Here is a 72089-nt window from a genome sequence, read left to right on the forward strand (position 1 = left end):
CCGGGGACACCATGCGTAAGGCTGGTGCCATGTAAGCCGGCCCGAGGAGACGCACTGGTGACCGGATGCGTGGGGCCGGCCTCATGACATCTGGCTCAATGCTCAGTCTAGCCCGGCCGATACGTGGAGCCGGAATGTACCGAACCGGGCTATGCCTGCGTACAGGAGACACCATGCGCTCTACTGCGTAACACGGTGTCTGCCCGTACTCTCGCTCTCCACGGTCAGTCCAGGGAGTAGGCGCAGGTCTCCTACCTGACTTCGCCACACTCCCTTCTAGCCCCCCCCCAAGAAATTTTTGGGTAGTACTCTCGGGCTTCCAGCCTTGCCTCCGTGCTGCCTCCTCATATCGCCGCCTCTCGGCTTTAGCTGCCTCCCGCTCTTCACGAGGACGGCGATATTCTCCCGGTTGATCCCAAGGCCCCTCACCATCCAGAATCTCCTCCCATGTCCATGAATCCTTTATGGGAGTCCATAAATCCTGTGTAGGTAGGTCCTGTTGCCGCTTGACACGCTGCTTGGTCTCTTTGTGGTGGGTTTTTCTGTCACGATCGTCTGAGGAAGCGGACCAATACGCAGCGTTGCGAGTGAACATGATGACTTTAATTTGAAAGCACGTCAATACAAAAACAAAAGACGAAAGTGAAGTCCAACAGAAACAATGCCTGAACTTGGAACAAAAACCCACAACCCACATGAGAACACAGACAGAATAAATATGGCTCCCAATCAGAGATAACGAGCCGACAGCTGACACTCGTTACCTCCGATTGGGAGTCACACACTACAACAATCAACAACCTAGAAATAGACACACAGAACTCCCAACCTAGAAATAAACGTGACAGACATGCAAACATAAAAAATCACCCAAAACCCAACAAAACAACATACACCCTGGCTCAAATACACAAGTCCTGGAGCCAGAGTGTGACACTGGCCAAGATAAATCAAAGCAGTGCGATAAAAACAACAACACAGAGTTACATATAGGGTAAAACAAAACATAAAGTCAAAAATACAACAGAAAATATATATACAGTGTGTGCAAATGTAGCAAGTTATGGAGGTAAGGCAATAAATAGGCTATAGTGCAAAATAATTACAATTAGTATTAACACTGGAATGATAGATGTGCAAGAGATGATGTGCAAATAGAGATACTGGGGTGCAAATGAGCAAAACAAATAACAATATGGGGATGAGGTAGTTGGGTGGGCTAATTTCAGATGGGCTGTGTACAGGTGCAGTGATCGGTAAGGTGCTCTGAAAACTGATGCTTAAAGTTAGTGAGGGAGATAGCTTCAGAGATTTTTGCAATTTGTTCCAGTCATTGGCAGCAGAGAACTGGAAGGAATGGCGGCCAAAGGAGGTGTTGGCTTTGGGGATGACCAGTGAGATATACCTGCTGGAGCGCAGACTACGGGTGGGTGTTGCTAAGGTGACCAATGCGCTAAGATAAGGCGGGGATTTGCCTAGCAGTGATTTATAGATGGCCTGGAGCCAGTGGGTTTGGCGACGAATATGTAGTGAGGACCAGCCAACAAGAGCGTACAGGTCACAGTGGTGGGTAGTATATGGGGCTTTGGTGACAAAACGGATGGCACTGTGATAGACTACATCCAATTTGCTGAGTAGAGTGTTGGAGGCTATTTTGTAAATGACATCGCCGAAGTCAAGGATCGGTAGGATAGTCCGTTTTACGAGGGCATGTTTGGCAGCATGAGTGAAGGAGGCTTTGTTGCGAAATAGGAAGCCGATTCTAGATTTAACTTTGGATTGAAGAATCTTAATGTGAGTCTGGAAGGAGAGTTTACAGTCTAACCAGACACCTAGGTATTTGTAGTTGTCCACATACTCTAGGTCAGACCCGTCGAGAGTAGTGATTCTAGTCGGGTGGGCGGGTGCCAGCAGCGTTCGATTGAAGAGCATGCATTTAGTTTACTAGTGTTTAAGAGCAGTCGGAGGCTACTGAAGGAGTGTTGTATGGCATTGAAGCTTGTTTGGAGGTTTGTTAACACAGTGTCCAATGAAGGGTCAGATGTATACAAAATGGTGTCGTCTGCGTAGAGGTGGATCTGAGAGTCACCAGCAGCAAGAGCGACATCATTGATATACACAGAGAAAAGAGTCGGCCCAAGAATTTAAACCTGTGGCACCCCCATAGAGACTGCCATAGGTCCAGACAACAGGCCCTCCGATTTGACACAATGAACTATATCTGAGAAGTAGTTGGTGAACCAGGCGAGGCAGTCATTTCAGAAACCAAGGCTATTTAGTCTGCCAATAAGAATGCGGTGGTTGACAGAGTCTAAAGCCTTGGCCAGGTCGATGAAGACGGCTGCACAGTACTGTCTATTATCAATCGCGGTTATAATATCGTTTAGGACCTTGAGCGTGGCTGAAGTGCACCCATGACCAGCTCGGAAACCGGATTGCATAGCGAAGAAGGTATGGTGGGATTCGAAATGGTCGGTGATCTGTTTGTTAACTTTGCTTTCAAAAACTTTTGAAAGGCAGGGCAGGATGGATATAGGTCTGTAACGGTTTGGATCTAGAGTGTCACCCCGTTTGAAGAGGGGGAAGACCGCGGCAGCTTTCCAATCTCTGGGGATCTCAGACGTTACGAAAGAGAGGTTGAACAGGCTAGTAATAGGGGTTGCGACAATTTCGATGGCAAGTTTTAGAAAGAAAGGGTCCAGATTGTCTAGCCCAGCTGATTTGTAGGGGTCCAGATTTTGCAGCTCTTTCAGAACATCAGCTGTCTGAATTTGTGTGAAGGAGAAGCGGGGGGTGGGGGGGGGTATGGGCAAGTTGCAGCGGAGGGTGCAGAGCTGGTGTTTGCTAATCCAAGTTTATCATTTTAAAAGGCTGATTGATCATTAGAAAACCCTTTTGCAATTATGTTAGCACAGCTGAAAACTGTGGTGCTGATTAAAGAAGCAATTAAACTGGCCTTCTTGAGACTAGTTGAGTATCTGGAGCATCAGCATGTCACGTCTCCTCCCGTTGCTCCCCTCCGGCGCTCTGATTCGCCGGTCTACTGAGCCACCGGTCTGAGCGCACCACCTCGGCAACACCGGAATGGAAACCCAACGCACCCTAATCACCTCCAGCGCACCTGCACCTCATCATCTCATCACCAGCCCTATTTAGCCCTGGACTGTTCTGGATGATGTTGTGTGGGATTGTTTAGCTTCGTGTCGTTTACTCTCTCTTTGTTATTTCTCTTTGTCATTGTTTAGTAAACCTTGACCTTGTTAATTCCTGCGTCTGCGTCCTGCCTCTTCGTATACTCAGTACTCATCACACAGCAATTGTGGGTTCGATTACAGGCTCTAAATGGCCAGAAACAAATAACTTTCTTCTGAAACTCATCAGTCTATTCTTGTTCTAAGAAATGAAGGCTATTCCATGCGAGAAATTACCAAGAAACTGAAGATCTCGTACAACGCTGTGTATTACTCCCTTCACAGAACAGCGCAAACTGGCTCTAACCAGAATAGAAAGAGGAGTGGGAGGCCCCGGTGCACAACTGAGCAAGAGCACAAATACATTAGTGTCTAGTTTGAAAAACAGACGCCTCACAGGTCCTCAACTGGCAGCTTCATTAAATAGTACCCGCAAAACACCAGTCTCAACGTCAACAGTGAAGAGGCCACTCCAGGATGCTGACCTTCTAGGCAGAGTAGCAAAGAGAAAGCCATATCTCAGACTGCACATCTTAATCTTTTCTTTTCATGGGCCAGTCTGAGATATTCTTTAGATGTTTGGGGCTGCTGAGCTATTATGTGCATAATCAAAGGGACACTAGACTAGAGCACTTGCCAGAGTCTTTAAGGTGCCTATAGCTAGGTTTTCCATCTAATTGGCGACAGACTGGTGAAAGCCCTCAATGGTGCTGCCCATGCTAAAACAGGCTTTGGGCAAAGAGGGCCCTCTATCCACTCGATGATCAGCTCAGACAGCTGAGTTCCAGAAAACAGACAGGGCAGCTATTCTGAAGTTGCCCATACCTGTATTCCAGCTGTCTCTTCAGATGTAGAAGACATACAGCAGTATGTGATCAGCTGAAGTGTGTATATGCACACTAAAACCAAATGGTTCTACATGGTGCCAGATAAGGGTTCTTTGTCTTGTAACCATAGCGGATACCTTTTTGGTGCTATATGGAACCATTTCTACCCTTTAATGAACCCTGTTCTCAACCAGCTGGTAGGGCATGTTTTGACAATAGATTTAGAAGTGGATGTGAAAAAAAACATCACTTGAACCTGATTGGTCAACTCCCCCAGCCCTCCTGCATCAATTAACATAATATGTATGATTTTGGGTTGCTGCAGTTCAGTGTTGTGGCACTCTAACTTTGCCCATTCAGAGGGCTGTAAGAAAACTCAAAATCAGTCACCAAAGTTGTTGTACAAAAGTCAGGAATTCAATTAGTGAGGGATTAATATAGCACCATTCCTGTCAGTAGAGACCTTGAATAGTAGGAATATGTAAATACAAAAGTTTCAATGTAAAAAGGTTCAAAAGCAAGAATTTGAATATGAATTTGGAGGACAGAAATTATTAAATATTAAAGTATTAGACCTATCACTAAAAGCTTCAGTCATACAAAAGTTATACCTAAATCTGAACTAGTTTTCAAGCAAATTAGTAAGATTGTCTCACCCAATGTTCAAGAATGGCCTTTTTCCCTTTATTCAGATTACAATCACTCATTTTCAGTTATTTGAAAAGGAAATCATCTCCCAAATATCACTATTTCTAAAACAAGCCATAGAAAGTTGGTTGCAATTTCAATTTAATCCTCCAGAAACGACAGAACAAATAATTCAACAAATATTGTGGTTAAATTCAAATATACTAATTTACAAAAAACATTTATTTTTTTACAAAATGTTTAAAAAAGGTATAATCTTCGTAAATGATATCATCGGTAGGACTGGTGGAGTTATGTCGCACATGCAGCTAACAAAAACATATGGAAATGTCTGCTCTACCCAAAATTACAACCAAATAATTGCAGCCTTTCCGCAAAAATGGAAGAGGAAAGTGGAACTTGTCTGTCGGCCTTGCATTAAAGAACATAATTTGTTAAGGAAAACTGTGATAAATAAAAAAGTATATCAGTTTCATTTAAGGACCAAAGGATTGACAGCCGTCCCATATAGATTGTAAAATAGTTGGGAAGAGATTTCTGACGTACCGATCCCATGGCATAGTGTTTATGAACTGACACGCAAAACGACACCGGATTCAAAAATTAGAATCTTTCAATTTAAATTATCATATAAAATTATTGCTACCAATAGAATGTTATTTATATGGGGGATACAATCTTCCCAGTTCTGCAGAGTTTGCTGTGAAGACACAGAATCATTAGATCATTTGTTTTGGTTCTGTCCATTTGTAGCTTGTTTTTGGACACAGGTCCAGGAATGGCCAAAGGATTGCAATATTTACCTGGAGCTAACCTTGCAGATAGCATTACTGGGTGATCTGAAAAGTCATAGTCAATCGATCAATAATATAATAATACTTTTAGCAAAATTTTTTATTTTTAATTCACAATCTGTAGAAGCAATGAGAATAGAAAGGTTCAGAACTTTTGTAAAACATCACAGTACAGTTGATATAATCAAATATATATGGCAAATAGAAATCCTATATGTATGGTGTTAAGAGATAGATGGGAGGTGTTGAATGGAGTTGAAGGATGGGACTAAAAACAACTAACAACAAATAACAACAAGATAACTAATAATGTAAGCATACTGTGTCCATAATAAGTATATAGGTTGTATGTTGGGAGCTTTTGGGAAAGAGCACAGTTAGAAAGATATGGCATATAGAAGCAAACCGGATGGACATCATGAAAATGATCGGAGAGGTTGAGAGTAGAAGAAGTTCAGGAGCAAAAACAAATAAAATAGAAATATTGTAAAATTGACTGTGTCCATAAAATGTAGATAGTAAGTATAAGCTGGAAGTAGAGGCCTAAGCATTGTTGTTCACTAGTTTACCCCAAGTAGGGAAAGGATGGCGGGGTTGAAAAGTAATAAAGGGGAGTATATATATAAAAAACATGGGGGGGATTGGAAGTGATGCAGACAATTACATTGATGGAAGTTACAATCTTTCTGCAATATTAAGCTGATCTACCCCCCCCAAAAAAATAATAATATTGGAAACAAAAAATAAAAAGACATAAAATATAAGAAAAATATATTTTTTAAAAAGATTTTCGTAAAAATGTGCTTAACCTAACCTATCTTAATGATTAGTAAATTGTGAGCAAACTGTAAATGCCTTACAAATGGTTTATTACTGAACATTATTATTAAGTTTTACACATAATTGCATATTCTAACATTTTACCATCAACTATTAAAATACACCATTGAGTGAGACTTGGACGTTATCCGTTATCTTGCAGTATTTCAACTTCACCACAAAGGCGTTGTGTCCCAATTGAGCCACTAGAGGGAGATGTTAAACAACATACAGAATGATCCATGACGTCCTCAAAATGTACTTTTAGAATAATTACATACTATTTATAATTACATTTCATAGAATAACCACAGACTTTGGTATTTGGAATATACAACTCTAATTGACTACAATGTATTTTATAAAACTAGCTTATGCTTATGCGTCGGGAGCAGTGGTCGGGAGAGGTTGTGTTTTCTCTAGCAGGAGGTAAGCTTGGCTTCTTATATGGTGTTGAGTAAAGCTTAAACCATGTATTTAGATTGTAGGTAGGTAGTTGTAGTTAGGTATTGTAGGTAGTTTATTTAGGTAGTTATTTAGGTAGTTATTGTAGGTTTCTGTAGGTAATTATTGTAGGTAAGTATTGTTTACGGCGGAGCCCGGCGAAGCACGAGGCTAGCTAGCTAGCGGGTAGCTACTGGTAACGTTTAGCAACGGTGGATAGTTGTCTCCAATGTTATTTCACGCTTAAGAGTACCTGTAATTAAGCCAGCTAGCTACCTACCATTCAGCCGTTTTTCTAACCTCATTATCTGAGGCATCAACGTTAGGTAGTTAGTAGCTACTGTACTTAATTACACCTACTGATTGCAGAAGACAAATGTCAGCTGGCGTCGGGTAAGTTTGGCTTTATACATAGCTTGGGCTTCGTCGAGTAAGGCTTAATTATGTATTTAGATTGTAGTTAGGTATTGTAGGTAGGCCCGCAGCACGAAGCTAGCTAGCTAGCCGTCTTTCAAACAAAGTCAACACAGTAGCCATTGCTAGTTAGCCAACACGACCAGCTAACTGTACTGTAGCAGCTAAATACAATATATTTGTGCTAGCTAGCCAACGTTTAATTATTGCTGCGTTATGAAAGGAACTAGACACGGACACTAATTATCTGTTTAGTGTGTTAACACACTATTGGTAGTTTGTTGTAACCAAGTATTGGTGCTAAACTGTGTGTTATTGGATGCTAGCATGCTAGTTTATGGTGTCATAGTTAGATAGCTGAATAAAGTAAGTTGAGTCTATTCCTTGAAACATTGAACCGTTGTAGTTCACAACAATTCTAATTTCTAAAGTGGAAGTTGGGAGAGTTTTTGTTCGGGTGGTTCAGTGAAACAATTATAGTTTCTGAGGTGGAAGTTTTGGTGAGTGAGGCCCTACTCTCTCCTCTCCCAGATGTTTAGTTCATTTCATTCCGATCTCCTCTGCATTATTGTAGCCATTTGCTACAGCCTGTCAACTATGCCTCTGCCTATCCCTGTTCTCTCCTCTCCGCATAGGCTACACAAACGCCTCACACCGCGTGGCTGCTGCCTCTCTAACCTGGTGGTCCCTGCACGCACCCCACACCTGGAGTTCCAGGTCTCAGGCAGCCTCTGGAACTGCCGTTCTGCTGCCAACAAAGCTGACTTCATCCCAGCCTATGCTAACCTCCAGTCCCTCGACTTCCTGGCGCTGACGGAAACATGGATTACCACTGAAAACACTCCTACTGCTCTCTCCTCGTCTGACCATGTGTTCTCGCATACCCCGAGAGCATCTGGTCAGAGGGGTGGTGGCACAGGAATCCTCATCTCTCCCAAGTGGACATTCTAAATTTTTCCCCTAACCCATCTGTCTATCTCCTCATTTGAATTCCATGCTGTCACAGTCACTAGCCCATTTAAGCTTAATATCCTTGTCATCTATCGCCCTCCAGGTTCCCTTGGAGAGTTCATCAATGAGCTTGACGCCTTGATAAGTTCCTTTCCTGAGGATGGCTCACCCCTCACAGTTTTGGGGGATTTCAACCTCCCTACGTCTACATTTGACTCATTTCTCTCTGCCTCCTTCTTTCCACTCCTCTCCTCTTTTGACCTCATCCTCTCACCGTCCCCCCCTACTCACAAGGCAGGCAATACGCTTGACCTCATCTTTACTAGATGCTGCTCTTCTACTAATCTCACTGCAACTCCCCTCCATGTCTCCGACCACTACTTTGTTTCCTTTTCTCTCTCGCTCTCCTCCAACACTACTCACTCTGCCCCTACACAGATGGTAATGCGCCGCCGCAACCTTCGCTCTCTCTCTCCCACTACTCTCTCCTCTTCCATCCTATCATCTCTTCCCTCTGCTCAATCCTTCTCCCTCCAATCTCCTGATTCTGCCTCCTCAACCCTCCTCTCCTCCCTTTCTGCATCCTTTGACTCTCTGTGTCCCCTATCCTCCCGGCCGGCTCGGTCCTCCCCTCCAGCTCCGTGGCTGGATGACTCATTGCGAGCTCACAGAACAGAGCTCCGGGCAGCGGAGCGGAAATGGAAGAAAACTAAACTCCCTGCCGACCTGGCATCTTTTCACTCCCTCCTCTCTACATTTTCTTCATCTGTTTCTGCTGCTAAGGCCACTTTCTACCACTCTAAATTCCAAGCATCTGCCTCTAACCCTAGGAAGCTCTTTGCCACATTCTCCTCCCTGCTGAATCCCCCCCCCCCCCCCCCCCCCCCTCCTCTCTCTCTGTGGATGACTTCGTCAACCACTTTGAAAAGAAGGTTGACGACATCCGATCCTCGTTTGTTAAGTCTAATGACACTGCTGGTCCTACTCACACTGCCCTACCCTATGCTTTGACTTCTTTCTCCCCTCTCTCTCCAGATAAAATCCTGCGACTTGTGACTGCAGGCCGCCCAACAACCTGCCCGCTTGACCCCATCCCCTCCTCTCTTCTCCAGACCATCTCCGGTGACCTTCTCCCCTACCTCACCTCGCTGATCAACTCATCCTTGACCGCTGGCTATGTCCCTTCCGTCTTCAAGAGAGCGAGAGTTGCACCCCTTCTCAAAAAACCAAATCTCGATCCCACTGATGTCAACAACTACAGACCAGTATCCCTTCTTTCTTTTCTTTCCAAAACTATTGAGCGTGCCGTCTTTAGCCAACTCTCTTGCTATCTCTCTCAGAATGACCTTCTTGATCCAAACCAGTCAGGTTTCAGGACTGGTCATTCAACTGAGACTGCTCTTCTCTGTGTCACGGAGGCTCTCCGCACTGCTAAAGCTAACTCTCTCTCCTCTGCTCTTGTCCTTATAGACCTGTCTGCTGCCTTTGATACTGTGAACCATCAGATCCTCCTCTCCACCCTCTCCGAGCTGGGCATCTCCGGCGCGGCTCACTCCTGGATTGCGTCCTACCTGACCGGTCGCTCCTACCAAGTGGCGTGGCGAGAAGCTGTCTCCGCACCACGTGCTCTCACCACTGGTGTCCCCCAGGGCTCAGTTCTAGGCCCTCTCCTATTCTCCCTATACACCAAGTCACTTGGCTCTGTCATATCCTCACATGGCCTCTCCTATCATTGCTACGCTGACGATACACAACTAATCTTCTCCTTTCCCCCTTCTGATAACCAGGTGGCGAATCGCATCTCTGCATGTCTGGCAGACATATCAGTATGGATGACGGATCACCACCTCAAGCTGAACCCTGGCAAGACGGAGCTGCTCTTCCTCCCGGGGAAGGACTGCCCGTTCCATGATCTCGCCATCACGGTTGACAACTCCGTTGTTTCCTCCTCCCAGAGTGCGAAGAGCCTTGGCGTGACCCTGGACAACACCCTGTCGTTCTCCGCTAACATCAAGGCGGTGACCCGATCCTGCAGGTTCATGCTCTACAACATTCGGAGAGTACGACCCTGCCTTACACAGGAAGCGGCACAGGTCCTAATCCAGGCACTTGTCATCTCCCGTCTGGATTACTGCAACTCGCTGTTGGCTGGCCTCCCTGCCTGTGCCATCAAACCCCTACAACTCATCCAGAATGCCGCAGCCCGTCTGGTGTTCAACCTTCCCAAGTTCTCTCACGTCACCCCCCTCCTCCGCACACTCCACTGGCTTCCAGTTGAAGCTCGCATCCGTTACAAGACCATGGTGCTTGCCTATGGAGCAGTGAGGGGAACGGCACCTCCGTACCTTCAGGCTCTGATCAGTCCCTACACCCAAACGAGGGCATTGCGTTCACCACCTCTGGCCTGCTGGCTCCCCTTCCTCTGCGGAAGCATAGTTCCCGCTCAGCCCAGTCAAAACTGTTCGCTGCTCTGGCACCCCAATGGTGGAACAAGCTCCCTCACGACGCCAGGACAGCGGAGTCACTCACCACCTTCCAGAGACATTTGAAACCCCACCTCTTTAAGGAATACCTGGGATAGGATAATCATCACACTAGGGGATCAGGGATGTAGAGCATTGCGTTTGCAACGCTAGGGTTGTGGGTTCGATTCCCACGGGGGGTCAGTATGAAAAAAAAATATATATATATATAATAATAATCATGTTATATATAATAATATAATATATAATAATATAATAATAACTCACTAACTTTAAGTCACTCTGCTAAATGACTAAAATGTAAATGTAAATATACTACAACAGTGTGACTGTTTTGGAATAAAATGTTCAGTATATTTCCTTTAACATCCTCTGTGTTGTGTGCTTATTGTTTAACCATTGATATGTTCTAGGTCATTTTGAGACCTTAAGGAGCATCAGGTACTGCTGGAATGTCTACCAATGGCATGTCCATCTTTTTGTGCGAAATTACACTGGTCACACAAAACATTTATATTTAAGTATTAAGAAAGAATGAATAGTCCTCACTTTAGATTAGGGTCTGCAAAACTACTTTACAAATGATTAGTAAATGGTTTATAAGGATATTTATTAAACTTATGAATTAATCAATCAATCAAATTTATTTGTAAAGCCTTTTTTACATCAGCAGATGTCACAAAGTGCTATACAGATACCCAGCCTAAAACCTCAAACCATAAGCAATGCAGATGAATAATTATTACATACTATAAAAGTGGTTTATAAATGTTTGAATAACTAGCTAGCTTACTAACATTTACAAATGTGACCTACCGGCTCGATTCGGTCCTATGTAGTATTAACATTTGAAATAGTCTTTTTTACATTGGATAAAAGTAGAGAGTAAAAAAATGGGATGTCATGCACTGCAGTTGAGGAACAATGGGAAAGTAATTCTGCTTTAAAGGTTGATAAACTTGTAACCCCACTTTTGAGAAAATGGCCCTTGAATGTTTTGGTACACCTACTGGAGAGCTTTTCTTTGTCTACACCCAGCATCTTTCACAACCTCTTAATTAAGCCCTACCCATCTCTTTAACAATTCACGTGAGGCCATGTGCTAAACAGAGTAAGGTAATGTAGTAAGCAACCAAAGATTTCAAGACTAAAAGTGGTGAAAGTAGTGGCAAAAATACACTTTATCTAGTCCTTGGCCTATATCCTAATCTGACTTTGGTGTAGCTCACTTTGTTCTTCACGTTACCGTCTCTCAAAAAATAAAGTTGATTTGTCACATGCACAGGATACAGAAGGTGTAAACGGTACAGTGAAATGGTTACTTGCATATTTGCATAGAAGCATTATAAAAAATAGAAAGTGTCCAGATAAATATTGTTTAAATATTATATAATTATTAGATGATTCTTACCTAGACACACTTGTCTAAATTGATGGGTTATGCGAAATAAATGCTATAACCGCCCCCCAGCCACATCTAGCTAAGTGGATGGGTCATGTTCATGAAATACAATAGATGACCGTAATCACCCCCAGACACACCTGGCTAACTTGATGGGTCATGTAATCATCTGTCAAAGTGGAATATTTTGTTTAGACATGTAGCTAGTTAGCTAGCTAAACAATGAACCTAATGGTGCTTTAACGAAAACTGGGAACTTGGAAAAATACTGAGGTCAAATCATGACGTCAGTGATCTTCAGGTCGGAATGTCGGGGCTCTAGAAATAGGCCAGAGTTCCCGAGTTGTAATTACGAGTTGGATGACCATTCAAAGCAATATCAAATCAAATCAAATCAAATTGTATTGGCCACATGCGCCATTACAGTGAAATGCTTACTTACAGCCCTTATCCAACAGTGCATTTATTATTAACAAAAAAGTTAAAATATAACAGCAACAAAAAAAGTGTTGAGAAAAAAAGAGCAGAAGTAAAATAAAATAACAGTAGGGAGGCTGTTGGGGGGTACCGGTGCAGAGTCAATGTGCGGGGGCACCGGCTAGTTGAGGTAGTTGAAGTAATATGTACATGTGGGTAGAGTTAAAGTGACTATGCATAAATAATTAACAGAGTAGCAGCAGCGTAAAAGGATGGGGTGGGGGGGAAGTGCAAATAGTCCGGGTAGCCATGATTAATAGGCCATAGTGCAAAATAGTTACAATTTCGTATTAACACTTTAATGATAGATGTGCAAAAGATGATGTGCAAATAGGGATAGTGGGGTGCAAATTAGCAAAATAAATAACAATATGGGGATGAGGTAGTTGGGTGGGCTAATTTCACAAAGGCTGTGTACAGGTGCAGTGATCCGTAAGCTGCTCTGACAACTGATGCTTAAAGTTAGTGAGGGAGATAAGAGTCTCCGGCTTCAGAGATTTTTGCAGTTCCTTCCAGTAATTGGCAGCAGAGAACTGGAAGGAATGGCGGCCAAAGGAGAGGTTTTCTTTGGGGATGACCAGTGAGATATACCTGCTGGAGCGCAGACTCTGGGTGGGTGTTGCTATGGTTACCAGTGAGCTAAGATGAGGCGGGGATTTGCCTAGCAGTGATTTATAGATGACCTGGAGTCAGTGGGTTTGGCAACGAATATGTAGTGAGGGCCAGCCAACAAGAGCGTACAGGTCACAATGGTGAGTAGTATATGGGGCATTGGTGACAAAACGGATGGCACTGTGATAGACTACATCCAATTTTCTGAGTAGAGTGTTGGAGGCTATTTTGTAAATGACATCGCCGAAGTCAAGGATCGGTAGGATAGTCCGTTTTACGAGGGCATGTTTGGCAGCATGAGTGAAGGAGGCTTTGTTGCGAAATAGGAAGCCGATTCTAGATCTAACTTTTTATTGGAGATGCTTAATGTGAGTCTGGAAGGAGAGTTTACAGTCTAACCAGACACCTAGGTATTTGTAGTTGTCTACATACTCTAGGTCAGACCCGCCGAGAGTAGTGATTCTAGTCGGGTGGGCGGGTGCAAGCAGCGTTCGGTTGAAGAGCATGCATTTAGTTTTACTAGTGTTTAAGAGCAGTTTGAGGCTACGGAAGAAGTGTTGTATGGCGTTGAAGCTCGTTTGGAGGTTTGTTAACACAGTGTCCAATGAAGGGCCAGATGTATACAAAATGGTGTCGTCCGCATAGAGGTCGATCCGAGCGTCACCAGCAGCAATAGCGACATCATTGATATACACAGAGAATAGAGTCGACCAGAGAATTGAACCCTGTGGCACCCCCATAGAGACTGCCAGAGGTCCAGACAAGAGGCCCTCCGATTTGACACATTGAACTCTATCTGAGAAGTAGTTGGTGAACCAGGCAAGGCAGTCATTTGAGAAACCAAGGCTATTTAGTCTGCCAATAAGAGTGCGGTGGTTGCAGCAGAGGGTGCAGAGCTGGTGGCCAGGGTAGTGGTAGCCAGGTGGAAAGCATGGCCAGCCGTAGCAAAATGCTTGTTGAAATTCTTGATGGTGACAGTGTTTCCTAGCCTCAGTGCAGTGGGCAGTTGGGAGGAGGTGCTCTTATTCTCTATGGACTTTACAGTGTCCCAAACTTTTTGGATGTAGTGCTACAGGATGCACATTTCTGTTTGAAAAAGGCTAGCCTTAGCTTTCCTAACTGATTGTGTATATTGGTTCCTGACTTCCCTGAAAACTTGCATTTCGCGGGGGCTGTTCGATGCTAATGCAGTATGCCACAGGATGTTTTTGTGCTGGTCAAGGGCAGTCAAGTCTGAGGAAAATCAGATGCTATATGTTCTTAGTTCTGAATTTTTTGAATGGGGCATTCTTTTTTAAGATTGAGAGGAAAGCACTTTTAAAGAACAACCAGGCATCCACTACTGACGGAATGAGGTCAATATCCATCCAGGATCCCCGGGTCAGGTCAATTAGAAAGGCCTGCTCGTTAAAGTGTTTTAGGGAGCGTTTGACAGTGATGAGGGGTGGTCGTTTGACCGCGGACCCATTACGGATGCAGGCAATAAGGCAGTGATCGCTGAGATCCTGGTTGAAGACAGCGGAGGTGTATTTAGAGGGTAAATTAGTCAGGATGATATCTATGAGGGTGCCCATGTTTACAGATTAAGGGTTGTACCTGGTAGGTTCCTTGATAATTTGTGTGAGATTGAGGGCATCTAGTTTAGATTGTAGGTTGGCCGGGGTGTTAAGCATATCCCAGTTTAGGTCACCGAGTAGTACGAACTCTGACGATAGATGGGGGGCAATCAGTTCACATATGGTGTCCAGGGCACAGCTAGGGGCTGAGGGGGGTCTGTAGCAAGCGGCAACAGTGAGTGACTTATTTCTGGAAAGGTCGATTTTTAGAAGTAGAAGCTCAACCTGTTTGGGCACAGACCTGGATAGTATGATAGAACTCTGCAGGCTATCTCTACAGTAGATTGCAACCCCACCCCCTTTGGCAGTTCTATCTAGACGGAAAGGAGGCTTCTGATTTTAACGTGCAAGAAACCAAGGCTTTTAAGGTTACAGAAGTCAACAAATGATAACGCCTGGGGAGTAGGAGTGATACTGGGGGCTACAGGGCCTGGGTTAACCTCTACATCACCAGAGGAACAAAGGAGGAGTAGAATTCGGATACGGCTAAAGGCTTTAAAAACTGGTCTTCTAGTGCGTTGGGTACAGAGAAGAAAAGAGGCAGATTTCCGGGCGTTGTAGAATAGATTCAGGGCATTATGTACAGACAAGGATATGGAAGGATATGAGTACAGTGGAGGTAAACCTAAGCATTGGGTAACGGTGAAAGAGATAGCATCACTGGAGGCACCGATTGAGTCGGTTTTTTTGTTGTTGTTTTATTTTTACTTTTTTGTTAAAAATAAATGCACTGTTGGTTAAGGGCTGTAAGTAAGCATTTCACTGTAATGTCTGCACCTGTTGTATTCGGCGCATGTGGCCAACAAAATTTGATTTGATTTAATTTGATCAGCTGTATAGCTGAGTTATCAGAAGGTCCAGTGAACAGCAATAGGAGAGTTTGGAGGTAGTTCGGGGGCTGCACTGGCGAGCAAGAGGCACGGCTTGCGTGTGCTGGCGGGCCGTGGCTAGAAGATGGCTCTTCGTGGTCGACGTCGTAACGGGAAGCCTGTTGAAACCACATCAGACGATTTCGTGGGCAGACCAGTCGTGTTGGATCGGCAGGGCTCCGTGTCAACACTAGGAGGTCCCGTCCGGTTGACAGAGAGGTAGATAGCCAGGAGATGGGCCTGGCTCGAGGCTAGCTCAAGGCTAACTGGTGCTTGCTAAGGGGCAGCTGTAATTAGCCAACGACAACAGCCATTCGGTTGCCTCTAGCTAGTTGCGATGATCCGATATGCTCTGGGTCGATTGCACGCTGTGCAGACTGGCCTACAAATTGTCCAGGCTAGAGCTAGAGCTGGCTGGTGGGTAGTGCAGGCCACGGACAATGATTTAGACCACTAACGGCGGCTAATAGCAAGTAGCTAGCTAGCTGGCTATAACAGCCATTCGTTTGCATCTAGCTTGTTGCGATGATCCGGTGTTAGAGGTCCAGTGATTCCGGCAGAAAATCCGATATGCTCTGGGTCGATTGCACGCTGTGCAGACTGGCCGACAAATTGTCCAGGCTAGAACTAGAGCTGGCTGGTGGGTAGTGCAGGCCACGGACAATGGTGAAGACGCTAACAGTGGCTAATAGTAAGTAGCTAGCTAGCTGGCTACAACAGCCATTCGGTTGCAGCTAGCTAGTTGCGATGATCCGGTGTTAGAGGTCCAGTGATTCCGGCAGAAAATCCGATATGCTCTGGCCATTCGGTCTACCACATCCATTCGGTTGCAGCTAGACTAGTTTCAGTTTAAGGTTCTTGATAAAAGTTATAAATAAATAATATAATCCTTTCCACGTTGGGTGAGGCGGGTTGCAGGAAAGTATATTTAGTTAAAGAATGAAAAGTAAAAAAGTAAAATTGAGAAATATATACAAATTAGACAAATAATTACAAAACTGGCTATTTACACGAGGACACGACAGAAAACACGACCGCACTGCTACGCCATCTTGCATACAACCTGGTGCGTGTTTGGGAGGGGGATGAGTGGAAGACAGCATTATGAATACCTGGTGGTGCCATACGGTTTGATGAATGCTCCATCCGTCTTCCAGTCCTTTGTGAACGAGAAGTTTCGGGACATGCTTGGTCGCGGTGTGGTGTTCTACATCGATGACATCCTGGTGTATTCTGCTACGCGCGCCGAGCATTTGTCCCTGGTTCACAAAGTGCTGGCCCAACTAATGGAAAATGACCTTTATGCCAAGGCAGAGAAGTGTATGTTTTGCCAGCAGTCCGTCTCCTTTCTCGGATACCGCATTACCACCTCAGGTGTGGAGATGGAGGGAGATGGCATTTCAGCTGTGCGTAGTTGGCCGACTCCAACCACGGTTAAGGTTGTGCAGCGCTTCCTTTGCTTCGCCAACTACTATCGGAGGTTTATCCGGGGCTTTGGCAAGGTCGCAGCTCCCATTACATCCCTGTTGAAGGTTGGGCCGTCCCGGCTCCGCTGGTCTGCTGAGGCTGACCTGGCCTTCAGCAAACTGCGGGGTCTGTTTACCTCAGCCCCGGTACTGGCCCACCCCGATCCATCACTACCATTCGTAGAGGTGGATGCGTCCGAGGTAGGGATAGGCACTGTCCAATATCAACGCTCGGGCACGCCACCCAAGCTCCGCCCCTGTGCCTTCTTCTCTAAGAAGCTCAGCCCAGCGGTGCAGAACTACGACGTTGGTGATCGGGAGCTGTTGGCTGTTGTCCGAGCTTTGACCGTGTGGAGGCATTGGCTCGAAGATGCGAAAACACCCTTTCCTCGTCTGGACGGACCACCATAACCTGGAGTACATCCGGGCAGCGAGGAGGCTGAATCCTTGCCAGGCCAGTTGGGCCCTATTCTTCACCCGGTTTGATTTTACACTGTCATACATTCCGGGTATGAAGAAAGTGAAGGCAGACGTACTGTCCTGGCTATATGACAGCCGGAGAGGCCCAGAAGAGAGGCCCAGAGACAACACTTCCATACTCCCGGCCTCCTGCATTGTGGCGCCGGTAGTATGGGAGATGGACGCGGATATAGAGCAGACATTATGCACAGATCCATCTCCACCTCAGTGTCCAGCTGGAATGCAGTACGTGCCTGCTCTTATCCGTGATCGTCTGATCTTCTGGGCACACAAGTCACCCTCCTCTGGTCACACAGGTATCAGTGCGCTGCCTGATCGGAAAGTACTGGTGGCTTACCTTGGCTAAGGACATGAGGGTGTACGTCTCCTCCTGCTCGGTGTGCGGCCAGAGTAACGCACCTAGACACCTCCCAGCGGGTAAGTTACAACCTTTACCAGTTCCACAACGACCATGGTCTCTCCTTAGTGTTGATTTCTTGACTGATCTTCCCCTCTCCCAAGGAAACATCCTGGTCGTGGTGGACCGCTTTTCCAAGTCCTGCCGCCTCCTTCCTCTGCCCGGTCTCCCCACGGCCCTGAAGACTGCGGAGGCCCTGTTTACTCACGTCTTCCGGCACTACGGGGTGCCAGAGGATATAGTGTCCGACCGAGGTCCCCAGTTCATGTCCAAGGTTTGGAAGGCATCATGGAACGTCTGGGGGTCTCGGTCAGCCTGACCTCTGGGTTCCACCCTGGGGGCAGGTGGAACGGGTAAATCAGGATGTGGGTAGGTTCCTGCAGTACTACTGCCAGGACCAGCCGAGGGAGTGTTCGGTGTTCTTGCCTAGGGCAGAATATGCCCAGAACTCTCTCCGCCACTCCTCTACTAACCTAACGCCATTCCAATGTGTTTTAGGTTACCAACCGGTTCTGGCACAGTGGCACCAGAGCCAGACCGAGGCTCCTGAGGTAGATGACTGGTTTCGGCGCGCAGAGGAGACATGGGACGCTGCCCACGTTCACCTCCAGCGCGCCGTATGTCGTCAGAAGGCCAACGCTGACCGTCACCGCAGTGAGGCCCCGGTCTTCGTACCGGGAGATCGGGTCTGGCTCTCAACCCAGAATCTGCCCCTCCACCTGCCCTGCCGGAAGCTGAGCCCGCGGTTTGTGGGGCCGTTCAAAGTCCTGAGGAGAATCAACGAGGTCACTTATAGGTTATTACTTCCCCCTGATTACTGTATTAACCCCTCGTTTCATGTGTCTCTCCTCAGGCCGGTGGTGGTTGGTCCGCTCCAGGAGTCTGAGGTGCGGGTGGTTCCTCCACCTCCTCTGGACATCGAGGGGGCCCCATCATACTCTGTCTGTTCCATCCTGGATTCGAGGTGTCGGGTGGGGGGCCTTCAGTACCTTGTGGAGTGGGAGGGGTACGGTCCGGAGGAACAGTGCTGGGTCCCAGTGAGGGATATCCTCGATCCCTCCCTGTTGCGGGATTTCCACCATCGCCATCCCGCTCGCACTGCTCCGCGACCTCCTGTCCGTCCCTGAGGCCGGGGTTTGCGCGCTGCTGGAGCTGCACGTCAAGGGGAGGGTACTGTCACGACTTCCGCCGAGGCTGCCTCCCCTCCTTGTTCGGGCAGGCTTCGGCGTTCATCGTCAGTGGCTTACTAGCCACTGCCGCTCCATTATTCATCACTCCATTTGTCTTGTCTTTTCAATCACACACACCTGGTTCTTATCCCCTCATTAGTCTGTGTATAAGTGTTCCCTCTGCCCCCCTTGTCTTTGTGGGTAATTGTTTATTTGTGAGAGTAGTGTAGCTCGGTAGAGCTACTCGTACCTTATTATTGCCGGGGTAGATATTTCCCCTGTGCCTGTTTCGCTTGTTGCTATCCAGCGCTATTTGTGTACGACGGAATAAACTGATGACTGGTGAATACCCTCCTGCGCCTGCCTCCTTCTATCACACTCATCACAAATGTAGTGTCTTGTCAACAATTAAATCATAGTTTTCACCAAAATAAGTATATTTTTATACAAAATAGATATACCTTATTCTTATTCCACCGTACTTTTTACTGAGTGCATTCTGAAAATATTCAGACCCCTTGACTTTTTCCACATTTTGTTACGTTACAGCCTTACTCTAAAATGGTTTAAATAAAACAATTTCCTCATCAATATACACATAATACCCCATAATGACAAATCAAAAACAGGTTTTTAGAAATGTAAGCAAATGTATAAAAAATTCCCCAGAAATACCACATTTACATAAGTATTCAGATGCTTTACTCAGTACTTTGTTAAAGCACATTTGGCAGTGATTACAGCCTTGAGTCTTCTTGGATATGACGCTACAAGCTTGGCACACCTGTATATTGGAAGTTTCTCCCATTCTTCTCAGCAGATCCTCTCAAGCGCTCTCAGGTTGGATGGTGAGCATCGCTGCACAGCTGTTTTCAGGTCTCTTGGCCAGTATGAAAAGAAAAATGTATGCACTCACTAACTGTAAGTCGCTCTGGATAAGGGCGTCTGCTAAATGACTAAAATGTAAATGTAAAATGTTCGATCAGGTTCAAGTCAGGGCTCTGCCTGGGCTACTCAGAGACTTGTCCAGAAGCCACTCCTGCGTTGTCGTTGGCTGTGTGCTTAGGGTCGTTGTCCTGTTGGAAGGTGAACCTTCGCCCCAGTCTGAGGTCCTGAGAGCTCTGGAGCAGGTTTTCATCTCTCTGTACTTTGCTCCGTTCACTTTCCCTCGATTCTGAATAGTCTCCTAGTGCCTGCCGCTGAAAAACATCCCCACAGCATGATGCTGCCACCACCATGTTTCACCGTAGGGATGGTGCCAGTTTTCCTCCAGACGTGATGCTTCGCATTCAGAGCTCAGAGTTTGTCAGAAGGCTGACCTGACAGGGTCACACACAGGACCAAGCAGGAGCAGGACCTCAGCATTTGGACCCTTTATTACAAATGGAGGAACACGAAGATGTTCAATACTGTTTTCAAGACAGAAACTCTTCTTGCAGAAAGGCTTTGCTATCGACATCTATCTACATAACACTGTACATCTTCTTCTCATTGATTTCAGCAGTTACAGTATTTCTGAACATACTGGTGATCATCTCCATCTCTCACTTCAAGCAGCTCCACACTCCAACCAACCTGCTCATCCTCTCTCTGGCTGTGGCAGATCTCCTGGTGGGACTGATTGTGATACCATTGACGACTGTAGCATTAATGGAACCATGCTGGGATTTTGGGGAATATTTCTGTGGGTTTTATTTCTATATCACTTGTTTATGTTCTTCTTTATCTGTGGGCAGTTTGGTCTTGATATCTATTGACCGTTATGTTGCTGTGTGTGATCCCTTAATGTACCACTCTAAAATAACAATAACAAGAATTATGTATTTTATATCCATTAACTGGTGTTTTTGTATCATAAACGATGCTGCTATTATAATTTTTTTTGTAAATGTACAGGTACCCAGTAGATGTTTGAAATAATGTTTTATTGTAGAATAATTAAATTGGGTTAAAATCATTGGCCTTGTATTTTCAATGGTTGTCCCGTGCTCTATTATTATAACACTTTATTTGACAATATTTGTTGGGGGCCAGATCACAGGCCAGAAATGTATTTTCAAAAGAGGCTACCAGTGTGTCTGGTGTTAAAACTGTACAGGCAAATAAGTCAGAGAGAAAAGCAGCAAAAACTCTAGCTATTGTTGTTTTCACATATCTAAGTTGTTGGATTCCATTTTTGTTGATACGTCTTTTTTTGTGTGTGTGTGACAATTTATTATTGATCACCGGCTTTCTGCCACTTGTTAATTCCTTAATTAATCCAATAATTTATGCTTTCTTTTATCCATGGTTCAAAGTAACAGCTAAACATATTTTAACTCTGAAGTTAAGGCATGTATAGTTCCTATGTTTTTATTCCCTAGTTTGACATAGTTATGTTATACTGTTTTGTTGTAATTGCTTGTTTCATGTAACAATACACTGACATTATTCATCTCAGTGTTGTCGTCATAGATACATGTGGTGGTGATACAGAATGATTTGGATGGATTGGAATGGAATGACTTGGAGAAGACATAAGAAGGCATAAGCTTGTTTTATAAAATACATTGTAGTCATTTTGGTTTGTATATTCCAAATACCAACGTCTGTGGTTGTTCCATGTTTTTTAATGATAAATAGTATGTAAGTATTCATTTTGAGGATGTAATGTATCATTATGCACTGAGTGTACAAAACATTAGGAACAAGTTCTTAATATTGAATTGCACCCCCTTTCGCCATCAGAACAGCCTCAGTTCGTCAGGGCATGGACTCTACAAGGTGTCGGAAGCGTTCCACAGGGATGCTGGACTATATTGACTCCAATTCTTCCCACAGTTGTGTCAAGTTGGCTGGATGTCCTGTGGGTGGTGGACCATTCTTGATACACACGGGAAACTGTTGAGCGTGAAAAACCCAGCACCGTTGCAGTTCTTGACACACTCACACCAATTCCCCTGGCACCAACTACCATACCCCTTTCAAAGGCACTTAAATACTTTGTCTTACCCATTCACCCTTTGAATTGCACACATACACAATCTATGTCTCAATTGTCTCAAGGCTTGAAAATCCTTATTTAACCTGTCTCCTCACCTTCATCTACACTGATTGAAGTGGATTTAACAGGTGACATCAATAAGGGATTATATAAATTTCACCTTGATTCACCTGGTCAGTCTAAATCATGTTCTGTACACTCAGTGTATATGTTGTTTAACATCCCCCTCTAGTGGCTCAAATAAGACACAACACCTTCAACAAGCGCAGTAAATATGAAATATACAATACTGCATGATATCAGATAACGTCCAAGTCTAACTCAATGGTGTATTGTAGTAAGTAGTTGATGGTCAAATGTAAGAATATGCGTTACACTTTATAATACTCTTTAGTAGTAAACCATTTGTAAGGCATTTACAGTTTGCTCACCATTTACATTTTAGTCATTTAGCAGTCGCTCTTATCCAGAGCGACTTACAGTTAGTGAGTGCATACATTATTATTTTTTTTTTCATACTGGCCCCCCGTGGGAATCGACCCACAACCCTGGCGTTGCAAACGCCATGCTCTACCAACTGAGCTACATCCCTGCCGGCCATTCCCTCCCCTACCCTGGACGATGCTGGGCCAATTGTGCGCCGCCCCATGGGTCTCCCGGTCGCGGCCGGCTACGACAGAGCCTGGATTCGAACCAGGATCTCTAGACCATTGCGCCACTCGGGAGGTTATTATTAATAATTACGCCCACATTTGATAAATGTTAGTAAGCTGTAGGTATTCTCACATTTTTAAATAACTACTACAGCATATGCATTAATTATTCAACACAACAGCGCAGGAGACTGCAGCAGACACTTTAACCTCAACATATTGGTTACTTTTTTGTAACTTTTTTTATTTTTTTAACTTAAGTTAATTTAGTAAATATTTTCTTAACTCTATTTTCTGAAAAATGCATTGTTGGTTAAGGGCTTGTAAGTAAGCATTTCACGGTAAGGCCCACGCCTGTTGTATTCGGCGAATGTTACAAATACAATTTTATTTTATTTTATTTGATATGAACACTACCAGTACTCTCCCTACCACTACTCTCACAACATCACTGCTGCCAGGTCAGGGGTCAGGGGTCACGCCAGAGCAGCTCCCTCCAGGTCAGGGGTCACGCCAGAGCAGCTCCCTCTGACGCTGTAGAGTCTGAATGAATATAGAGATCGGGTAACACTTTATAATAACACCTAGTAGTAAAGTATTTATAATGGATTAGTAAATAGTTTATTCATCATTCATTTATCATTACTCCCACATTTGTTTTATCAAGCTAGTTATTCAAACATTTAGAAACAACTTTTATAGTATGTAATAATGATTTATAAGATCATTCATAAGATGTTTAATAAATGTCCTTATAAACCATTTACAAATCATTAGTAAAGTATTTTTGCAGACCCTAATCTAAATTGAAGACTATTCATACTTTCTTAATACTTTATAAATGTTTTGAGTGACCAGTGTAATTTCTCACAAAAAGATGGACATGCCATTGGTAGCCATTCCAGCAGTACCTGATGCTCCTTAAGGTCTCAAAATGACCTAGAACATATCAATGGTTAAACAATAAGCACACAACACAGAGGATGTTAAAGGAAATATACTGAACATTTTATTCCAAAACAGTCACACTGTTGTAGTAGTGTGCTGAAAGTGGTAGAAGTAACATGTTTTGTCTGAAAATGCTAACGTTTGTGTTTGTTGGCAGTGTCTACCAAAACCAAAGGGTGGATTGTAGTCACTCATTAGAGCAGTTCATAGACTGCTTACAGGGTAAGGGAACCAATATCTAAATACATAATTTAACTGAACATTATGTTTAAAAGGTTACTAGTTTTAATACACTACAAGTGAAGTTGTCCACATACTTATGACTTCTTCAAATGGGGGGACTAGATACATAAGGTGTTTTTGTTTTTTAATGGTAAAACAGATATGTATGAATATACCCTCAAAATAAAGGTGACATTCTATATTGTCGCCTCATGTTAAACATTTGATCTCAAATCCAAAATACTGGAGTAAAGAGCCAAATGTAAAAACCGTTTTACTGCAGAGTTTTACACCCACTGGGCACACACTGGTTGAATCAACTTTTTTTCAATGAAATTACGTTGAACCAACGTGGAGTATACATTGAATTGACATCTGTGCCCAGTGGGCAGAGATTGCTTTCAGTATGTGCAGTGGCCATAGGAAGGCAGTATAATTCACAATCTGAAACAGAGGGATAACTTGACTCATTCTACATGAAATAGAAGTATGTCTGTTCTATGAAGTCAATTTCTATCTTCACTTTCTGTGTTCGGTGAAAAGTGTGCCGGTATCAAACTGAGAAGAGACCATCTGTCTGAATAATACCAAAGCCTTTTCATCACAGGAAACAACCAGAATTTATGGCTTTTATTATGAATGATCAAACTTTACTTAAATGTACTCCACCAACCAGCCACTTTCTTCAAGTTAATGTTAATCCCCTTTTCACACCTCCCAAAGTATTTCATCTGCAGCCACATTCATCCACCACCATGTCCTGGTAGTGACGTAGGACTATGTTGTTGTTGTTGTCGTAGTAGAGCATGGAGACAGGTGACAGGTGGATGGAAACGCAGCAGGGCTGGGGCGTGCTCCGGGGGTCCAGGGAGTGCACCAGTGTCTGCAGGACGGCGTGGTTGGTGCAGTTCAGGCTCTCGCTCAGTGGGAACGGGCACTCTCCGTGGCAGTAGTTGGCCAGGTAGCCCTGCGGAGCGATGATCCAGTCCTGCCAGCCCACATCCTTGAAGTCGATGTAGAGGCGGCGGGGCTTACACACGTTTCTGGGCATCACCGTGAGGTAGACGGCGCTCCTCTTCTGCCGAGAGCGGCACTGGAGCGGGTTCAGGGATACAGCCACCAGTGAGGCCTGGAACTCTGGGAGGGTTACAGTCGGCCTGAAGGGGACAGCCTTCCCCCGGATGGTGGGACATGAAGGTGTCTGTGGTCAGGGTGTGGACTGGATGTGGCTGCAGCTCCAGCACCAGTCTGTAGTTATGACCCAGTTTACACCAGTTCTCTGCCAGTACTGTGAGGTCCAGGGTGAGGTATCCGGGCTCTGGTTCCAGCTGCACCAACTCGGACAGCACCAGCCTGCATTTGGCCTCGTGGCTTTCTGCCCTCAGTGTGTCCCTTGTACAGGGACACGCTGCGGGCCTGTGGGACCAGGGGGAACCTTGGCGTGCGGAACACGTCCCACTGGAACTCTATTTCCAGCTGCGCCAGAGAGCACTACTCCACAGGCTACAATACAGATGTTTCTCCACACAGCCCTAGAAGATGCTGCCCCAGCCTGACACCAGCAAACCTGCAGGGGACAGACAAAACAAGACATATTAGGTTTACACTCCTGAAGTAGGACCTAGATTTCAATTGACAGTATTTGGATTGTCACAGTCAATATAGGCCTTTATCTACAATAAACAAACCAAATGCTCTCTGACTTTGTCCCCCTCGTTTCTTTTTCATTTATTTAAATGTTGGCCCAAAAACAACAGGAGTGAATGAACTCCAGATGCAATTGTTTTCAAAAACCAAATGGAATCTCTTAAATATCATACATGTTCAAAAATGGATTATGTATGCTTATGTAGTTCAATAATGACTTGATCTCAAATTGTAATTCGGAAAACATAAAAAAAAAAAAAAAAAAGATATTCCTCTGTCATCCACTGATCTTAAAGGGGCAATCTGCAGTTCAAACATCAACAAAGCGGACATCCCGCCAACTTTTTAGGTAAACAGCTTAGGGATGGGACTGGGGAAATGTAACCACTCTCAAATTCACAGAGGGTCTATAGATGCAAGGACTGACCTTCCATGAAATCAAAATGATAGTTTTAAGGGACCAACTCAAGATGTTATTTTAAAAAATGCAACTCCCTCCCCAGCGTATTTTTTTTTTTTTTACATGACCCTCAACTTGTACTTGAAAACAGTTACAATACCTCCCCCTTCATTGAATTAACTTAAAATCGTGATTATGACCACAGTAGACAAAGTAGGGCAACTCATTACTACGATCAGGGGGTGAAATAAAATCACCTTTAAAATATCATCATCATCGTATTTGCAGGTCCTGGAAAAAAGTTGTTTTATTAACTGATTTCATGCAATTTTTGTAATTTTACATGACAGAAGACACAATATATATATATTTTTTATACCACCGTTTTTCTGAGCTAATAGTCGGTGGGCCAGAACAATACAGTTGAAGTCGGAAGTTTACATACACCTTAGCTAAATACATTTAAACTCAGTTTTTCACAATTCCTGATATTTAATCCTAGTAAACATTTCCTGTCTTAGGTCAGTTAGGATCACCACTTTATTTTAAGTGAAATGTCAGAATAATAATAGAGAGAATGATTTCTTTCAGCTTTTATTTCTTTCATCACATTCCCAGTGGGTCAGAAGTTTACATACACTAAATTAGTATTTGGTAGCATTGCCTTTAAATTGTTTAACTTGGGTCAAACGTTTTGGGTAGCCTTCCACAAGCTTCCCACAATAAGTTGGGTGAATTTTGGCCCATTCCTCCTGACAGAGCTGGTGTAACTGAGTCAGGTTTGTAGGCCTCCTTGCTCGCACACACTTTTTCAGTTCTGCCCACACATTTTCTATAGGATTGAGGTCAGTGCTTTGTGATGGCCACTCCAATACCTTGACTTTGTTATCCTTAAGCCATTTTGCCACAACTTTGGAAGTATGCTTGGGGTCATTGTCCATTTGGAAGACCCATTTGCGACCAAGCTTTAACTTCCTGACTGATGTCTTGAGATGTTGCTTCAATATAGCCACATAATTTTCCTTCCTCATGATGCCATCTATTTTGTGAAGTGCACCAGTCTCTCCTGCAGCAAAGCAACCCCCCAGCATGATGCTGCCACCCCCGTGCTTCATGGATTGGATGGTGTTCTTCGGCTTGCAAGCTTCGCCCTTTTTCCTCCAAACATAACGATGGTCATTTTGGCCAAACAGTTCTATTTTTGTTTCATCAGACCAGAGGACATTTCTCCAAAAAGTACGATCTTTGTCCCCATGTGCAGTTGCAAACCGTACTCTGGCTTTTTTATGGCGGTTTTGGAGCAGTGGCTTCTTCCTTGCTGAGCGGCCTTTCAGGTTATGTCGATATAGGACTCGTTTTACTGTGGATATATATATACTTTTGTACCTGTTTCCTCCAGCATCTTCACAAGGTCCTTTGCTGTTGTTCTGGGATTGATTTTCACTTTTCGCACCAAAGTACGTTAATCTCTAGGAGACAGAACGCGTCTCCTTCCTGAGCGGTATGACGGCTGCGTGGTCCCATGGTGTTTATACTTGCGTACTATTGTTTGTACAGATGAACGTGGTACCTTCAGGCGTTTGGAAATTGCTCCCAAGGATGAACCAGACTTGTGAAGGTCTACAATTTTTTTTCTGAGGTTTTGGCTGATTTCTTTTGATTTTCCCATGATGTCAAGCAAAGAGGCACTGAGGCCTTGAAATACATCCACAGGTACACCTCCAATTGACTCAAATGATGTCAATTAGCCTATCAGAAGCTTAAAGGCACGGTCAACTTAGTGTATGTAAACTTCTGACCCACTGGAATTGTGATACAGTGAATTATAAGTGAAATAATCTGTCTGTAAACAATTGCTGGAAAAATGACTCGTGTCATGCTCAAAGTAGATGTCCTAACCGACTTGCCAAAACTATAGTTTGTTAACAAGAAATTTGTGGAGTGGTTGAAAAACAAGTTTTAATGACTCCAACCTAAGTGTATGTAAACTTCCGACTTCAACTGTACTTCAACAAAGTACTGAGTAAAGGGTCTGAAAACGTATTTAAATGTTATATTTCAGTGTTTTGTTTTTAATCATTTTTTTAAAATATAAAAACTGTTTATGCTTTGTCATTATGGGGTATTGTGTGTAGATTGATGAGGGAAAACATGTTTTAAAATCAATTTTAAAATAAGGCTGTAACGTAACAACATTTTGAAAAAGTCAAGGGGTCTGAATACTTTCCGAATGCACTGTAATTTCTTGCAATTCTACACATTTTGCCATGGGGAGTAAAGACAATGTTGCTGTTTTAAAGCAAGTTTCCTGCAATTCTACTCATTTTGCCATGGGGCTGAGAATATTTTTTTTGCAGTTTTAGAGCTAATTTCCTGCAATTCTACTAATTTTGTCGTAGGGTGAAGATAAATGTTTTCAGTTTTGAATATGATATCTGAGTTAGAGTGCCTAACAAAATCAATGGGGATCCCCAGTTGGTAATTTGACCATGATTACTACAAGTTTAGACTGCTGGCTATACTAATTTACAAATCTAAAAAATGTTAACTGACATAACAAGGGAAAAACTGCTGATGCACAACGAAATGCCACAATTTTACCTGCATTCTACTATTCTAACTCTTACCATCAAGTTGAGACCCTGACTGAGTTCTGTGGGGATTTATTTTCTCATAACTGGATGGGATGACTAACTTAGAAAGAATGCATTAATGATTAAAACGTAGAAGGTTTGTACTGTGCTGATATGGATTGTTTCACATAACAAGCTGTGATTCATGTGAGGAACGTTAGGGGGTAGGATGAGATAAGAACTTGTGTCTCAAAATACTAGACTACACTGCTTTGTGATCTGTGAACCGTCCAAGGACGTGTACTGCAAAAGTGCTGACTTTCTGGATAAGTTGCAAAACAACTTATGCCTGGCAACAGTGGAGCGCCAAGGGGATGGGACCAGCCTGTGCGCCAACGGATTGGCTGAGTAAGTCTAAACCACGCTCAGTCTCTACTCTGATTGGCCAGCAGGGAGCGGGAACTATCTCTGTCAGAGTATTTTAAGAAGAACTTATAACAATGGACCAGTTCTCTGACTGCCCTGCGACGTATTTCAGTGGACCCGTATATACGAACATCATATTTACCATTCAAGTGGTTTGCATTAATTAAAATCCTAGTCTATTTTAGAAGACGTGTATTGACCTCTTTTGTTCCTAATACCAGATTTGAATTGACGCAACTTAACAGTTCCTAATCATATAATGAAATAATATATATATATATTTTAAGATGAGATCCGCATAAGGTGAAACAGAACCATTGAGGAGCATCCTGCATCGTGGTAAAAAAAATGCATAGTACATACTGTTCAATGATGTCTGAGGGGAAAAAACGAACTTCCTTGTTTGAAGTAACTTTGTTGTTGTAATATCGCAAACGGAGTTGGCAGTTTCACCGCTATGGTTTCCAGCTTTAAAGGATAATTTCACTGGAAAACATGAATCAAAGTGTCACCTGCCACATCATCATATGATGCAAAATTAATCATATGATGCAAAACGCATCATCATGATGATGTGGCAGGTGACACTTTGCTTCTTGAAAGTCCACTATCTTAGAAACTTGACAACAGACATGCAAAACACACCCGCCCAGCGGTCACATGGTTGAAGGACGGTCGACTAATCACAGGCCAGTGTGGGGCTCAAGTGCTGAACAAGGGGCGTCTGCTGCAGATAAAGGACGCCAAGGTGTCGGACACAGGACTCTACACGTGTGGCTGTGAATGTGGCGGGACAGGCCAACAGCAAGCATGACATCAACATACATGGTGAGACTCACCAACGTACCATAACATAACATAGAGAGTGGGAGGGGCTATCCTCTATGAAATGGAGTATATGTCAGAAAATAAAACTTCAAATCACCTACACCTGCTAATCTGATCTATAGTATGATGTCTTCATGCCTTCATGTTTATCTGCCATTTGGGTCCACATTCTGTACGTGATGTGTTTCTATATGTGTGTTAATATACGAATGTGTTTTGTCCCTCCAGACTCCCCCAGAATCTGTGGTCAGAACCAGGTCCCAGAAAATGTGAGTGTGGTGGTGAACAACCCTGTGTCTCTAACCTGTGAGGCCTCTGGCATCCCTCTTCCTGCTATCACCTGGCTGAACGATGGAAACACAGCAGCACAGGAGACCGCAGCAGACACTTCAACCTCAACGTACTGGGTATGAACACTACCAATGCTCTCACTACCACTGCTCTCACTACCACTGATCTCACTACCACTACTCTCACTACCACTGCTCTCACTACCACTACTCTCACTACCACTACTCTCACTACCACTACTCTCACTACCACTACTCTCACTACCACTGCTCTCACTACATCACTGCTGCCAGGTCAGGGGTCACACCAGAGCAGCTCTCTCACGTGCTGTTGAGTCTTTTGGTATGTAAGATATGTCTAAATTGATTCTTGATCATAATATATATGTGTCGATCCTGGATCATGCCCCATGAAATCAGGATCTGCCAACTAAGAGAGGATATAAAAAAAAAGAAAAGACATTTCAGTTCTGTACTTGTGAAAATGTCTTGTTATTTGTCAGAACACTATAGAGAGTGGTGTAGGATTGAGACTTGAGTGAGGTTATGGGTAGGTGTAGTCTGAAAACCTACTTCTTCATGGTAGCCCTGCCTGGTACTTCAAAATCAGTGTCACCCTCGGTCCAAGAGGTACTTCCTTCTTGGCCTATTGGTTCAGATGTTGGTTTTCCACTCAGGATACCAGGGTTCAGATCCTATCTGTGACAGAGTCATGATTCAGAGGCAGGATAACTACAAACTAAAGCAGGAAGCACCTGTGACTCGGTCAATAAAAAAAGTGGTCAGATGAAGCAGATGCTAAGCTACAGGACTGTTTTGCTAGGACAGACTGGAATATGTTCTGGGATTCTTCAGATAGCATTGAGGAGTACATCACATCAGTAACTGGCTTCATCAATAAGTGCATCTATGACGTCGTCCCCACAGTGACTGTACGTACATACCCCAACCAGAAGCCATGGATTACAGGCAACATCCGCACTGAGCTAAAGGGTAGAGCTGCCGCTTTCAAGGAACGGGACTCTAACCCGGAAACTTATAAGAAATCCCGCTATGCCCTCCAACGAACCATCAAACAGGCAAAGCGTCAATACAGGACTAAGATCGAATCGTACTATACCGGCTCCGACGCTCGTCGGATGTGGCAGGGCTTGCAAACCACACAAAAGACAATAGAGGTGTACTCAGGTTCACTTTGAATGTTTATGCTGTATTAGGACCTTACTGGAGTAAAGCATTTGTGTTTCTCCAACACCTTTCATTGGTAGATTTCCTTAGAGTTTTGGACCTCATTATTCCAGAGCCTTGCATACAGGTAATAACAGGACCCTCGATGTGAGAAACTTAAACAAATCAAACCAATATCAATAAAAAGAGATGTTCACTTACACGGTATAGACAACCTGTAACAGGTTGAGTTTTGCTGATGTAATATGCTCTTTAGGGAATCATGCAGAGGTGAAATCATATTTTTTTGGTCTGTCATTTAACAGACGCTGTTATCATTATTTTTCACCTAGTTGGCTCATGGATTCGAACCAGCAACCTTTCAATTATTTGCCCAACATCTTAACCTCTAGGCTACCTGCCGCCGGTGTTTGAGAATTGTGTTTGTTTTGATTAATATTGTTGTATTTATTGTATGTTCATGTTCACAGGGCTTCCTTGCAAATGAGACCCTGGTCTCAATGGTGACCCACCCTGTATAAATAAAAGTACAAAATATATACTTATTTTCCACCATATTTGCAAATAAATTCATAAAAAATCCTACAATGTAATTTTCTGGATTTTTTCTTCTCAATTTGTCTGTCATAGTTGACGTGTACCTATGATGAAAATGACAGGCCTCTCTCATCTTTTTAAGTGGGAGAACTTGCACAATTGGTGGCTGACTAAATACTTTTTTCCCCCACTGTATATATATATAAATGTAGTAGATGTATTTGAGTGTGTGGTTGACACCTTTCATTGGTAGAGTGATATAAGTGTCATTATGACAGAGCCCAGCATGTTTCCAATATGTGAATATGTTAATGTGTGACTTGTGTACTAATGTTCCAGTTTTCCGTACGTCGTGTCATATATTGGGTTGTGTTTGTGTATTTCTATGCTGACGTCTCTAAATGAATTTCCATGTAAATGGACAATAAAGTATATGGTATCGTAGCGCAAACAGGACCCTCTGGAATCTGAGAGAACAGCAACTAACTATATTTATTAAAATAAAAATATAATCAAATGATTGACAACCTTGATGAAGCTGAGAAATAATGACTGTATCGAAAGAAGAGGAGTGTGCCCAACCAACGTGAGTCGAGGTGCAAAAAATATAATCATCATTGCAAAGGAAAAGGCACAACACTTCCTCGCCATTAAAAATGATTTGTTTTATTTAAGCAAGGTTAAGAGGTAAACGTTTCAGCCTTCAATGGCCTTCATCAGAATAATCACACAAAGGGAATGGACAAGTTCACATAGGGTACGGGGAACACAATTAGACAGAGAGAAAACTCTCTACAGCTGCTGGTGCTAATGAGAGAGGGGGTGGTGGACTATACAGGTTGGTCCTCAGGGTGATGAGTGAGGAAGTTACAGAGGGTCAAAGATCATACCTCCCCAAAACTGCTAACCTCCCCTATTATTGGTAATGGTGAGAGGTTACATGGGGCATTACTCTCAAGGTAGCAGGCTGGCTGAAAAACATCAAGGGGGATGACTGGGTCAGAATACTGTAGGGTGATGTCTGCCAGAGAAAAGCAGCAAAAACTCTAGCTATTGTTGTTTTCACCTATCTAAGTTGTTGGATTCCATTTTATTTTTATTTACTTTTTTTTTCATTGACAATGTATCATTATTTATCATCAGCTGTCTGCCACTTGTTAATTCCTTAATTAATCCAATAATTTATGCTTTCTTTTATCCATGGTTCAAAGTAACAGCTAAACTTATTTTAACTTTGAAGTTAAGATGTTCATAGTTCCTATGTTTTTATTCCTAAATATGACACACATAGGTTTGATATGTTTTGTAATATACACTGCTCAAAAAAATAAAGGGAACACTTAAACAACACAATGTAACTCCAAGTCAATCACACTTCTGTGAAATCAAACTGTCCACTTAGGAAGCAACACTGATTGACAATAAATGTCACATGCTGTTGTGCAAATGGAATAGACAACAGGTGGAAATTATAGGCAATTAGCAAGACACCCCCAATAAAGAAGTGGTTCTGCAGGTGGTGACCACAGACCACTTCTCAGTTCCTATTCTTCCTGGCTGATGTTTTGGTCACTTTTGAATGCTGGCGGTGCTTTCACTCTAGTGGTATTATGAGACGGAGTCTACAACCCACACAAGTGGCTCAGGTAGTGCAGCTCATCCAGGATGGCACATCAATGCGAGCTGTGGCAAGAAGGTTTGCTGTGTCTGTCAGCGTAGTGTCCAGAGCATGGAGGCGCTACCAGGAGACAGGCCAGTACATCAGGAGACGTGGAGGAGGCCGTAGGAGGGCAACAACCCAGCAGCAGGACCGCTACCTCCGCCTTTGTGCAAGGAGGAGCAGGAGGAGCACTGCCAGAGCCCTGCAAAATGACCTCCAGCAGGCCACAAATGTGCATGTGTCTGCTCAAACGGTCAGAAACAGACTCCATGAGGGTGGTATGAGGGCCCGACGTCCACAGGTGGGGGTTGTGCTTACAGCCCAACACCGTGCAGGACGTTTGGCATTTGCCAGAGAACACCAAGATTGGCAAATTCGCCATTGGCCCCTGTGCTCTTCACAGATGAAAGCAGGTTCACACTGAGCACATGTGACAGACGTGACAGAGTCTGGAGACGCCGTGGAGAACGTTCTGCTGCCTGCAACATCCTCCAGCATGACCGGTTTGGCGGTGGGTCAGTCATGGTGTGGGGTGGCATTTCTTTGGGGGCCGCACAGCCCTCCATGTGCTCGCCAGAGGTAGCCTGACTGCCATTAGGTACCGAGATGAGATCCTCAGACCCCTTGTGAGACCATATGCTGGTGCGGTTGGCCCTGGGTTCCTCCTAATGCAAGACAATGCTAGACCTCATGTGGCTGGAGTGTGTCAGCAGTTCCTGCAAGAGGAAGGCATTGATGCTATGGACCGCCCGTTCCCCAGACCTGAATCCAATTGAGCACATCTGGGACATCATGTCTCGCTCCATCCACCAACGCCACGTTGCACCACAGACTGTCCAGGAGTTGGCGGATGCTTTAGTCCAGGTCTAGGAGGAGATCCCTCAGGAGACCATCCGCCACCTCATCAGGAGCATGCCCAGGCGTTGTAGGGAGGTCATACAGGCACGTGGAGGCCACACACACTACTGAGCCTCATTTTGACTTGTTATAAGGACATTACATCAAAGTTGGATCAGCCTGTAGTGTGGCTTTCCACTTTAATTTTGAGGGTGACTCCAAATCCAGACCTCCATGGGTTGATAAATTTGATTTCCATTAATAATTTCTGTGTGATTTTGTTGTCAGCACATTCAACTATGTAAAGAAAAAAGTATTTCATAAGATTATTTCATTCATTCAGATCTAGGATGTGTTATTTTAGTGTTCCCTTTATTTTTTTGAGCAGTGTATTTGTTGTAATTGCTTCTTTCATGTAACAATACACTGACATTATTCATCTCAGTGTTGTCATCATAGATACATGTGGTGTTGATGCAGAATGATTTGGATGGATTGGAATGGAATGACTTGGAGAAGGTATATGAAGGCATAAGCTTGTTTTATAAAATACATTGTAGTCAATTTGGTTTGTATATTCCAAATACCAAAGTCTGTGGTTGTTCCATGTTATTTAATGATAAAAAGGAAGTATTCCAATAGTACATTCCGAGGACGTCAAGATTCATTCTATATGTTGTTTAACATCTCCCTCTAGTGGCTCAATTGGGACACAACGTCTTCAACAAGTGCAGTAAAGTTGAAATGTACAATAATGCATGATATCAGATAACTTCCAGGTCTAACTCAATGGTGTATTGTAGTAGTTCATGGTGAAATGTAAGAATATGCATTTATGGATAAAACTTTAATGTTCAGTAATAAACCATTTGTACGGCATTTACAGTTTGCTCACCATGTATTAATCATTACTGACAGATTTGTTAAATGTTAGTAAGCTAGGTATTTTCACATTTATAAATAACTACTAAATGCATTAATGATTCATAGTGTCAGATTGCTGCCAGGTCAGGGGTCATGCCAGAGCAGCTCTCAGATGCTGTTGAGTCTGAATGAATATAGAAATTGGGTACCACTTTATAATAACACCTTGTAATAAATAATATTTAATGGATTAAGAAATAGTTTATTCATTTATTCATAATTACTCCCACATTTGTGTTAGTAAGCAAGTTGTTCACACATTTATAAATAACTTTTATAGTATGTAATAACATCCTTCATAAGATGTTTGATAAATGTCCTTGTAACCCATTTACCAATCATTGGCAAAGTTGTGTTGCAGTCCCTAAAGCGAGGACTATTCATCCTTAATAAACGTTGAGTGACCATTGTAAATTCTCACAAAAAGATGGACATGCCATTGGTAGACATTCCAGCAGTACCTGATGCTCCTTAAGGTCTCAAAATGACCTAGAACATATCAATGGTTAAACAATAAGCACACAACACAGAGGATGTTAAAGGAAATATATGAACATTTTATTCCAAAACAGTCACACTGTTTTAGTAGTATGCTGAAGGAAGCAACGTATTTTCTCTGAAAATGCTAACATTTGTGTTTGTTGGCAGTGACTACTTAAACCAAAGTGTGGATTGTAGTCACTCATTAGAGCAGTTCATAGACTGCTTACAGGGTAAGGGAACCAATATCTAAATACATAATTTAACTGAACATTATGTTTAAAGGGTTACTCCCTTTAATACACCACAAGTGAAGTTGTCCAAATTCTTATGGCTTCTTCAAATGGGGGGACTAGATACATAAGGTGTTCTAATTTACATATGAAAATACCCTCAAATAAAAGGTGTCATTCTATAATGTCGCCTCATATTAAACATTTGATGTCAAATCCAAAAATGATTTGTACATGGTACAGGCTCTAAAGAAGGTAACTCAGCCATCTACACAGCCGTCGGCAACACAGCCAAGGAGTACAAAACTAAACTTAAGAATGGGAAACGTAGTAATAGCTTACATAGAACAGATCTACCGCTTCTTAGACCTGCTTTCAATGACAATGACAGCTCTATAACTCATATTTCTATGTGAATTTGGACGGGTCACCCAAAAAGTTACATATTGCAGCTTTAAAAAGTAAATATTTTCTTCATCATTTATCATTACACACACATTAGTTTTAGTAATTTATTCACACATTTATAAACAACTTTTGTAGTGTTCATACCCAGTATGTTGAGGTTGAAGTGTCTGCTGCGATCTCCTGCGCTGTTGTGTTTTATCATTAATGCATAGAGTAGTTATATATCAATGTGAAAATACCTAGCTTACTAACATTTAACAAATGTGGGAGTAATGATTAATAAATGGTGAGCAAACTGTAAATGCCTTACAAATGGTTTATTACGGAACACTATAAAGTGTTACCCATAATTGCATATTCTTACATTTCACCATGAACTACTACAATACACCATTGAGATAGACTTGGACGTTATCTGATATCATGCATTATTGTACATCTAAACTCTACCACACTTGATGAAGGCGTTGTGTCCCAATTGAGCCACTAGAGGGTGATGTTAAACAACATATAGAATGAATCTTGACGTCCTCGGAATGTACTATTGGAATACTTCCTTTTTATCATTAAATAACATGGAACAACCACAGACTTTGGTATTTGGAATATTCAACCCTAAATGACTACAATGTATTTTATAAAACAAGCTTATGCCTTCATATACCTTCTCCAAGTCATTCCATTCCAATCCATCCAAATCATTCTGTATCACCACCACATGTATCTATGATGACAACACTGAGATGAATAATGTCAGTGTATTGTTACATGAAAGAAGCAATTTCAACAAATGTATTACAAAACATATCAAACCTATGTGTGTCATATTTAGGAATAAAAGCATAGGAACTATGAACATCTTAACTTCAAAGTTAAAATAAGTTTAGCTGTTACTTTGAACCATGGATAAAAGAAAGCATAAATTATTGGATTAATTAAGGAATTAACAAGTGGCAGACAGCTGATGATAAATGATAAAAAATTGTCAATAAAAAAAAAATGTAAATAAAAAAAAAATGGAATCCAACAACTTAGATAGGTGAAAACAACAATAGCTAGAGTTTTTGATGCTTTTCTCTCTGACTTATTTGCCTGTACAGTTTTAACACCAGACACACTGGCAGCCTCTTTTGAAAATACCTTTCTGGCCTGTGATATGGCCACCACAAATATTTTCAAATAAAGTGTTATAATAATAGAGCACGGGACAACCATTGTAATTACAAAGTCAATTCTAGTACCCAAGACTGACCCTTCTACAGTAAAACATTCTTTCAAACACATACTGGGTACCTGTACATTTACAACTATTTTTGCAATAGCAGCATCGTATATGATACAAAAACACCAGGTAATGGATATACAACACATCATTCTTGTTATTGTTATTTTAGAGTGGTACATTAAGGGATCACACACAGCAACATAACGGTCAATAGATATCAAGACCAAACTGCCCACAGATAAAGAAGAACACAAACAAGTGATGTAGAAATAAAACCCACAGAAATATTCCCCAACATTCCAGCATGGTTCCATTAATGCTACAGTCATTAATGGTATCACAATCAGTCCCACCAGGAAATCTGCCACAGCCAGAGAGAGGATGAGCAGGTTGGTTGGAGTGTGGAGCTGCTTGAAGTGAGAGATGGAGATGATCACCAGCATGTTCAAAAATACTGTAACTGCTGAAATCAATGAGAAGAAGATGTACAGTGTTATGTAGATAGATGTCGATAGCAAAGCCTTTCTGCAAGAAGAGTTTCTGTCTTGAAAACAGTATTGAACATCTTCATGTGTCTCCATTTGTAATAAAGGGTCCAAATGCTGAGGTCCTGCTCCTGCTTGGTCCTATGTGTGACCCTGTCAGGTCAACCTTCTGACAAACTCTGAGCTCTGCCTCTCTATTTATCCCTGAATGACTGACACACACTCCCCTCCCCAGCGTCTCTCTGCACACACACACACACACACACACACACACACACACACACACACACACACACACACACAAGCCCACAAATGAACAAATGGTTGGATAAACAAATGATTTGTCAAAACATGATGTAATGTATTACAAGTTTGTATGTTGCTATGGCCACCTAGCCTGTCCTTCACTCTTACTGATAGTTAGAGATGAGAGAAAAAGGTACGTTTTATCAACTGAGGATTTAAAAGGGGAAAATATAGTATGGGTGATGATTTGGTCACCCAAAGGCTATTTTACATGGGAAATAGGATAACTGTTCAAGACTAACTGTTTTGATTGATGTCAGTGCTCAGATTGGACCATAATCCACAACCTCAGGAGACATAGCCTCGAAGCCGAGACTCCAAACAGAGGTTGTGTTTCTGATAAATGTTCTGACTTGCAACAAGCTAGCTATCATAAGACACAAAACTAACGGTGAGTGTAAGCAGCCAGCCAGCACCTCCCCTTCAAACCCCATCCTTAAACTCCTCCATCCTTCCAGTCGAGAGAACGAAACAAGATTTGGAAGGAAGGCCTTGAGAAACTACAGGACAGATCACGGCATATGTCATTTGGCCAGTGCATAAGAAAATTGATAGTCAGGCAGTTGATGAGATGGCATATCTTTATGGTGGATGCACTAATGGCATTCCATAGGAACATTACATAGACTTGTAAAAATGTCCATCTAAACTGAATTATGAAGTAATTATTCAGGTTGATGGAGCCAGTCACATTGTAGGGGACACATAATATTTGGCAGACATCACCCTACAGTATTTTGACCCAGTCATCCCCCTTGATGTTTTTCAGCCAGCCTGCTACCTTGAGAGTAATGCCCCATGTAACCTCTCACCATTACCAATAATAGGGGAGGTTAGCAGTTTTGGGGAGGTATGATCTTTGACCCTCTGTAACTTCCTCACTCATCACCCTGAGGACCAACCTGTATAGTCCACCACACCCTCTCTCATTAGCACCACCAGCTGTAGAGAGTTTTCTCCCTAATTGTCTAATTGTGTTCCCCGTACCCTGTGTGAACTTGTCCATTCCCTTTGTGTGATTATTCTGATGAAGGCCATTGAAGGCTGAAACGTTTACCTCTTAACCTTGCTTAAATAAAACAAATCATTTTTAATGGCGAGGAAGTGTTGTGCCTTTTCCTTTGCAATGATGATTCCATGTTTTGCACCTCGACTCACGTTGGTTGAGCACCCTCCTCTTCTTTCGATACAGTCATTATTTCTCAGCTTCATCAAGGTTGTCAATCATTTGATTAGATTTTTATTTTAATAAATCTAGTTAGATGCTGTTCTGTCAGATTCCAGAGGGTCCTGTTTGCGCTACGATACCATATACTTTATTGTCCATTTACATGGAAATTCATTTAGAGACAACAGCATAGAAATACACAAACACAACCCAATATATTACACGACGTACGGAAAACTGGAACGTTATTTTTTACTTTTATTTCTACAGGGTGGGTCACCATTGAGACCAGGGTCTCATTTGCAAGGAAGCCCTGTGAACATGAACATACAATAAATACAACAATATTAATCAAAACAAACACAATTCTCAAAAACTGGCCTAGCGGTTAAAATGTTGGGCCAATAATCGAAAGGTTGCTGGTTCGAGTCCACGAGCCAACTAGGTGAAAAATCTGTTAACGTGCCCAAGGCACTTAACCCTAATTGTTCTTGTAAGTCGCTCTGGATAAGAGCGTCTGTTAAATGACAGACCAAAAAAATATGATTTCACCTCTGCATGATTCCTAAAGAGCATATTACATCAGCAAAACTCAACCTGTTACAGGGACTATATTGTCTCTACCGTGTAAGTGAACAACTCTTCAATGATATTAGTTTGACTTGTTTAAGTTTCTCACATCGAGGGTCCTGTTATTACTTGTAGTAATCATGGTCAAATTACCAACAGGGGTACCCCATTGATTTTGTTAGGCACTCTAACTCAGATATCATATTCAAAACTGCAAACATTTCTCTTCACCCTAAGACAAAATTAGTAGAATTGCAGGAAACTTGCTTTAAAACTGCAACATTTTATTTACTTCCCATGGCAAAATGTGTAGAATTGCAAGAATTTACAGTGCATTCGGAAAGTATTCAGTCCCCTTGACTTTTTTCACATTTTGTTACGTTACAGCCTTATTTTAAAATTGATTAAATAGTTTTTTCCTCCTCATCAATCTACACACAATACCCCATAATGACAAAGCAAAAACAGGATTTTTATAGAAATATAGAAATAGAAATATCACATTTATATAAGTATTCAGACGCTTTACTCAGTACTTTGTTGAAGCACCTTTGGCAGCGATTACAGCAGCGAGTCTTCTTGGGTATGACGCTACAAGCTTGGCACACCTGTATTTGGGGAGTTTCTCCCATTCTTCTCTGCATATCCTCTCAAGCTCTGTCAGGTTGGATGGGGAGAATCGCTGCACAGCTATTTTCAGGTCTCTCCAGAGATGTTAGATCGGGTTCGAGTCCGGGCTCTGGCTGGGCCACTCAAGGACATTCAGAGACTTGTCCCAAAGCCACTCCTGCGTTGTCTTGGCTGTGTGCTTAGGGTCGTTATCCTGTTGGTAGGTTATTATTCGCCCCAGTCTGAGGTCCTGAGCGCTCTGGAGCAGGTTTTCATCAAGGATCGCTCTGTACTTTGCTCCGTTCATCTTTCCCTTGATCCTGACAGCTGAGTTCCAGAAATCAGACAGGGCAGCTATTCTGAAGTTGCCCATACCTGTATTCCAGCTGTCTCTTCAGATGTAGAAGACATACAGCAGTATGTGATCAGCTGAAGTGTGTATATGCACACTAAAACCAAATGGTTCTACATGGTGCCAGATAAGGGTTCTTTGTCTTGTAACCATAGCGGATCCCTTTTTGGTGCTATATGGAACCATTTTGGAAGGTTCTACCCTTTTTCTTTTTTTATCTTTTTATTTCACCTTTATTTAACCAGGGAAGCCAGTTGAGAACAAGTTCTCATTTACAACTGCGACCTGGCCAAGATAAAGCAAAGCAGTGCGATAAAAACAACAACACAGAGTTACATATGGGGTAAAAAAACATAATGTCAAAAATACAATAGAAAATATATATACAGTGTGTGCAAATGTAGTAAGTTATGGAGGTAAGGCAATAAATAGGCTATAGTGCAGAATAATTACAATAGTATTAACACTGGAGTGATAGATGTGCAGAAGATGATGTGCAAATTGAGATACTGGGGTGCAAATGAGCAAAATAAATAACAATATGGGGATGAGGTAGTTGGGTGGGCTAATTTCAGATGGGCTGTGTACAGGTGCAGTGATCGGTAAGGTGCTCTGACAACTGATGCTTAAAGTTAGTGAGGGAGATAAGAGTCTCCAGCTTCAGAGATTTTTGCAGTTTGTTCCAGTCATTGGCAGCAGAGAACTGGAAGGAATGGCGGCCAAAGGAGGTGTTGGCTTTGGGGATGACCAGTGAGATATACCTGCTGGAGTGCAGACTACGGGTGGGTGTTGCTATGGTGACCAATGAGCTAAGATAAGGCGGGGATTTGCCTAGAAGTGATTTATAGATGACCTGGAGCCAGTGGGTTTGGCGACGAATATGTAGTGAACCCTGTTCTCAACCAGCTTGTAGGGCATGTTTTGACAATAGATTTAGAAGTGGATATGAAAAAAAACATCACTTGAACCTGATTGGTCAACTCCCCCAGCCCTCCTGCATCAATTAACATAATATGTATGATTTTGGGGTGCTGCAGTTCAGTGTTGTGGCACTCTAACTTTGCCCATTCAGAGGGCTGGAAGAAAACTCAAAATCAGTCACCAAAGTTGTTGTACAAAAGTCAGGAATTCAATTAGTGAGGGATTAATATAGCACCATTCCTGTCAGTAGAGACCTTGAATAGTAGGAATATGTAAATACAAAAGTTTCAATGTAAAAAGGTTCAAAAGCAAGAATTTCGTAAAAATGTGCTTAACCAGGCGGTTGATACAGTGCATTGGGAAATTATTCAGACCCGTTGACTTTTTCCACATGTTGTTAGGTTACAGCCTTATTCTCAAATGGATTAAATAAATGTTTTTCCTCATCAGTCTACAAACAATACCCCATAATGACAAAGCGAAAACAGTTTTTTTGCAAATTGTGGCAGATAAAAAAACAAGGACCTTATTTAGATAAGTATTCAGACACTTTGCTATGAGACTCGAAATTGAGCTCAGATGCATCCTGTTTCCATTGATCATCCTTGAGATGTTTCTACAACTTGATTGGAGTCCACCTGTGGTAAATTCAATTGATTGGACATGATTTGGAAAGGTCCCCAAGAACACAGTGGAACCACCAAGACTCTTCCTAGAGCTGGCCGCCCGGCCAAACTCAGCAATCGGGGGAGATTTGCCTTGGTCAGGGAGGTGATGGTCACAGAGCACCATAATTCCCCTGTGGAGATGGAAGAACCTTCCAGAAGGACAACCATCTCTGCAGCACTCCACCAATCAGGCCTTTATGGTAGAGTGGCCAGACGGAAGCCACTCCTCAGTAAAAGGCACCTAAAGGACTCTCAGACCATGAGAAACAAGATTCTCTGGTCTGATGAAACCAAAATTGAACTCTTTGGCCTTGCTGCCAAGCGTCACGTCTGGAGGAAACCTGGCACCATCCCTGCGGTGAAGCATGGTAGTGGCAGCATCATGCTGTGTGGATGTTTTTCAGCGGCAGGGACTGGGAGACTAGTCAGGATCAAGGGAAAGATGAACGGAGCAAAGTACAGAGAGATGAAAACCTGCTCAAGAGCTCTCAGGACCTCAGACTGGGGTAAAGGTTCACCTTCCAACAGGACAACGACCCTAATCACACAGCCAAGACAACGCAGGAGTGGCTTCGGGATAAGTCTATGAGTAGCCCAGGCAGAGCCCTGACTTGAACCTGATCGAACATCTCTGGAGAGACCTGAAAATAGCTGTGCAGCGACGCTCCACATCCAACCTGACAGAGCTTGAGAGGATCTGCAGAGAAGAATGGGAGAAACTCCCCAAATACAGGTGTGTCACACCCAAGAAGACTTGAGGCTGTAATCGCTGCCAAATGTGCTTTAACAAAGTACTGAGTAAAGAGTCTGAATATTTTTTAATTTAAATTTTAGTCATTTAGCAGACGCTCTTATCCAGAGGGACTTACAGTTAGTGAGTGCATACATTTTTCATACTGCCCCCCCGTGGGAGTCGAACCCACAACCCTGGCGTTGCAAGCGCCATGCTCTACCAACTGAGCTACAGGAGGCCAGGCAGCATGCCCTTCAGTTCTGTAAATAGATGATTTCCTTCTTTATTTTTATACATTTGCTAACATTTCTAAAAACCTGTTTTTGCTTTGTCATTATGGGGTATTTGTCAAGGGGTGCTGAAGGTGGGTGTGGTGCAGGAATCAAGCGCAGGACGCAGAAGCTCAGTCCAAAAGACTTTAGTGAAATATTCACGTAGTAAATGAGCACAATAAGCCCGGAGGCGAAATAAAGGCGCACACAGGCGTCAAACAAACGGCGCACTAACATGTGCGAAAACCTCTCCAAACAACGGAGGGAAGATACGTAGCTCAAACACCAAACAGAAGCGTAATCACACACAACACCCAACACACACAACGAGAACTAAATAGGACACTAACGAGGACTAACTAGACACAGGTGTACAACATCAAGACAAAACCAAACGAACATGAAACATAGATCGGTGGCAGCTAGTACTCCGGGGACGACGACCGCCGAAGCCTGCCCGAACCAGGAGGAGGAGCAGCCTCGGCCGAAACCGTGACAGTACCCCCCCCCCTTGATGCGCGGCTCCAGCCGTGCGCCGACCCCGGCCTCGGGGACGACCAGGAGGACGCGGAGCAGGGCGCGCGGGATGGTCCCGGTGGAACTCCGACAGGAGAGATGGGTCTAGGATGTCCCTCCGCGGCACCCAGCACCGCTCCTCCGGGCCGTACCCCTCCCACTCCACGAGATACTGGAGACCCCGCATCCGGCGTCTTGAGTCCAAGATGGACCGAACGGTGTACGCCGGAGCCCCCTCGATGTCCAGTGGGGGCGGAGGAGTCTCTCCTATCTCACCTTCCTGGAGTGGACCAGCTACCACCGGCATGAGAAGAGACACATGGAACGAGGGGTTAATATTCTTATATTCAACAGGTAGATGTAACCTATAACACACCTCGTTCAATCTTCTCAGGACTTTAAAAGGCCCCACAAACCGCCGACCCAACTTCCGGCAGGGCAGGCGGAGGGGTAGGTTTCTGGTAGAGAGCCAGACTCGATCTCCGGGTGCGTACACCGGCCCCTCACTGCGGTGGAGATCGGGTCTGGCACTTTGCAATATTGTTGAGATGAGTAAAAATGCTATGCAAATTGCCATTCTAATATGGTATCGCTGGTACGACCCTCTTGACTTCTCAAGTGCCTGGTAGAATAAACAGCAAGTTAAAGAAAAACACTATTGGAAATTCCTGTTTGAGTTGTTAGTAACAGGAATTTAAGATGAAATAATTGTTTCTACATGTTTTTCTAGAAGAGACAGTTAAAGAGATAAAGAACCATGATCGTAAGGTTCTAATTGAAACCTTTATGGTGCTTTAAAGAACCCTTTCCTAAGTTTCTATAAAGGTTCTGGGAACTAGTGACAGGTTGCCACTTATCAAACCCATCAAATATTTTGCATAGATGGAGCTCCAAACAGAGGTTGTGTTTCTGGAAAAATGGTCAGCAATAAGCTAGTTATCATAAGATACAAAACTACCGGTGAGCGTTAAATGCCAGCCCTGCGATTCAAATGCAAAATCTTATACTGAAGTTCTTTAGACTTCCAATACTCAAGACAATGAAATTAGATTTGGAAGGAAGGCCTTGATAAACTACAGGACAGATGACGGCATATGTCATTTGGCCAGTGCATAAGAACATTGACAGTCAGGCAGTTGATAAGATGGCATATCTTTATGGTGGATGCACTAATGGCATTCCATAGGAACATTACATAGACTTGTAAAAATGTCCATCTGAACTGAATTATGAAATAGTTATTCAAGTTGAGGGAGACAGTTACATCATTGGGACACATATTTGCCAGACATGACCCTGTAGTATTCTGATCCAATCATATTTTTGTCTGGTTTGTTGTTCTCTCAGATTCCAGAGGGACCTGTTAGCACTACCATGCAAGGCTCTGTAATAACGACACATATATCACTCTACCAATTAAAGGTGTCAAACAACACACACACACACACACACACACACACACACACACACACACACACACACACACACACACACACACACACACACAAACACACACACACACACACACACACACACACACACACACACAGTCAGTCAGTCACACAAACACACACACACACACACACACACACACACACACACACACACACACACACACACACACACACACACAGTCAGTCAGTCAGTCACACACACACACACACACACACACACACACACACACACACACACACACACACACACACACACACACACACACACACACACACACACACAGTCAGTCAGTCAGTCAAACAACACACAAACACACACACACACACACACACACACACACACACACACACACACACACACACACACACACACACACACACACAGTCAGTCAGTCAGTCAAACAACACACACACACACACACACACACACACACACACACACACACACACACACACACACACACACACACACACACACACACACACACACACACACAATTCTCAAAAAGCATATTGCATCAGCAAAACTCAACCTGTGCTTTGTGCCTGATGTCACTGGGACTATAGTGTCTCTAGTGGGTAAGTGAACAACTCTTGAATGATGTTAGTTTGACTTGTTTAAAGTTCATCACACCAGAGGCTCCTGTTATCACCTATATGCAAGGCTCTGGAATAATGAATTCTACCAATGAAAGGTGTTGGAGACACACACACAAATGCTTTACTCCAGGGCCCCAATAAGGCCACAATACAACATAAACATTGGAAGTGAACCTGTGTACACCTCTAGTGTTTTTTGTGTGCATGAACATGAGTACAACTTCCATTAGGACCCCCCCCCAGTCAGCCTGAGTACAACCCTCACCCCTAAACAAGTCCCCCCTGCACAGGTCAAGAATCCCACCTCTGAGTCATGACTCTGTCACAGATAGGATCTGAACCCTGGTATCCTGAGTGGAAAACAAACATCTGAACCAATTGGCCAAGAAGGAAGTACCTCTTGGACCGAGGGTGACACTGATTTTGAAGTACCAGGCAGGGCTACCTCATCACGAGAGCATGAGTCTGACTCACCTCTGTTACACATTTTACATTTTAGTCCTTTAGCAGATGGGGGGGGGGGGGGGGGGGTTGTGGCATTAATCAAGACACTCATGAAGAAGTAGGTTTTCAGACTACACCTCCCCCTAACCTCACTCAAGTCTCTATGCTAAAACCCTCTCTATAGTGTTTTAGACAAATAACAAACAATTCTACAAATAGCGTTTTTTATATGGACTCAGTGGAACATCCTGATTTCATGGGGCATGATCCAGGATTAATACAGCTAAACAACAATCCAGGATCAACACTGTTATATGACGATCCAGGATCAACACAGATATATGACGATCCAGGATCAACACAGATATATGACGATCCAGGATCAACACAGATATATGACGATCCAGGATCAACACAGATATATGACGATCCAGGATCAACACAGATATATGACGATCCAGGATCAACACAGATATATGACGATCCAGTGTTAACATTTACATCATTTAGCAGATGCTCTTATCCAGAGCGACTTACAAATTGGTGCATTCAACTTATGATAGCCAGTGGGACAACCACCTTTTTTTTTACTGCAGAGTGAAACAGAGAGGACAGAGAGGGATAACTTGTATGTCTGTTCTATGAAGTCAATTTCTAGCGGAACTTTCTGTGTTAGCTGATAGGTGTGTCTGTATTAAACTGAGAAGAGACCATCTGTCTAAATAATGCAGGAGACTCCCTAAATATATCGGTTTTATTTATGAGTGATGAAATAAAAATAACATGGCAAATGAAACTTTCCTAAAATCCACTCCACCAACCACTCTCTTAAATGTTATATAAATCCCCTTTTCACACCTCCTAATGTATTTCATCTGCAGCCACATTCATCCACCTCCATGTCCTGGTAGTGGCATAGGACTATGTTGTTGTTGTTGTCGTAGTAGAGCATGGAGACAGGTGACAGGTGGATGGGTACACTGCAGGGCTGGGGCGTGCTGCGGGGGTCCAGGGACTGTACCAGTGTCTGCAGGACGGCGTGGTTGGTGCAGTTCAGGCTCTCAGCGTGCCAGTAGTTGGCCAGTAGCTCTGCGGAGTGATGGTCCAGTCCTGCCAGCCCTTGAAGTCGATGTAGAGGCGGCTGGGTTTACACACATTGCTGGGCGTCACCGGGAGGTAGACGGCGCTCCTCTTCCGCCAAGAGCGGCACTGCAGAGGGTTCAGGGATACAGCCACCAGTGAGGCCTGGAACTCTGGGAGGGTTACGGTCGGCCTGAACGGGGCGGCGTTCCCCCGGGTGGTGGGACATGAAGGTATCCGTGGTCAGGGTGTGGCTGCAGCTTCAGTACCAGTCCGTGTGACCCAGTTTACGCCAGTTCTCTGCCAGGGTTGTGAGGTCCAGGGTGAGGGATTTGGCTCTGGATCCTGCTGCGCCAACTAGGACAGCACCAGCCTGCGGTTGGCCTTGTGTCTCACTCCCCTCAGGGTTGCATGCAGCACCTTGTACAGGGACACACTGAGGACCTGTGGGGCTGGAACTTGATTTCCAGCTGCGCCAGAGAGAGTTGCTCCACTGGCTGCAGGACGGACATGTTGAAGAACAGATGTTTCTCCACACAGCCGTGGCAGCTGCCACTTCATCCTGACACCAGTCTACCTGCAGGGGACAGACAAAACAAGACATGTTAGCTTTGGACTCTAGAACTAGGACCTAGATTTCAAATAACGGTATTTGGAATGTCACAGTCAATATAGGCCCAAAAAATGTTGGGGCACAAAAACAATGGGAGTGAATGAACTCCAGATGCAATTGTTTTCAAAAACCAAATGGAATCTCTTAAATACCATATTCAATACCATGTTCAAAAATGGATTGTGTATGCTTATGTATCTCAATAATGACTTGATATCAAATTGTAATTTTGAGAATATTTAAAATCCAGATATTCCTCTATCATCCACTGATCTTAAAGGGGCAATCTGCAGTTCAAACAACAACAAAGCGGGTACCACGCCACTTTTTTAGGTAAACAGGTTAAGGATGGGGCTGGGGAAATGTAACCATTCTCACATTCATAAAATGGGCTATGCAAGGACTGACCATCCATGAAATCAAAATCATAGTTTTAAACCACATTCCAAAAATTACTGGGGGGAGGGTGGGTACAACTCGAGATGCACACCCCTCCCCAGCATGAAACATATTTTCACATGACCCTCTCCTTTTACTTGAAAAAAGTTACAATACCCTCCACCTTCATTGAATTAACTCAATCATGATTATGACCAGTAACAGTGAGACAGTAGGCCTACCTCCTTACTGTGATCAGGGGGTGAAAAAATAAAATCACCTTTATAATAGAGCATTGCATCCATCTATCATCGTATTTGTGGGTCCTGGAAAAAAGGCCTTTTCTAAACAGATTTCATGTAATTCTGAAGAAATTAGCAGAATGTATTTTGTGCATTGATTGGGTAAAAACAGGGACCATATCCTACTTTTTATTAGTTCAAAAAAAGACAAAAAGACCCAAAAGAAAGGCGGATTTAGAAAACAGAAGTTTGAGGGAAGAACGGACAGAGACACATTACCTTTCCACCATAGACAGAGGCCCGACGCAGAACAATTTAAACTTAACTGATGGCTACTCTTCTGTGGCTTAACCCAACAAGAGGAGGTCACAAGTGCGTCCCTAAAAGCTGCCTGGGTTTAAAGATCGTCTCTTTTACAGAAAGTGAATAGCTCAATTGATAGCGACAGAGTTACACATTGTAGACATATTAGATCACTTTCCAATAAAGGTAATTTGCTCAGCCTCTGAATGTCATGGAGATGAAACAGATAGAGATACCCTCATGAGCATCGGAGTCACGGCTTTCTTGCGCATTTTGCAGCTCATTTCTAGCAGAAAGCATCACGGAGGAAAGCGTCGTTATAGATCACTTTATATAATCAGAATCCGTTTTAGTTTCTTCAAAACCTTAAGCTAACAAGATGTATGCTTTTTGACATTTTCTTTATCAAAACGTAGGCTATGGCATACCCTCACATAGACCTACCCCCTCATTAGAACCCTGGTTTTAACTTCACACACCAAGCCCTTCATGGACACAGAGGTATTTAAGGAGTGGAGACACTATTGGAGGAATTGACCGACAAATCTATTGATAGTGTATAATTTCATCTGTCAAACAGGTAGGCATATCTCTTATTTCTTATATAGGCAGAAATAGGTTCTGAAACAAAGACCTCTTGTTGTTAGTTAATTCAAATTAAAATGAAGACAGTTGAAATGAATTACTCGACTTACCTAGTTTCAGCACATCGTCAGGACAGAACGGCTGACTCCAGTAAGACAAGAGGTGGCGGTCTGTGTATATTTGTAAACAACAGCTGGTGCATAAAATCTAATACTAAGGAAGTCTCAAGGTTTTGCTCGCCTGAGGTAGAGTATCTCATGATAAGCTGTAGACCACACTATTTACCAAGATACTTTTCTTCTATATTTTTCATAGCTGTCTATTTACCACCACAAACCAATGCTGGCACTAAGACTGCACTCAATGTATAAGGCCATAAATCAACAGGAAAACGCTCATCCAGAGGCAGCGCTCCTAGTGGCCGGGGACTTTAATGAAGGGAAACTTAAATATGTTCTACCTCATTTCTACCAGCATGTTAAATGTGCAACAGAGGAATAAAAAAAAACTCTAGACCACCTTTACTCCACACACAGAGACGCATACAAAGCTCTCCCTCGCCCTCCATTTGGCAAATCTGGCCATAATTATATCCTCCTGATTCCTGCTTACAAGGACAAACTAAAGCAGGAAGCACCAGTGACTCGGTCAATAAAAAAGTGGTCAGATGAAGCAGATGCTAAGCTACAGGACTGTTTTGCTAGCACAGACTGGAATATGCTTAGAAGAAATCCCGCTTAGAAGAAATCCCGCTATGCCCTCCGACGAACCATCAAACAGGCAAAGAGTCAATACAGGACTAAGATTGAATCGTACTACACCGGCTCTGACGCTCGTCGGATGTGGCAGGGCTTAAAAACTATTACAGACTACAAAGGGAAGCACAGCCGCGAGCTGCCCAGTGACACAAGCCTACCAAACGAGCTAAATCACTTCTATGCTCGCTTCGAGGCAAGCAACACTGAAGCATGCATGAGAGCACCAGCTGTTCCGGATGACTATGTGATCACGCTCTCCGTAGTCGATGTGAGTAAGACTTTTAAGCAGGTCAACATTCACAAGGCCGCAGGGCCAGACGGATTACCAGAACGTGTACTCCGAGCATGTGCTGACCAACTGGCAAGTGTCTTCACTGACATTTTCAACATGTCCCTGACTGAGTCTGTAATACCAACATGTTTCAAGCAGACCACCATAGTCCCTGTCCCCAAGAACACTAAGGTAACCTGCCTAAATGACTACCGACCCGTAGCACTCACGTCTGTAGCCATGAAGTGCTTTGAAAGGCTGGGCATGGCTCACATCAACACCATTATCCCAGAAACCCACTCCAATTTGCATATAGCCCCAACAGATCCACAGATGATGCAATCTCTATTGCACTCCACACTGCCCTTTCCCACCTGGACAAGAGGAACACCTACGTGAGAATGGTATTCATTGAATACAGCTCAGCGTTCAACACCATAGTGCCCTCAAAGCTCATCACTAAGCTAAGGATCCTGGGACTAAACACCTCCCTCTGCAAATGGATCCTGGACTTCTGACGGGCCGCCCCCAGGTGGTAAGGGTAGGTAACAACACATCTGCCACGCTGATCCTCAACACGGGGGCCCCTCAGGGGTGCGTGCTCAGTCCCCTCCTGTACTCCCTGTTCACCCACGACTGCATGGCCAGGCACGACTCCAACACCTTCATTATGTTTGCCGACGACACAACAGTGGTAGGCCTGATCCCCGACAACGATGAGACAGCCTATAGGCAGGAGGTCAGAGACCTGGCCGTGTGGTGCCAGGATAACAATCTCTCCCTCAACGTGACCAAGACAAAGGAGCTGATTGTGGACCACAGGAAAAAAAAGAGGACTGAGCACGCCCCCATTCTCATCGACGGGGCTGTAGTGGAACAGGTTGAGAGCTTCAAGTTCCTTGGTGTCCACATCACCAACGAACTAACATGGTCCAAACACACCAAGACAGTCGTGAAGAGGGCACGACAAAGCCTATTCCCCCTCAGGAGACTGAAAATATTTGGCATGGGTCCTCAGATCCTCAAAAAGTTATACAGCTGCACCATCGAGAGCATCCTGACTGGTTGCATCACTGCCTGGTATGGCAACTGCTCGGCCTCTAACCGCAAGGCAGTACAGAGGGTAGTGCGTACGGCCCAGTACATCACTGGGGCCAAGCTTCCTGCCATCAAAGACCTCTATACCACGCGGTGTCAGAGGAAGGCCCTAAAAATTGTCAAAGACTCCAGCCACCCTAGTCATAGACTGTTCTCTCTGCTACTGCACGGCAAACGGTACCGGAGCGCCAAAACTAGGTCCAAAAGGCTTCTCAACAGCTTCTACCCCCAAGACATAAGACTCCTGAACAGCTAATCATGGCTACCCGGACAATTTGCAATGCCCCCCCACCCCCACCCCGTCCTCCTTTTTTACTCTGCTGCTACTCTGTTTATTATTTATGCATAGTCACTTTAACTCTACCCACATGTACATATGACCTCAACTACCTCAACTAGCCGGTGCCCCCGCACATTGACTCTGCACCGGTACCCCCTGTATATATAGCCTCGCTACTGTTATTTTATTTTACTGCTGCTCTTTAGTCATCTGCTTTTCATTTTTTTGCTTAACACTTTTTTCCTTTTTTTTTTTCTTTGCATTGTTGGTTAAGGGCTTGTAAGTAAGCATTCCATTGTAATGTCTACACCTGTTGTATTCGGGGCATGTGGCAAATACAATTTCATTTGATTTGATTTGATGTCTTGTCCACCTCCCGTTTGATTGTGCCGTGGCTGCGGCTTCACATTTCAGCACCACAAAGTTGTCACGGTTACTCAAATCTGGCTTATTGTGAAGTCAATAATTCTGATAAAAAAGCCTCATCATGGGCAATGAAACATGTTGGTTCTTGGCCTTTGTAGAGGCAAACATCAAAGGTGTGAGTGTTATGAAAATGAGCCCAGAGCAGACAGTGGCAACCCATGTGGGTACTGTGGCGTAGGCTAGTGTATAAGGAGAGTAGCCTACCAAAACCCCTTGATAGGGGAGACGCATGCAAGCAGACGGGGAAAGTTGTCTTCGATGGAATAAATTATATAGGAAAACCTGCAAAACGGCGAATGTAAACCAGGGAACAAACCACACTCCCCTGTGCCCACTAAATATCCACACAACCCTCCCCCAAGCTAAAAATAAGTTACACCCTCCTCCCCTATTTGGGGAGTAGCAGGGGGGAGTGGGGATCAGGTAGCTGACTAGTGGTGGCTCCAGGGGGGAGGGGGGAGGATCAGGTAGCTGACTAGTGGTGTCTCCAGGGGGGAGGAGGGAGCAGGTAGCTGACTAGTGGTGTCTCCAGGGGGGAGGAGGGAGCAGGTAGCTGACTAGTGGTGGCTCCAGGGGGGAGCAGGTAGCTGACTAGTGGTGTCTCCAGGGGGAGGGGGGAGTAGGTAGCTGACTAGTGGTGTCTCCAGGGGGGAGCAGGTAGCTGACTAGTGGTGTCTCCAGGGGGGAGGGGGGAGCAGGTAGCTGACTAGTGGTGTCTCCAGGGGGGAGCAGGTAGCTGACTAGTGGTGTCTCCAGGGGGAGGGGGGAGCAGATAGCTGACTAGTGGTGTCTCCAGGGGGGAGGGGGGAGCAGGTAGCTGACTAGTGGTGTCTCCAGGGGGGAGGGGGGAGCAGATAGCTGACTAGTGGTGTCTCCAGGGGGGAGGGGGGAGCAGTTAGCTGACTAGTGGTGTCTCCAGGGGGAGGGGGGAGCAGATAGCTGACTAGTGGTGTCTCCAGGGGGGAGGGGGGATTAGGTAGCTGACTAGTGGTGTCTCCAGGGGGAGGGGGGAGCAGATAGCTGACTAGTGGTGTCTCCAGGGGGGAGGGGGGAGCAGGTAGCTGACTAGTGGTGTCTCCAGGGGGGAGCAGGTAGCTGACTAGTGGTGTCTCCAAGGGGGAGCAGGTAGCTGACTAGTGGTGTCTCCAGGTGGAGGGGGGAGTAGGTAGCTGACTAGTGGTGTCTCCAGGGGAGAGCAGGTAGCTGACTAGTGGTGTCTCCAGGTGGAGGGGGGAGCAGGTAGCTGACTAGTGGTGGCTCCAGGGGGGAGGAGGGAGCAGGTAGCTGACTAGTGGTGTCTCCAGGGGGGAGGGGGGAGCAGGTAGCTGACTAGTGGTGTCTCCAGGAGGGAGGGGGGAGCAGGTAGCTGACTAGTGGTGTCTCCAGGGGGGAGAGGGGAGCAGGTAGCTGACTAGTGGTGTCTCCAGGGGGGAGGGGGGAGCAGGTAGCTGACTAGTGGTGTCTCCAGGGGGGAGGGGGGAGCAGGTAGCTGACTAGTGGTGTCTCCAGGGGGGAGCAGGTAGCTGACTAGTGGTGTCTCCAGGTGGAGGGGGGAGCAGATAGCTGACTAGTGGTGTCTCCAGGGGGGAGGAGGGAGCAGATAGCTGACTAGTGGTGTCTCCAGGGGGGAGGGGGGAGCAGTGGCTGACTAGTGGTGTCTCCAGGGGGGAGGGGGAGCAGGTAGCTGACTAGTGGTGTCTCCAGGGGGGAGGAGGTAGCTGGCTAGTGGTGGCTCCAGGGGGGAGGAGGGAGCAGGTAGCTGACTAGTGGTGTCTCCAGGGGGGAGCAGATAGCTGACTAGTGGTGTCTCCAGGGGGGAGGAGGTAGCTGGCTAGTGGTGGCTCCAGGGGTAGGAGGGAGCAGGTAGCTGACTAGTGGTGTCTCCAGGGGGGAGCAGGTAGCTGACTATTGTGTCTCCAGGGGGGAGGAGGGAGCAGGTAGCTGACTAGTGGTGTCTCCAGGGGGGAGGAGGGAGCAGGTAGCTGATTAGTGGTGTCTCCAGGGGGGAGGAGGGAGCAGGTAGCTGATTAGTGGTGTCTCCAGGGGGGAGGAGGGAGCAGGTAGCTGACTAGTGGTGTCTCCAGGAGGAGGGGGGAGTAGGTAGCTGACTAGTGGTGTCTCCAGGGGGGAGGGGGGAGCAGGTAGCTGACTAGTGGTGTCTCCAGGGGGGAGGAGGGAGCAGGTAGCTGACTAGTGGTGTCTCCAGGGGGGAGCAGGTAGCAGGTAGCTGATTAGTGGTGTCTCCAGGGGGGAGGGGGGAGGCGGTAGCTGACTAGTGGTGTCTCCAGGGGGGAGGAGGGAGCAGGTAGCTGATTAGTGGTGTCTCCAGGAGGAGGGGGGAGTAGGTAGCTGACTAGTGGTGTCTCCAGGGGGGAGGAGGTAGCTGACTAGTGGTGTCTCCAGGGGGAGGGGGGAGCAGGTAGCTGACTAGTGGTGGATTCAGGGGGGAGTAGGTAGCTGACTAGTGGTGGCTCCAGGGAGGAGCAGGTAGCTGACTAGTGGTGGATTCAGGGGGGAGTAGGTAGCTGACTAATGGTGTCTCCAGGGGGGGAGGGGGGACTAGGTAGCTGACTAGTGGTGTCTCCAGGGGGGAGGAGGTAGCTGACTAGTGGTGTCTCCAGGGGGAGGGGGGAGCAGGTAGCTGACTAGTGGTGGATTCAGGGGGGAGCAGGTAGCTGACTAGTGGTGGATTCAGGGGGGAGTAGGTAGCTGACTAGTGGTGTCTCCAGGGGGAGGGGGGAGCAGGTAGCTGACTAGTGGTGGATTCAGGGGGGAGTAGGTAGCTGACTAATGGTGTCTCCAGGGGGGGAGGGGGGACTAGGTAGCTGACTAGTGGTGTCTCCAGGGGGAGGGGGGAGCAGTTAGCTGACTAGTGGTGTCTCCAGGGGGGAGGAGGTAGCTGACTAGTGGTGTCTCCAGGGGGGAGGGGGGAGCAGGTAGCTGACTAGTGGTGTCTCCAGGGGGAGTGGGAAGCTGGTAGCTGAATAGTGGTGTCTCCAGGGGGGAGGGGGGAGCAGTTGGCTGACTAGTGGTGTCTCCAGGGGGGAGGGGGGAGCAGGTAGCTGACTAGTGGTGTCTCCAGGGGGGAGGGGGGAGCAGGTAGCTGACTAGTGGTGTCTCCAGGGGGGAGAAGGTAGCAGACTAGTGGTGTCTCCAGGGGGGAGGGGGGAGCAGGTAGCTGACTATTGGTGTCTCCAGGGGGGAGCAGGCAGCTGACTAGTGGTGTCTCCAGGGGGGAGGGGGGAGCAGGTAGCTGACTATTGGTGTCTCCAGGGGGGAGGAGGGAGGAGGTAGCTGACTAGTGGTGGCTCCAGGGGGGAGGAGGGAGCTGACTAGTGGTGTCTCCAGGGGGGAGTGGGGAGTAGGTAGCTGACTAGTGGTGTCTCCAGGGGGGAGGGGGGAGCAGATAGCTGACTAGTGGTGTCTCCAGGGGGGAGGGGGGAGCAGGTAGCTGACTAGTGGTGTCTCCAGGGGGGAGGAGGGAGCAGGTAGCTGATTAGTGGTGTCTCCAGGGGGGAGGAGGGAGCAGGTAGCTGATTAGTGGTGTCTCCAGGGGGGAGGAGGGAGCAGGTAGCTGACTAGTGGTGTCTCCAGGAGGAGGGGGGAGAAGGTAGCTGACTAGTGGTGTCTCCAGGGGGGAGGGGGGAGTAGGTAGCTGACTAGTGGTGTCTCCAGGGGGGAGGAGGGAGCAGGTAGCTGACTAGTGGTGTCTCCAGAGGGGAGCAGGTAGCAGGTAGCTGATTAGTGGTGTCTCCAGGGGGGAGGGGGGAGGCGGTAGCTGACTAGTGGTGTCTCCAGGGGGGAGGAGGGAGTAGGTAGCTGACTAGTGGTGTCTCCAGGGGGGAGGGGGGAGCAGGTAGCTGACTAGTGGTGTCTCCAGGGGGGAGTAGGTAGCTGACTAGTGGTGTCTCCAGGGGGGAGGGGGGAGCAGTTAGCTGACTAGTGGTGTCTCCAGGGGGAGGAGGTAGCTGACTAGTGGTGGCTCCAGGGGGGAGGGGGGAGCAGGTAGCTGATAGTGGTGTCTCCAGGGGGGAGTAGGTAGCTGACTAGTGGTGTCTCCAAGGGGGAGCAGGTAGCTGACTAGTGGTGTCTCCAGGTGGAGGGGGGAGCAGGTAGCTGACTAGTGGTGTCTCCAGGGGGGAGCAGGTAGCTGACTAGTGGTGTCTCCAGGGGGGAGCAGGTGGCTGACTAGTGGTGTCTCCAGGGGGGAGTAGGTAGCTGACTAGTGGTGTCTCCAGGTGGAGGGGGGAGCAGGTAGCTGACTAGTGGTGTCTCCAGGGGGGAGGAGGGAGTAGATAGCTGACTAGTGGTGTCTCCAGGGGGGAGGGGGGAGCAGGTAGCTGACTAGTGGTGTCTCCAGGGGGGAGGAGGTAGCTGACTAGTGGTGTCTCCAGGGGGAGCAGGTAGCTGACTAGTGGTGTCTCCAGGGGGTAGGAGGGAGCAGGTAGCTGACTAGTGGTGGCTCCAGGGGGGAGGGGGGAGTGGGTAGCTGACTAGTGGTGTCTCCAGGGGGGAGGGGGGAGAAGGTAGCTGACTAGTGGTGTCTCCAGGAGGAGGGGGGAGCAGGTAGCTGACTAGTGGTGTCTCCAGGGGGGAGGGGGGAGGCGGTAGCTGACTAGTGGTGTCTCCAGGGGGGAGGAGGGAGCAGGTAGCTGATTAGTGGTGTCTCCAGGAGGAGGGGGGAGCAGGTAGCTGACTAGTGGTGTCTCCAGGGGGGAGTAGGTAGCTGACTAGTGGTGTCTCCAGGGGGGAGGGGGGAGTAGGTAGCTGACTAGTGGTGTCTCCAGGGGGGAGTAGGTTGCTGACTAGTGGTGGCTCCAGGGGGGAGCAGGTAGCTGACTAGTGGTGTCTCCAGGGGGGAGGAGGTAGCTGACTAGTGGTGTCTCCAGGGGGGAGGAGGGAGCAAGTAGCTGACTAGTGGTGTCTCCAGGGGGGAGGAGGTAGCTGACTAGTGGTGTCTCCAGGGGGGAGGGGGGAGTAGGTAGCTGACTAGTGGTGTCTCCAGGGGGGAGGAGGTAGCAGGTAGCTGACTAGTGGTGTCTCCAGGGGGGAGGGGGGAGCAGGTAGCTGACTAGTGGTGTCTCCAGGGGGGAGGGGGGAGCAGGTAGCTGACTAGTGGTGTCTCCAGGGGGGAGGGGGGAGCAGATAGCTGACTAGTGGTGTCTCCAGGGGGGAGGGGGAGCAGGTAGCCGACTAGTGGTGGCTCCAGGGGGGAGGGGGGAGCAATTGCTGACTAGTGGTGTCTCCAGGGGGGAGGGGGGAGCAGGTAGCTGATTAGTGGTGTCTCCAGGAGGAGGGGGGAGCAGGTAGCTCACTAGTGGTGTCTCCAGGGGGGAGGAGGTAGCAGGTAGCTGATTAGTGGTGTCTCCAGGGGGGAGGAGGGAGCAGGTAGCTGATTAGTGGTGTCTCCAGGGGGGAGGGGGGAGCAGTTGGCCGACTAGTGGTGTCTCCAGGGGGGAGCAGGTAGCTGACTAGTGGTGTCTCCAGGGGGGAGGGGGGAGTAGGTAGCTGACTAGTGGTGTCTCCAGGAGGAGGAGGGAGCAGGTAGCTCACTAGTGGTGTCTCCAGGGGGGAGGAGGTAGCAGGTAGCTGATTAGTGGTGTCTCCAGGGGGGAGGAGGGAGCAGGTATTTGATTAGTGGTGTCTCCAGGGGGGAGGGGGGAGCAGGTAGCTGACTAGTGGTGTCTCCAGGGGGGAGCAGGTAGCTGACTAGTGGTGTCTCCAGGAGGAGGGGGGAGTAGGTAGCTGACTAGTGGTGTCTCCAGGGGGGAGGAGGGATGAGGTAGCTGACTAGTGGTGTCTCCAGGAGGAGGGGGGAGTAGGTAGCTGACTAGTGGTTTCTCCAAGGGGGAATAGGTAGCTGACTAGTGGTGTCTCCAGGGGGGAGCAGGTAGCTGACTAGTGGTGTCTCCAGGGGGGAGCAGGTAGCTGACTAGTGGTGGCTCCAGGGGGGAGGAGGTAGCTGACTAGTGGTGGCTCCAGGGGGGAGGCGGGAGCAGGTAGCTGACTAGTGGTGTCTCCAGGGGGGAGGAGGTAGTTGACTAGTGGTGTCTCCAGGGGGGAGGCGGGAGCAGGTAGCTGACTAGTGGTGTCTCCAGGGGGGAGAAGGTAGCTGACTAGTGGTGTCTCCAGGGGGAGGGGGGAGCAGGTAGCTGACTAGTGGTTTCTCCAGGGGGGAGGGGGGAGCAGGTAGCTGACTAGTGGTGTCTCCAGGGGGGAGGGAGGAGCAGGTAGCTGACTAGTGGTGTCTCCAGGGGGGAGGGGGGAGCAGGTAGCTGACTAGTGGTGGCTCCAGGGGGGGGGCAGGTAGCTGACTAGTGGTGGCTCCAGGGGGGAGCAGGTAGCTGACTAGTGGTGTCTCCAGGGGGGAGGAGGGAGCAGGTAGCTGACTAGTGGTGTCTCCAGGGGGGAGGAGGGAGGAGGTAGCTGACTAGTGGTGTCTCCAGGAGGAGGGGGGAGCAGGTAGCTGACTAGTGGTGTCTCCAGGGGGGAGGGGGGAGCAGGTAGCTGACTAGTGGTGTCTCCATGGGGAGGGGGGAGTAGGTAGCTGACTAGTGGTGTCTCCAGGGTGGATTAGGTAGCTGACTAGTGGTGTCTCCAGGGGGGAGCAGGTAGCTGACTAGTGGTGGCTCCAGGGGGGAGGAGGTAGCTGACTAGTGGTGGCTCCAGGGGGGAGGAGGGAGCAGGTAGCTGACTAGTGGTGTCTCCATGGGGGAGGAGGGAGCAGGTAGCTGACTAGTGGTGTCTCCAGGTGGAGGGGGGAGCAGATAGCTGACTAGTGGTGTCTCCAGGGGGGAGCAGGTAGCTGACTAGTGGTGTCTCCAGGTGGAGGGGGGATTAGGTAGCTGACTAGTGGTGTCTCCAGGGGGGAGGAGGGAGCTGACTAGTGGTGTCTCCAGGGGGAGCAGGTAGCTGACTAGTGGTGTCTCCAGGGGGGAGGTTGTAGCTGACTAGTGGTGGCTCCAGGGGGGAGCAGGTAGCTGACTAGTGGTGTCTCCAGGGGGGAGGAGGTTGCTGACTAGTGGTGGCTCCAGGGGGGAGCAGGTAGCTGACTAGTGGTGTCTCCAGGGGGGAGCATTTAACTGACTAGTGGTGTCTCCAGGGGGGAGGAGGGAGCAGGTAGCTGACTAGTGGTGGCTCCAGGGGGGAGAAGGTAGCTGACTAGTGGTGTCTCCAGGGGGAGGGGGGAGCAGGTAGCTGACTAGTGGTGTCTCCAGGGGGGAGGAGGGAGCAGGTAGCTGATTAGTGGTGTCTCCAGGAGGAGGGGGGAGTAGGTAGCTGACTAGTGGTGTCTCCAGGGGGGAGGAGGGAGCAGTGGCTGACTAGTGGTGTCTCCAGGGGGGAGGGGGGAGCAGGTAGCTGACTAGTGGTGTCTCCAGGGGGGAGGAGGGAGCAGTGGCTGACTAGTGGTGTCTCCAGGGGGGAGGAGGGAGCAGGTAGCTGACTAGTGGTGTCTCCAGGGGGGAGGCGGGAGCAGGTAGCTGACTGGTGGTGTCTCCAGGGGGGAGAAGGTAGCTGACTAGTGGTGTCTCCAGGGGGAGGGGGGAGCAGGTAGCTGACTAGTGGTGGCTCCAGGGGGGAGGGGGGAGCAGGTAGCTGACTAGTGGTGTCTCCAGGGGGGAGGGGGGAGCAGGTAGCTGACTAGTGGTGTCTCCAGGGGGGAGGGGGGAGCAGGTAGCTGACTAGTGGTGGCTCCAGGGGGGAGGGGGGAGCAGGTAGCTGACTAGTGGTGGCTCCAGGGGGGAGCAGGTAGCTGACTAGTGGTGTCTCCAGGGGGGAGGAGGGAGCAGGTAGCTGACTAGTGGTGTCTCCAGGGGGGAGGCGGGAGCAGGTAGCTGACTAGTGGTGTCTCCAGGGGGGAGAAGGTAGCTGACTAGTGGTGTCTCCAGGGGGAGGGGGGAGCAGGTAGCTGACTAGTGGTGTCTCCAGGGGGGAGGGGGGAGTAGGTAGCTGACTAGTGGTGTCTCCAGGGGGGAGGGGGGAGCAGGTAGCTGACTAGTGGTGTCTCCAGGGGGGAGGGGGGAGAAGGTAGCTGACTAGTGGTGGCTCCAGGGGGGAGCAGGTAGCTGACTAGTGGTGGCTCCAGGGGGGAGCAGGTAGCTGACTAGTGGTGTCTCCAGGGGGGAGGAGGGAGCAGGTAGCTGACTAGTGGTGTCTCCAGGGGGGAGGAGGTAGCTGACTAGTGGTGTCTCCAGGGGGGAGGGGGAATAGGTAGATAATAGTGAAGACATCAAAACTATGAAATAACACATATGGAATCATGTAGTAACCAAAAAAGTGTTAAACAAATCAAAATATATTTTATATTTGAGATTCTTCAAATAGCCGCCCTTTGCCTTGATGACATATTTGCACACTCTTGGCATTCTCTCAACCAGCTTAATGAGGTATACACATGGAATGCATTTCAATTAACAGTTGTGCCTTCTTTAAAGTTAATTTGTGGAATTTTTGTATTTCTTAATACGTTTGAGCCAATCAGTTGTGTTGTGACAAGGTAGGTGGGTATACAGAAGATAGCCCTATTTAGTAAAAGACCAAGTTCATATTATGGCAAGAACAGCTCAAATAAGCAAAGAGAAATGACAGTCCATCATTACTTTAAGACATGAAGGTCAGTCAATACGGAACATTTCAAGAACATTGAATGTTTCTTCAAGTGCAGTCGCAAAAACCATCAAGCGCAATGATGAAACTGGCTCTCATGAGGACCGCCACAGGAATGGAAGCCCCAGAGTTACCTCTGCTGCAGAGGATAATTCATTAGAGTTACCAGCCTCAGAAATTGCAGCCGAAATAAATGCTTCACAGAGTTCAAGTCACAGACACATGTCAACATCAACTGTTCAGAGGAGACTGTGTGAATCAGGCCTTCATGGTCGAATTGCTGCAAAGAAACCACTACTAAAGGACACCAATAATAAGAAGAGACCTGCTTGGGCCAAGAAACACGAGCAATGGACATTAGACAGGTGGAAAGTCCAAATTGGAGATTTTTGGTTCCAACCGCTGTGTCTTTGTGAGACTCTGCATCAGATGACCTGGCCTCCAGAATCACCCGACCTCAACCCAATTGAGATGGTTTGGGATGAGTCGGACGGCAGAGTGAAGGAAAAGCAGCCAACAAGTGCTCAGCATATGTGGGAACTCCTTCAAGACTGTTGGAAAAGCATTCCAGGTGAAGCTGGTTGAGAGAATGCCAAGAGTGTGCAAAGCTGTCATCAAGGCAAAGGGTGGCTATTTGAAGAATCTCAAATGAATCCCATGATTAGCTGTTCAGGAGTCTTATGTCTTGGGGTTAGAAGCTGTTAAGGAGCCTTTTGGACCTAGACTTGGCGCTCCGGTACCGCTTGCCGTGCGGTAGCAGAGAGAACAGTCTATGACTTGGGTGACTGGAGTCTTTGACCATTTTTTGGGCCTTCCTCTGACACCGCCTGGTATAGAGGTCCTGGATGGCAGGAAGCTTGGCCCCAGTGATGTACTGGGCCGTACGCACTACCCTCTGTTGCGCCTTGTGGTCGGATGCCGAGCAGTTGCAATAATAGGCGGTGATGTAACCAGTCAGGATGCTCTCGATGGTGCAGCTGTAGAACTCTTTGAGGATCTGGGGACCCATGCCAAATCTTTTCAGTCTCCTGAAGGGGAAAATATGTTGTCGTGCCCTCTTCACGACTGTCTTGATGTGTTTGGACCATGATAGTTTGTTGGTGATGTGGACACCAAGGAACTTGAAACTCTCAAACCGCTCCACTACAGCCCTGTCAATGTTAATGGGTCCTGTTCGGCCCTCCTATTCCTGTAGTCCACGATCAGCTCCTTTGTCTTGATCACATTGAGGGAGAGGTTATTGTACTGGCACCACACTGCCAGGTCTCTGACCTCCTCCCTATAGTCTGTCTCATCGTTGTCGGTGATCAGGCCTACCACTGTTGTGTCATCTGCAAACTTAATGATGGTGTTGGAGTCGTGCTTGGCCATGCAATCGTGGGTGAACAGGAAGTACAGGAGGGGACTAAGCACGCACCCCTGAGGGGCCCCAGTGTTGAGGATCAGCGTGGCAGATGTGTTGTTACCTACCCTTACCACCTGGGGGCAGCCAGTCAGGAAGTCCAGGATCCAGTTGCAGAGGGAGGTGTTTAGTCCCAGGGTCCTTATCTTAGTGATGAGCTTTGAGGGCACTATGGTGTTGAATGCTGAGCTGTAGTCATTGAACAGCATTCTCACATAGGTGTTCCTCTTGTCCAGCAGGGAAAGGGCAGTGTGGAGTGCCATTGAGATTGTGTCATCTGTGGATCTGTTGGGGCTATATGCGAATTGGAGTGGGTCTAGGGTTTCTGGGATGATGGTGTTGATGTGAGCCATGACCAGCCTTTCAAAGCACTTCATGGCTACCGAAGTGATTGCTACGGGGCGGTAGTCATTTAGGCAGGTTACCTTTGCTTTCTTGGGCACAGGGACTAGGGTGGTCTGCTTGAAACATGTTGGTATTACAGATCAGTCAGGGAGAGGTTGAAAATGTCAGTGAAGAAACTTGCCAGTTGGTCCGCGCACGCTCTGAGTACACGTCCTGGTAATCCTTCTGGCCCCGTGGCCTTGTGAATGTTGACCTGTTTAAAGGTCTTGCTCACATAGGCTACGGAGAGCGTGATCACACAGTCATCTGGAACAGCGGGTGCTCTCATGCATACTTCAGTGTTGCTTGCCTCGAAGCGATCATAAAAGGCATTTAGCTCATCTGGTAGGCTCGCGTCACTCGGCAGCTCGCGGCTGGGTTCCCCTTTGTAGTCCGTAATAGTTTGCAAGCCCTGCCACATCCGACGAGCATCAGAGCCGGTGTAATAGGAAAATCATTGCTCCTATCATTGCTACGCATACGACACAATTAATCTTCTCCTTTCCCCCTTCTGATAACCAGGTGGCGAATCGCATCTCTGCATGTCTGGCAGACATATCAGTGTGGATGACGGATCACCACCTCAAGCTGAACCTCGGCAAGACGGAGCTGCTCTTCCTCAAGGGGAAGGACTGCCGGTTCCATGATCTCACCATCACGGTTGACAACTCCGTTGTGTCCTCCTCCCAGAGTGCAAAGAGCCTTGGCGTGACCCTGGACAACACCCTGTCGTTCTTTGCTAACATCAAGGCGGTTACCCGATCCTGTAGGTGCATGCTCTACAACATTCGCAGAGTACGACCCTGCCCTTACACAGGAAGCGGCACACGTCCTAATCCAGGCACTTGTCATCTTCCGTCTGGATTACTGTAACTCGCTGTTGGCTGGGCTCCCTGCCTGTGCCATTAAACCCCTACAACTCATCCAGAACGCCGCAGCCCGTCTGGTGTTCAACCTTCCCAAGCTCTCTCACGTCACCCAGCTCCTCCGCACACTCCACTGGCTTCCAGTTGAAGCTCGCATCTGCTACAAGACCATGGTGCTTGCCTACAGAGCTGTGAGGGGAACGGCACCTCCGTACCTTCAGGCTCTGATCAGTCCCTACACCCAAACGAGGGCACTACGTTCATCCACCTTTGGCCTGCTGGCTCCCCTACCTCTGTGGAAGCACAGTTCCCGCTCAGCCCAGTCAAAACTGTTCGCTGCTCTGGCACCCCAATGGTGGAACAAGCTCCCTCACGACGCCAGGACAGCGGAGTCACTCACCACCTTCCGGAGACACTTGAAACCCCACCTCTTTAAGGAATACCTGGGATAGGATAAATTAATCCTTCTACCCCCCCTTACCCCAGCCCCCCCCCCCCCCATTTAAAAAATAAATAATAATAATAATAATTGTAAAGTGGTTGTCCCACTGGCTATCATAAGGTGAATGCACCAATCTGTAAGTCGCTCTGGATAAAAGGGTCCGATCCTGAAGAGATTAAACAGCATGATCATTACACAGGTGCACCTTGTGCTGGGGACAAAAAAGGCAACTTTAAAATGTGCAGTTTTGTCACACAACACAATGCCACAGATGTCTCAAGTTTTGAGGGAGCGTGCAATTGGCATGCTGACTACAGGAATGTCCACCAGAGCTGTTGCCAAATAATTTAATGTTAATTTCTCTACCATAAGCCGCCTCCAATGTTGTTTTTGAGAATTTGGCAGTACGTCCAACCGGCCTCACAAACGCAGACCACATGTAACCACTCCAGCCCAGGACCTCCACATCCGGCTTCTTCACCTGCGGGATCGTCTAAATGGGGATCGGGGGGTGCTGAGGAGTATTTCTGTCTGTAATAAAGCCCTTTTGTGGGGAAAAACTCATTCTGATTGGCTGGGCCTGGCTCCCCAGTGGGTGGGCCTATGCCCTCCAAGGACCACTCATGGCTGCACCCCTGCCCAGTCATGTGAAATCCAAAGATTAGGGCCTAATTACATTTACAGTTGAAGTCGGAAGTTTACATACACCGTAGCCAAATACATTTAAACTCAGTTTATCACAATTCCTGACATTTAATCCTAGTAAAAATTCCCTGTCTTAGGTCAGTTAGGATCACCACTTTATTTTAAGAATGTGAAATGTCAGAATAATAGTAGAGAGAATGATTTATTTCAGCTTTTATTTATTTCATCACATTCCCAGTGGGTCAGAAGTTTACATACACTCAATTAGTATTTGGTAGCATTGCCTTTAAATTGTTTAACTTGGGTCAAACATTTCGTGTAGCCTTCCACAAGCTTCTCACAATAAGTTGGGTGAATTTTGGCCCATTCCTCCTGACAGAGCTTGTGTAACTGAGTCAGGTTTGTAGGCCTCCTTGCTCGCACACGCTTTTTCAGTTCTGTCCACACATTTTTTATAGGATTGAGGTCAGGGCTTTGTGATGGCCACTCCAATACCTTGACTTTGTTGTCCTTTAAGCCATTTTGCCACAACATTGGAAGTATGCTTGGGGTCATTGTCCATTTGGAAGACCCATTTGCGACCAAGCTTTAACTTCCTGACTGATGTCTTGAGATGTTGCTTCAATATATACACATAATTTTCCTTCCTCATGATGCCATCTATTTTGTGAAGTGCACCAGTCCCTCCTGCAGCAAAGCACCCCCACAGCATGATGCTGCCACCCCCGTGCTTCACGGTTGGGATGGTGTTCTTCGGCTTGCAAGCATTCCCCTTTTTCCTCCAAACATAACAATGGTCATTTTGGCCAAACAGTTCTATTTTGGTTTCATCAGATCAGAGGACATTTCTCCAAAAAGTACGATCTTTGTCCCCATGTGCAGTTGCAAAACGTAGTCTGGCTTTTTTATGGCGGTTTTGGAGCGGCTAAATCAAATACTAATATGAGTATGTAAGAAATCTACAGTTGTGCTTTGCTTTCAGCAAGCACATCTAATAATGTATTTCTTATTGAACGTACTAGACCCAATGCGTGTCGGAGGCTTCCATGGAAATAAACTAAGCTGGATGTAATTAGCTAAACCAGTTGGAGAAATCTGACCAATAATAGGAGGCCATGTTAAAATGTAGAAAATCCTGGTTATTTTTCCTACCTGTAAAACTGACCCTGATAAAGGCGTTTGGTTTTGCTTTGAACAATAGGGCCTAAATCATTTGTTTGTTTTACTTTCAGTCTTCAATTGAACCCCCTTGGTCGGACAGCGAGCAGCAGCATTCCTCCACAGGTGAGAGTTAGGCTACCTGTGGAAAAACTGTAGGCTACTTACCCTCTTTTGATGTCCTTCTCCACGTCCCCTCTCTCTTCCTTAGTGATGTTCACTTCCTCACTGACATTAATGATGGCGTCTTGAAGTTGTTCAACCAACCTCTATTATATTTCGAAAAGAATGGTTCGATTAACTCTAGCATACCTGCAACTGCTAGTAGCCTGGTCTAATTGCTGTTGACGTGTAGCACTGGAAGAATTTGTCGACTACTTTACCTCGAGTTGTTTTTCGCTCAGGGAAGAAACGTCGGAGGGTGAAGTCAGGTCAGACAAACGCATCATGCTTCTCCTCGTGGTGGTTTCAGCTGTTTTCGAGCTGTCTTCAGTGTAGGGTCCTACGACTGTCTTCAGTGTAGGGTCCTGCGACTGTCTTCAGTGTAGGGTGCTGCGACTGTCTTCAGTGTAGGGTCCTACGACTGTCTTCAGTGTAGGGTGCTACGACTGTCTTCAGTGTAGGGTCCTACGACTGTCTTCAGTGTAGGGTCCTGCGACTGTCTTCAGTGTAGGGTCCTACGACTGTCTTCCGTGTAGGGTCCTGCGACTGTCTTCAGTGTAGGGTCCTGCGACTGTCTTCAGTGTAGGGTCCTACGACTGTCTTCAATGCTACAGGAATGTTAAATGCACCTGGAAGTTTTTGGAGGCATTCTGCACATTCTTAAACGTACCTGTATGCGGCGCTAAAAGAGCATCCTTACACACACACTATCTACTTGTTGCCAGAGCACATTTCATAGTGCATACTTTTACTGAGTTAGATTTGTATCTTTATTCTGTACGTGTGTCTACCACGATCTGTGCGTATATTAAACGTAACTCACAAATAAAACTACGATCTGTGAATATATTAAAATATTTTGTAAATAAAACCATAATCCGTAAATATGTCAAAATATTTCTCAAATTCACCATAACAAAGAAATACACCATCACAAAGAAATGCATCATTATTTTAAGGCAGGTCTTTAGAAACATAAAAAACCCTGAATTAATTGTATTTCAAAAGAACATCATATCGTATTTTAAGTTGTATTATGTTACTAGTCTGTTGCTTAGTAATCTATGGCTATGCTGCCTCAAATGCTCACATGTAGAACGCATTGAATAGCGGCTGTAATATTCTACAAAAAAAAAAGGTGATCTTTTGAAATAGAGCCCATGCCTTAATTAGAAGTTGATTTAGAAACCATAGAACCTGCTCTTTCTTTCTTTCTTTGGGGAAATCAAAGCGTCTAACCTGCATGAAGGACGATTTGAAGCGTCTTACCTGCATGAAGGACGATTTGAACAAGTTAAAAAACTCCCCTACTGATCTTGTTTAGGGGCAATACAGTTATCCAACCTAGACTAGCCTAATAACTGCATTATTGTTTTCAAGTGAGTACAAAATTCTACTCTAGGCTGTAAACTGCAGTGAAAATGTCATTTGAATAACGGTGCAAAAGCCCTGTGATTTGATTATTTAATTTCATTCGTTCCATTTGGATCAGTTGTGGGTCTACTCTTGACATTAATAATTATTACTATAGCATCAAAATGTTGAAAATCTGATTTCCACCTAGATGATCATTGTCTGCAGCCGGCTCTGACCGTAGTCTAATGAAACAGGCAGGGAGAGCTGTGAGCTCGTCCGTGGTGGTCAGCGAACCCTCAACCTTCTGGCGCGTAGCACTGCGTGTCATCGACTGTGCGACAAAAGCATGCTGAATAGACAAAAGTTGATATCCACATTTATAAACACAGGGTCACTACTGTTATTGTTATTTGTGGTCGTAAACATTATTCTGAGTTAATTATATGAGGGGGGAGGGTGTGCTCTTTGTTCTACGGTACAAGGGGAGTGTCGTGAAAATATTGTTTATGTTGGGGAGGGGGGTGCATTTTTTAAATGACACCTCTAAACCCAACAATGCAGTAAGCAATATCCCCGTAGTACAAAAAATATCAAGGTAGAACAAAAACCCACAAGAAATAAAAAGCTAAATACAGGGTCAGTTCAAATACCATATTACAGTTTTTTCCGACTGCTTACACACAAAATCTTTTCATGTCACACGATTTTTGAAACCTCTCACTCAAAGTGCAAACTACACACCAAATCTCCAAAACCATAAGCTATTTCTCAGCCTTTGACTCAGTTGTCAATTGCATAAAACACTTTTTTCAAAACACTACACACAATTCTCTACCTAAAACACAAAAATCTAACAGGAAGTGACTTGCTTTCCTTTTCCAAACACAACCATTCAAAATGCTACACTTATTCACCAGGTCACACACACACTCTTCACATGTGCAAACACTAATTGCTTAACTGATCACTAACCAATCACTGCTTTACTGTAGTATAGGCCTATAAATAGGTCAAAGGTCAGATTACCTGTTTTGAACAATGGATGCCAACAATGGACAGAGAGCAAGAGGAGTAGGAGGGAGAGGCAGGGGACAACAACGAGGACAAATTCAAAGACGAAGTGTTGGAAGAGGAGGAGGAGGAGGAAGAGGAAAATGAAGAGGAAGAGGAAGAGGAAGAGGAAGAAGAGGACGAGGGCAAAGAAGAGAAGGAAGGAGATTTATTTATGTGGATGAGGTTGGCTTCAACCTCACCAAAACCAGGCGCCGCTGAAGAAATGTAAAAGGACAGAGGGCAATTACCAATGTCCCTGGACAGCGTGGGGGTAATATAACTATGTGTGCTGCCATCACTCAAAACGGGGTCCTCCATCACAATGCCACACTGGGTCCGTACAAGACCGGCCATAGGCTCACTTTTCTGGATGCAATTTATACAATGCTTGTCCCTGATCCAGATCAGGAGCCTGCTGGATTTGTGGTTATATGGGACAATGTTAGTTTTCACCGGGCTGTTCTGGTCCAAAACTGGTTTGCCACCCATCCACAATTTGTAGTTTTGTACCTACCCTCATATTCACCTTTTCTAAATCCCATAGAGGAATTCTTCTCAGCCTGGCGCTGGAAAGTGTATGATTGCCAACCCTATGCCCGCATGCCGCTTCTCCAGGCAATGGAGGACGCATGTGGGGACATAGAGGTTGCCTCTGTCCAAGGTTGGATACGCCATGCTAGGAGATACTTCCCTCGATGTTTGGCAAGAGAAAACGTATCTTGTGATGTGGACAAAGTATTGTGGCCAGACCCAGCCCGGAGAAGAGATGAAGCGTAGCTTAGCACTGGTGACTGCCCACCCCCCTACCAATTCCTGGACTGCCCCCCGGGACCCCACACACACAATTGTGTTCTTTACTGTATTCTAAAGAATATACTTTTGGTTTACATATGTTTATGGTTTTGTTGTGTGCTACTGTATACAACAGTAATGTTTGGCCTAATAAATATTTTCTGTTTCTACATTGCATTGGTGTTTACAGTGTACTTGTTACCCCTCTCAGCAGATTACTTTCACTGTAGAACATTGTATTGAAATGTAGATATAAGCCTATGAAAGACCAAAGAGCTTTAGATTTAGAACAACAGTGTTTACATGGTATATCCAAAAATGTACTATTATGAAAGAAGTGTTTGCCATTTGATGCAAATGCTTCATTCTGACATGTGTTTACGGCATTTTGAATGCAGTGTTACATTTTGAAGGAGATGTGAGGCATTTTGCATTTTGTGTGTGCAGTTTTGGGAATTGTGTGTAGAGTTTTGAAAAAAGGAGACATAGTTTTGAAAACGTGTGTAAGCAGTTGGAAAAAACTGTAACAATGTGTAGGGATGCTGGAGTGATGGAGGTAGATATGTATAGGGGTAAGGTGACTATATACAGGGTCAGTTCCAGTACCATATTAACAATGTGCAGGGATGCTGGAGTGATGGAGGTAGATATGTATAGGGGTAAGGTGACTATATACAGGGTCAGTTCCAGTACCATATTAACAATGTGCAGGGATGCTGGAGTGATGGAGGTAGATATGTATAGGGGTAAGGGGACTATATACAGGGTCAGTTCCAGTACCATATTAACAATGTGCAGGGATGCTGGAGTGATGGAGGTAGATATGTATAGGGGTAAGGGGACTATATACAGGGTCAGTTCCAGTACCATATTAACAATGTGCAGGGATACTGGAGTGATGGAGGTAGATATGTATAGGGGTCAGGTGACTATATACAGGGTCAGTTCCAGTACCATATTAACAATGTGCAGGGATGCTGGAGTGATGGAGGTGGATATGTATAGGGGTAAGGTGACTATATACAGGGTCAGTTCCAATACCATATTAACAATGTGCAGGGATGCTGGAGTGATGGAGGTAGATATGTATAGGGGTAAGGGGACAGGGATACTGGAGTGATGGAGGTAGATATGTATAGGGGTAAGGTGACTAGGCAACAGGATATATGATGTACGTGAGTGTGAATAGAGACCTGTGAGTGTGAATAGAGACCTGTGAGTGTAAATAGAGACCTGTGAGTGTGAATAGAGACCTGTGAGTGTGAATAGAGACCTGTGAGTGTAAATAGAGACCTGTGAGTGTAAATAGAGACCTGTGAGTGTGAATAGAGACCTGTGAGTGTAAATAGAGACCTGTGAGTGTGAATAGAGACCTGTGAGTGTGAATAGAGACCTGTGAGTGTAAATAGAGACCTGTGAGTGTAAATAGAGACCTGTGAGTGTGAATGGAGACCTGTGAGTGTGAATAGAGACCTGTGAGTGTGAATAGAGACCTGTGAGTGTGAATAGAGACCTGTGAGTGTAAATAGAGACCTGTGAGTGTGAATAGAGACCTGTGAGTGTGAATAGAGACCTGTGAGTGTAAATAGAGACCTGTGAGTGTGAATAGAGACCTGTGAGTGTGCATAGACCTGTGAGTGTGCATAGAGTCAGTGCAAAAAGAAACAATGAAATACAAGGGTATTAGTTAATAATATGACAATAATATGCCATTTAGCTATTTAGCAGTTGAATAATAATAAGTTAAAGATTTAAAGTGGGGTCTCTTGCTGTGCAAGCCCCATTCATATTAACTATAAGTCAGAAATAATTGGTACAATATCTAATGTGTGGCTGATTTCGCAAGACACATTAACTAACTGAAACAAGACACATTAACTAACTGAAACAAGACACATTAACTAACTGAAACAAGACACATTAACTAACTGAAACAAGACACATTAACTAACTGAAACAAGACACATTAACTAACTGAAACAAGACACATTAACTAACTGAAACAAGACACATTAACTAACTGAAACAAGACACATTAACTAACTGAAACAAGACACATTAACTAACTGAAACAAGACACATTAACTAACTGAAACAAGACACATTAACTAACTGAAACAAGACACATTAACTAACTGAAACAAGACACATTAACTAACTGAAACGAGACACATTAACTAACTGAAATGAGCCACATTAACTAACTGAAACAAGACACATTAACTAACTGAAACAAGACACATTAACTAACTGAAACAAGACACATTAACTAACTGAAACGAGACACATTAACTAACTGAAACGAGCCACATTAACTAACTGAAAGAAGACACATTAACTAACTGAAACAAGACACATTAACTAACTGAAATGAGCCACATTAACTAACTGAAACAAGACACAATAACTAACTGAAATGAGCCACCTAGGATTATTCCGTTGGGAACCGGTTTATAATAGTGATAAGGCTTATCCACTCCGTGTTGCGTCAGGCGTATGAACAGCCCTTAGCCGTGGTATATTGGTCATATACCACACCCCCTCTGGCCTTGTTGCTTAATCATACCAC

General features: G+C 45.7%; 1 protein-coding gene and 2 pseudogenes across 3 annotated transcripts; 1 reads left to right on the forward strand and 2 right to left on the reverse strand.

The window, feature by feature from the left end:
- Positions 1-20442: 20442 nt before the first annotated feature.
- Positions 20443-21400, forward strand: LOC311123132 (trace amine-associated receptor 13c-like; annotated as a pseudogene). Its single transcript has one exon. The product of its transcript is annotated as a trace amine-associated receptor 13c-like (transcript).
- A 3192-nt stretch (positions 21401-24592) lies between these two features.
- On the reverse strand, positions 24593-48727 carry LOC311123133 (protein DVR-1-like; annotated as a pseudogene). Its single transcript has 3 exons — positions 48721-48727; positions 48152-48276; positions 24593-25323 (listed from the first exon to the last, which is right to left on the reverse strand). The product of its transcript is annotated as a protein DVR-1-like (transcript).
- LOC311123125 (trace amine-associated receptor 13c-like) lies at positions 37136-38102 on the reverse strand (the record flags this gene model as incomplete). The annotated part of the gene is made up of 1 exon (XM_084197398.1): positions 37136-38102. One exon carries the CDS (start codon positions 38100-38102, stop codon positions 37146-37148), a length of 957 nt encoding a protein of 318 aa, XP_084053524.1. The 3' UTR covers positions 37136-37145.
- Positions 48728-72089: the final 23362 nt, after the last annotated feature.

This window comes from Coregonus lavaretus (assembly GCF_964263955.1).
Source record: "Coregonus lavaretus genome assembly, contig: HAP1_SCAFFOLD_313, whole genome shotgun sequence".
NCBI classification, from domain to species: domain Eukaryota; kingdom Metazoa; phylum Chordata; class Actinopteri; order Salmoniformes; family Salmonidae; genus Coregonus; species Coregonus lavaretus.